The sequence below is a fragment of the Gossypium raimondii genome, chromosome 3, assembly GCF_025698545.1.
Source record: "Gossypium raimondii isolate GPD5lz chromosome 3, ASM2569854v1, whole genome shotgun sequence".
Lineage (NCBI taxonomy): Eukaryota > Viridiplantae > Streptophyta > Magnoliopsida > Malvales > Malvaceae > Gossypium > Gossypium raimondii.
In genome coordinates this window covers 46,468,007-46,535,677 of record NC_068567.1, presented here as the reverse complement: position 1 = coordinate 46,535,677, position 67,671 = coordinate 46,468,007, and the positions used below count along the sequence as shown (strand labels likewise).

General features: G+C 31.4%; 1 protein-coding gene and 1 long non-coding RNA gene across 2 annotated transcripts; one reads left to right on the top strand and one right to left on the bottom strand.

Annotated features, from left to right (window-relative positions):
- The first annotated feature begins 9,647 nt into the window (after window positions 1-9,647).
- LOC128039818 (uncharacterized) lies at window positions 9,648-15,119 on the top strand. Its single transcript, XR_008194504.1, has 5 exons — window positions 9,648-9,807; window positions 10,423-10,480; window positions 13,859-13,926; window positions 14,034-14,077; window positions 14,913-15,119. It is a non-coding gene; the product is annotated as an uncharacterized LOC128039818 (long non-coding RNA).
- A 43,453-nt stretch (window positions 15,120-58,572) lies between these two features.
- LOC105794458 (uncharacterized) lies at window positions 58,573-60,006 on the bottom strand. Its single transcript, XM_012623641.2, has 3 exons — window positions 59,919-60,006; window positions 59,151-59,803; window positions 58,573-59,066 (listed from the first exon to the last, which is right to left on the bottom strand). Exons 2-3 carry the CDS (start codon window positions 59,769-59,771, stop codon window positions 58,845-58,847), a joined length of 843 nt encoding a protein of 280 aa, XP_012479095.1. The 5' UTR covers window positions 59,772-59,803; window positions 59,919-60,006; the 3' UTR covers window positions 58,573-58,844.
- Window positions 60,007-67,671: the final 7,665 nt, after the last annotated feature.

Sequence of the window (67,671 nt, the reverse complement as noted above, 5' to 3'; positions counted from 1 at the left end):
AAATATTGTTTCCATTTATTTATATTGAAAATAGATTCACTTAGGATTCTAAAATATAAACTTTATCCCATAATTATTTTTGTAAAATTTTGACAATTTTCCAAATTGAGCAGAGGATTAGAACTCATTCTAAATCTATCTAACTAAACTTAAAATATCTCAAAATATATAACTCTTTTTCGTGCTCTATTTCTTTTATGTGAAAATAGACTCATTAAGCTTCAATTGAATATATTATTTAGCCTCTAATTCAATTTCCACCATTTTTGGTGATTTTTTAAAGTCACACAATTGTTTCTGTCTAAATTGTTTTGTTGCTAAATGTACTCTTTCATAATTTCACTTTTTTACTTTCAATCACAATTCAATTCAATTCAATTCAAAATTTACTTTTCCATATCTAAGTAGATATTTAATTCAATTCCACACCTATATTCATTATTCAATTACACTTAGTCAATTTCTCGATGAACACTTCGGAATAATAACAGATACTCGGTGGATTCAGCACATAGCAACCACCTTATTAATCAATGATGTCCGGTGGAATCAGCACATAGCAGCCACCTTACTAATCAATGATGTTCGATTCACATAGTAGCCTACACATACTAATACACATGTGATCATTAACATCCGATACACATAGTAGCCTGCACATAGTACTACACATGCGACCTATCATTTCGGTACACATAGTAGCCTTCACATAGTACTACACATGTGACCATCACTTTCACTTTTACATAGTGTCCTACACACAGTCCGTGCCACACATGTGATCATTTATGTCACTTCATTCGTATCCCTTTTTATTCCAAAGGTTCATTCGGGAATTTTTCACTTTTTCTCACTTTTCTTTTTATCGATCAATTTCAATTTCTCGTCTTTCTTGATTTATAACAATACATTTCACTTATATAACATTCACACTATTTATTCCAGTCCAAAAATCATACTTTGGAAAAATTATGTTTTTGCCCCTAAAGTTTCACAAAATTACGATTTTGCCCCTAGGCTCGTAAAATATTTTTTATTCAATTTCCTTACATTTTGGGCCTAGCTGAACCATTTTCATAACTATAGCAGTTCACAATACTCACTTATTCACACACTTGTGACATATTTTATAACTTTTACAAATTAATCCTTTTAGACATTTTCATCAAAAATCACTTAGTAGAAGACGTTCATCACACCCTAAACATTCATATTCTTCCATAAAACATCAAAATACATGCATATCATTCATGGGTAAATTTTTAAACACAAACCCTTCTTCAAAATAATGGTAGAAATAGCTAGATCTTGTTACGAGGATTTCAAAAACGTAAAAATCATTAAAAACGGGGCTAAAACGGACTTACAATCGAGATTGGAAGCTTGAAAACCCTAACCATGGCTTCTCCCTTGCTAAATTTGGCCTTATGGAGAAGATGGACAAAAATTGGCTTTTAATTTTGTTTTTAATTCATTTTAATAACTAAATGACCAAAATACCCTTAATGAAAAACTTTGGAAACATGCCTAACCATGCCCATTTTTGTCCACCAAATCAACCAATGGTATAATTACCATATAAAGACCTCCAATTTAAAATTTCATAACAATTGGACACCTCTAACATATAGAACTCAACTTTTAAACTTTTTACAATTTAGTCCTTTTGACCAAATTGAGTGCCCAAACGTCAAAATTTTCGAACGAAATTTTCACGAAATCATTTTGTGAAATCGTAGACCACAAAAATATAATGAAAATAAATTTTTTCGTCGAATTTGTGGTCCCAAAACCACTATTCTGACTAGCCCCAAATTCGGGCTATTACAATTGGGATCCCGAAACCACAGTTTTCGACACCACTAGAAAACGAGTTGTTAAAATTTATCCATTATAAATCATTTCCTGGTCTTAAAGTTTTCGGTTGCCAAAAATATTTGGTTTACATTCGAGGTATTCTTGAGTCGTCGGTAATGCAATATTCCTCCGAGCCTCACACATTTAATATATCATGCCGAGATGAGATCATTGCCTCCGAAGTCTATCTTAGGGAAGTCGGTTATGGGGTGATTTTGCTTTATGGTCAAGGATGGAAGTCGACGTAGACGTCTCAATCGACGGTCGTTATATGGTAACAGAATGAGGTATAACGGGGGAGCCAATTGAGGGTCGTTACGCGGCCACAGGCTTAATCTTTTTGAATACTTGAAAATGATGCCCTATAAATAACATACAGAAGTTTGATGGCATACTCATGCGGAAAAACTCTGAGGCTTCCAACTATAATTGGTGTAATTTTTTTCTCCATTTCTAGGTAACCGATGATAGAAAAAATGGTTTTGAAAAACGCAGCGGAAAAAAAATTTAGGGAAAAACTAAAGTTTTAAAAAAATTTCAAAAATAAGATCTTGATTGTGATATTTAAAGTAATAAACACTTAATCAAAATTGTACCTTTTCGATTCGTCAAGGATGAGTACTTCGATCGAGTAGTCTTTTCCGCTATCCTCAAGCTCACGTCTACCGAGTGTGAAATTGTTTCGAATCAGAAAATTTTTCACAAAAATTACCAATGGGATAATTTCACAATTTCTTTAAATTTTTGGGTCAAGTTGTAAATTAGAAAAATATCTCTAATTTTTTTTTGAAATAATATTTTCAAAGAATTTTCTCTCTACAACTTTCTTTTGAATTCAAGTGTGTGTTATAATGACCCAATACTCTCTTTATATAGGGAGAGTTTAGAGAGTTCAACTATGATTAAACTTAATCACTTTAATATTAAATCTTATTAAAATAATAGAATGTTTATTTACAAGATAAACATTAAATTAAATTTAATATTAAGATAATCACTTTAATATTAAATTAATAAAATACTATTAAGATAAGTATTAAATTAAATTTAATATTAAACTATTAAAATAATATTATTTTTGAAATAGTTAATCTGAAACCAAATTCTCTAATAGAGTCCCAATAGGAGTGTAACTCTTCCATTGCTCAACCATCGAAGAGCAACTGCCACCGGCCACCAGGACGTTGTCGTCGCAACCGCTGGCATCACCGTTTCAGGTGATACATGTATGACACCCTTACGGCACCCGAGTCGGTTCGACTACTGGCAGTTTGGTCTGGGTCAGTGACCAATTTTTTGGTCTTGGTTTCGATTTTTGGGCTCCTAGACCCAATTTACAATCTCAGGTCCAGTTTTCAAGTTCAGTTACCCATTGGGCCAATTGTTTGACTTGAAGATTAATTTCCAAAAGTATCATACTAATTTTAATTAATTTGATTAATTTAATTTTACTTGATCAAAATTAAAATTTCCAAAAATCACTTAGATTTTTAAAATTAATTTTTCAAGAAAATTATTTAATCAAATTCTCTAGTTGAAAAATTATCATGACCACCTAATTTAATTCCACATCAAATAAATCGACTCAATTAAATTATTTCCACACTCGTAGAATTTTCTTCTGATTCCAATACAGTCCAATCGAGTTTTTGTTGAACTAGCAGAGGGACCAATTAGACATATACAATTAGGCTCTAGTAATTGCAATTATGTCTAGAAGCATTGTTCCGATAATTCACAATTACTTAATCATGGAGTCAGTCCACAATAAGTACCATGATTGAAAACTCGTTATTGTATATTCTTTACGAAAGTAACTCATCCAACTGCTTTGTCCAATAACCTCGTCATGTGTGTGTTACCCTCATATGATATCTTTGATTCCTTTGAGTTAAATCCGTTCACTCAATACAATCTTATTTTATCTCATTGTCACCATTGTGTCTTCTTAATGATTAATATGATCACTGTCAACAAATGACTATGATAAATTGTTCGTTCGAGAACAAACAACTCGTGGCCATGTTCTATATTTATCAATCCACACAATGCCAATGAGAGGATATCATTAACTCTTTAATTGAGTTATGAATTTCACTATTGCTAGTAAAGTCATGCCATACATAAGTTATATACCCAACATACCGGCTATGGGCTCAATCATCTTTAGAGTATAAACCTCCACTTATATCAAATCATATGAATTGCATTCACACGGTCAGTGACTAACTCAGGATTTAGGTAAATCACACCATGAATGTCACAAATGAATTAGTTCATAAACGGATTCAGAATTAATTCATCTTGGGTCCAGTCCAATGTATCATTCTACTAATGAATACATCTATGTTTATACCCGTGGAGTCAACTGCTCCGATAGCCAAGACTAGTCATCTCTCTAATTGAAATTGTAGACGACATAATAATCCTTCTCAGTATTTGAATCAAATGCTCACTTCGATTCTTTTACTGGATTACAGACTTATTTAGATTATTTACTAAAGTTAGTTGTCTTTCTCGTAATGTAAACATTCTTACAATGTCACTTATCTTCATTTTGAACTTAGACAATCAATAAGCTAATATTTGTTTGTCACAATTTCGCTATGCATGTAAAATATAAAATATAAAAGAAAGAAATACAAAAGACATAATAGTGAAATGTGAAATTAACTTTATTTATTTATTCATCGTTCAAATAAATAGAAAACAGTTACATGTTTACTACAATATTGACATATTTCCCAACAACCGATACCTTTAACCTTCATTTTTATTCGAAGGCTAGCACCATCATAGACATAAGAGGACTCTTAGGGCGGGGAGCGGTTGTTGTGGTGTAGTAAAAGTGAGGCTCTTTTTGGGGCAACGACGGTTGTCGTTATTACACAACCCATTAATAACTACAACTGTTGTCGCGCCGGCTCGAGTTTGACCTCTACTATACCGAAACATCCACTCTCCACCTGAGAGCCCTCTTGTGTCCACCTCGGTGTCAACCTTCGGATAAGAATGAAAGGTTAAAGATACCAACTGCTTGGAAATAGAGAAAAAAATTACGTTGATTACACTAGAAGTTCCTAGAGTTTTTTTGTATGATTATGGCATCAATCTTATGTATGATATATATAGGGCATTGTTTATGAGTATGCAAAAAGCTTGAACTCTTGACTGCGTAACGACCGTCACCTAATCCCCCGGTTATACTCGAACCCGTGATTGCATCACGGCCACTGACTGGGATCTCCACCTAGACTTTGACCCCTGATCATATCAAGCATTATTACCCCGAAATCGGATTTCCCCACGATGGGTTTCTAAGGTGAGGATCCTATCCCGCCATGACATATGAAATGTATGTGTGTTGAGGCGTGTTATCACATCCCCGGCCCCTCAAAACTACTTAAGAATTTCTGTTATTTTAGTCAGAAACCCTGAACACTTTCAAAATACCCTAAACCATAAAAAGCCCTAACCCTAGAGAGAGAAAAGGAAAGCGCACCCAGCTGGACATGCTTTCACTTTCTCTCCTAAAAACGACCTATTTCCCCAATTAAATTTAAAATCGGCCTAAAGGCCTAATTAAAATTTTTTTTGGCCTATTCGCCTTATTTAGCCATTAAAATTTACTCTAGAAATTTTGAAATCCTCCAATATATTTACTCAAACACGTAAATTCATATTTTAGAATTTTGAAAATGTTGATACAAATTAAATCCCTCTTACAAATTTCTCACCCGAACACACCCTAAATTATTTTCTTACAACCAAATAATTTTAAAAAAAAACCCAAATAAATCAATATATCATTTTATGTTTTAAAACATGTTTAAATAAAAAATATGGTGTCCTCTTTTTTTTTGTTTTAAAACATGTTTTATTTGGGAAATTATTTAAAAAGTATAATGAAATATTAAAAAATAAATATTTAAAAAAGGACACATGTCAATTTTTTAAAATTTCTTGTGGAATAAAAAAATACACTGCTAGTGTGCCAAATACTCACCTTTTTTTTTTTTTTGGATCTTAGTTACATTCAATAAGGTAGTATTGGAAAGCCACCTAGTAATTGGATTTAAATGTATTGCTTGTAATTACACAAGGATGACATGTTTGGGTAACCATTGTAATTGGTGGGTCTCATTGAATTGGGTGTAATTGGAGCACCCATATTACACTTTCCAATTCTTAGGGAGAAGTTGAGAATTGGACACTCAAATCCAATTTTAAAAAAATTATTATATTATGAATACTAAAAAATCATATTATAAAATTAATTTGTGTATTTTATAAATTTATAACAAAAAATTATAAGAGAGTGTAATTACCACCATAATAATTACACTTTCATTCAATTATTGTACTTTCCAAACAGATTCTAAATCATTTGTTCTATAATGAGCTTAAGGTATGTTTAAAATGTATTGATTATTTTTATTGGTTTAAGGGTCAAAAAGTCAAAAGAGCCCAATTGAGCACTTGGTAACCCAAATAGAATAGTTAGTTCATTCATTAATAAAATTATTAGTTGACCGATTTGACTGTTAATATTGTTGATATAATTGATTAAAGCCAATAAAACTGTCATGTCACATAAGCGAAAAAATAAACAAAAAAATTAAGATAAATAATTAAAATGTGCATACACAATAAATTAGACAATCATTTGGAAATATATTAAAATCTGAGGTAAATATAATTTTAAAATGTACTGATTATTTTTATTAGAATTTTGTTGTCTAAATTCTTTTGAATGAGTGCAAAATTAAAAATAAAAAATAATAAAAGAAATTCTAAAGCATATATAAAAACATCAAATATGTAAAAACTCAAAAAAATTATTAGAACTATATTAAGGAAAAAAAATAGTAAAATATAATAAATAAATACTCTTGCAGCATTGTTAATGGCGCCTGCAATTCTGGGCTTCGTCCCAGAAATGCTTTCAAAGAAGAAAAAGCAGGTATTGAAGAAACTTCCATGTTTGAAATGTGGGTTTCTTAGGAAAGTTGAGGAGCAGCTTGATGTTGCAGCGATGGGAACTTATGTCTGGAATCGAGATTCCGATACACTAAGTCAGCTGGTTTCTAGGTTAAATGATGAAGTTGAACACAAGAAGGAAACGATAGGAATTTGTTTGGAGAGGCAGAGGGAAGATCATAGATTTTGTCTGTAAATTGTGAAGGAGGTGAAGAAGAGCAATGGTGGATTCTAGAAACAGGTGCAGGAGCTTGACATGTTTATTTGTGTCTTGTAACAATCAATCGAGCAAAGGCATTAGTAATCAAGGAAATGATTGCATCTTTTACGCAAGGTTTCATTATTGTCAAGACCAAACATCCCTGGCTAAATTGCATTTTTTTTTAATTTGGTTAAATAGGTTTTTTTTTTTAAGATTTAGGAAAATAAGTCGATTTTGAAGAGAGAGTGTGAAAGTGCATCCAGTTGGACAAACTTTTCTAATAATTATACAGAAAGTGCACTTACCTGGAAGCGTTTTCTAAAAATTTCAAATAAAACACGTACAACTGGACTCGCTTTCCCTGACATGTCAGCAAAAACTCTTCCAGCTAAAAGTGTTTTCCTGTCAACTGTTTCATATCTTAAAAAAAAAAAAAGCCTATTTGACAAATTTGCATTCACTAATTAATAATTAAATTTAAGTTAGAAACTATTATAAAAAAGTTACAAACTATATATAAAATTTTATTTTCACACAATCTACTATTATAATATTTATGTATTAAAAATAATTTCAAAATATTGCTACTTAAATCCAGTCTAATATCACTTATCATGTTTTTAAAAATAAATTTATATATTATTATACTTTAATCGCATAACCATAATATTAATGAAACATTACAAACTTTATTATTTAAAAAATGTAATTTATTTAATACATACAATACATTACATGAAGAAAAAACCTAATTTAATATATTTTAACAATTTACATTGACTAATTAATAATTCAAAAGCAGTTAGAAACTATATATAAAATTGGGTAACTTATACCATTAATCACTAAATTATAGGTAAGTCTTGAAATTGTTTTTCTTGGTCACCTGACTATTAAGTAGCACTATTTTAGTTGGTATAATAACAATTTTAGTACTCAACTTTTATAATTTCATCAATTTGATCCTCGCTTATATATAAAATGAAAAAAATGAAATTCTTTTACAAAATTCTAAAAATTAAAATAAAAATAAAAGTAGATAAAGTGAGAGAAAATAAGGAAAATTGTTTTAAACCCTCTAAAATTTCTCTTTGTATTATTTGTATAAAATATCCAATGCCCATTCTTTAAAAGAATATAGAAGAAAATAAAAACATTAAGCAAAATTATTGGTTATTTGTTTTTTACCTCTTCTATTTCTTGACTTACCTTTTTTGTTATAAGAAAAGAAAAAAATCAGAATATAACTTGTTTTTTACAATTTGGGTTTTGAGAAATAATTTAAATAAATTTATTTGAATTGAGTTTGAAAAAGAAAATTTTGTGGTCTATTTTGTATATTTTAGGTAAAAAAAATGACATCAGAGTCAATTTCACAAGCCTCTATAATATCAATTTGGGATGTTCTTCAGGCGAATGAAACTTGATGTTAGCTCAATTGATCACCGGAAATAGCCAAAATGGGAGAAGAGGTGAATTGGCATTTTTAAATTTTGGAAGCAAAGAGTAAAAATAGAGACTATGAACACGACGATATATAGTGGTTTAGCCCCAATTGCCTACTCCACTACCTTAACTTTCCATAACTAAGGATTTTCCTAAATTCACTAATTTGACAACCTTTAAGGATAAGGTTTAACCCAACAATTCCCTTAAGATTTCTACACAAATCTTAAGATTGCAACTCGCTTAAGGTTTCTACCCAAACCTTAAGAATCAACCTTCTCAAAGAGAATAACAAATAAGCAAACAAAGAAATAATCGTTACAAGATTAGGATGTTTCCAATTAAGCACAAATACAAGAAAAACACTTGAGCTAGTAGAAAATACAATGAATGCTCACAAGTGTTTATAAGAAGAAGATAAAGAATTGAAGCACAAAGTGATTGGTAATAGATTTTTTATGTATCTTGAATCACTTGATCTATTGTAATCTCACTTATTGTGGTAGAGCCTTTAGAAGCTAGTATTTATACCCTCTAATTGATTTCCAACCGTTGTGGTTGTTGAGGAATTTAATAGAGTCGTTGGGGATGAAAATACCAGATCATTAAATTCACCTGCAACAAAAGGCATTGATACTATTATCATTTAATGTTTGATTCAATGATCGTTAAATTTGGCTTACAACGATACCAAAGACATTTTATTGATACTTGGTAAAAGATATCGATACTTTTTATGATTGTTTGAAAAATCATCAAGTCAGAATGCAAAAACAATATCGATATCAAAGATGGAATCCATAAAAAATACAATAGGTATTGATACTTTTTGAAAAGTATTAATACTTTTTGCTTTTGTTCAATTTTTTGTTTAAAGTGAGTAAGCAAGTTTTGTATCGATCTTGAAAAACGTATTGATAAAAATTGTATGGGTATCAATACTTTATGAAAGGTATCGATATTTTTTTTAGGGAGCAATTTTTATCACATCCCGAAAATTGGGTTAGTGAAACCAATGGCATGTTTGGTTGGGTGTAATGGCATAGCCATTACAACCCAATTCTGTGGGCCCACTAGAAACCATAGTTTGGTTTAATGGAATGCCCATTATGGTCTTATTCCATTACAACCCAATTTTGTGTTTAAGCATAGAAAGAGGCATTCCTATTCCGTTTCTTTTTCACTAAATAACTATTGAATATAGGTCTCCTTTCCATTTTACCCTCCTATTTTCTCATGCTAGAAAAGTTCTCACTCAGCTCAATCTCAGTCCCGACCTCCCTTGCTTCCTTCGTCTTCGGCCAGCAGTAGTCCTCCCTTAGGTAAACCTTTCGATTTCCTTATTCCTTTCGATTTCCTCTCTGCCTCTTTTAGTAACCCTAACAAGACTGGTTCAAAGTCTTGAAATTGGAAATGGCAAATATGTGTTTTGCTAAAAGGGTTATCTCTATCTCCATCTGAATCTCTAATCTTCTAAAATTTTCCCCAGATTTGCAGTCGATTCATCTACTTATCTCTTCTCCCATTTTAATTTCTTTTTTTTTCTGATTTTTTTCGTGTCTATCTGTTTGTCTGTCCATTTCTTTCCTCTCTTTTTAATCCATGGAATTAAGTAACATCTAATCACAACTAGTTTGTTCTTCTTCTTTTCCCATATCTTATACTTCTAAACAAGGCTCATTTCCCTTGCATAATATGGCTAGCTTTCTTCGAAATATTTCATCTCTTAGACGTTCTCTCTTCGCTCCACAGGTTTTAAAAACCTTACCATTTTCTTTATTTTCTTCCATAACTTCATATCATTTGTTTCTCTCATGTTTAATTTGATTTTCTTGCACTATGTTCATTTTTTTATATAAAAAAAAGGTAGTTTAGTAATAGTAGAAATATATATATGAAACCGTGAATCAACTTTTTTCATTTTTTCCTTTTTGCAGGTTTGTGGGAGAGGGGTGTTAAGGTCATCTTTTCAGCTGTGTAACTTTTCTTCTAAAGGTAACCGAAATTCCATCAGAAAGCTTCAATTTGAATGTCGGTACTCAAATATTGTTATTTGGGTATCTAGTATTCTAATTCTATGTTTGGTTAAATCACGTTTTGGTTTTTGAGTAGTATTTTTTATTTAGGTAATCATCTGAATGTGATTGTAGAAGAGTGTTTTGTCATGGGATTTTATTAGATTAATAAATGTTTGAATTCTATAATGATATTTAATTGAAATAAGTTAGCTGTACTGTAAAGCGTAGTGCTTAAAGTAGTGTCATCTTTTATCTAACGATAAAAATCATAAATTCATGTCACATAAAAGATGGAGTTCTTTGGCTATTTTTCTTGAACTTGATTCATTTGAGTTAAAAAGTGAAATCTAATACTTTTTTTTTGAATAAATGAAATCTGTGTTCGGTTATTTCTTTGTTTGTGTCCTATTGAAGGTAGAAGGAAATCCAAGTCAGATTCAAGTGATTCGTGCGATGAGAATATGTAACACCCCTGACCCGTATCCGTCGCCGAAATAAAGTTTCGAAGAATTACTGAATAAACATAAACTAAATCATTCATTTCAAAACATTTCAATAATCATAACAAAATCCATCATTAAACATACATATCGTCCCTTATTCAAGCCTTCGAGGCCTTAGAATCACTTAAGAAACGATTTGGGGCTAAATCAGGAACATTTGAAAAATTGAGGAAAAAGATAGAAAAATTCAACTGTAGGGGTCACATGGCTGAGACACATGCCCATGTCTTAGGTCGTGTAACTCTCGAAATAGGGACACACGGTCGTGTCCCAACCCGTGTCTGCGCCTGTGTAACTTTTTGATTTGGGTTACACGACCAAGCCACACGCCCGTGTGCCCGGCCATGTGCTAGCTAAATTGCTGCCTAAGAAATCATCAGACGACACACGGCTGTGTCGCCTAGCGGTGTGTCTCACACGGCCAAGTCACACGCCCATGTGTCTAGCCATGTGGACCTACAATGTACCTTAAACAACAAGTTTACCATTTCCTACTTGCTTGGGCGTTAATCAACTCAAAAACCAATCAATTAACCTATCTGAAATACGATCAAACATACTCCAAACATGCCAAAACAATTATCTTAGGTTCCTAACCAATGTACCCTCATTGGTACCACATTTATATCATCAAAACCTATCAACAAGGCATCATTCAAATCAAAGATTAAAACATACCGAAATCACCCAATTTAGCCTAGTTTATAACTACCTAAAACATCAAGCTTAGGTTCACATACACCTAACAAGCATTTATTCAAAACAATATGCCAAATTATGGCTTCAAACACAAACATATAGTATATACTCAAACCAACATTAAACTTATAACTACATTTACAATCCATCCACAAAATAACTATCAACTATGACATTTTAGGTACATGCCATCACAAAAGGTAAACATCACCACATTTAAGGTCGAGATTGTTGTTGGATGCTGAGTCAGCGATCAAAAGAGAAGTACCTAGCCTGCACACGGGAAACAAAACTGTATGCTGAGTAAAACTCAGTGATATTTCTATAATCTGAACATTTAAAGACATAATAATACATGAATGCTCAAATTGAACTATTCAATCACACTATTAACTAAGCATACCATTACAAGATATCATCATTTCAATTTCATGCATATTAATACATCATTTCATGTTGTACTCAATTTTTCAAATGATTTCATACTTGATTTGACTTTAACAAATATCTTAATTCACATCACTTGCTATATAAATAGCTTTCCATATATCAATCAACATTGCATTTATACAATGGCACAACTCATTTCATATTCAATTCATGAGCACATAACTCATATATTTCATTTGTTCACAACAAATTTCATATTCCATTTTTCAATCCATTATCTAGTTTCCATTTCACATACCATGCCATTTCAATATCAAATATAAAACTTTATTATTTATTTACCCCTATTATCACGACTCGGACTCAGACAAATACACGGATCCAACCAACACACCAGTTTGGCACCTAGTGCCTCATCGGATAAATCTAAAGTAATAACTGCGCCCAGCACTATATAAATTGAAACTCAGTGTCTCATCGATTAAACCGAAGCAAATTGGCATCCAGTGCCTCATCAACTCGAAGTCGAAGAAATCCTTGAACTCTTCATATCCTATGGCATGCCATCTATATCCGACTCAGCTTGATACAGTTAATTGGATTTTATTTCACTTCTCAAATACAACCAATATCCAATTCTCATATTTGCACATTATCACATTTAAACATATATTCGTTTCAATTTCAATTACTCAATACATTCTTAACATATGCCAAATCAATCCAATTCAATCAACTATGAATTTAATTAAATTATAAAGCACATTAATTCTCACCTCCAATGCTTACCATATGCAATAATTCAAAATGCAATAATTTACAAGTTAGTTCGGATTATAGAAACACAAACCATGGATTCCGGGCTATTCGACGTCAATTTTATCATTCCCTTTTTTAGTTGAGGATTCCGGTACGACGTTAGCTACGAAATTAAAACAATTAAAATATATCAATACAACACAATTCAAATTCACATTGCATATTTCAATTTTTACTCAATGTTTGCTTAAATTCCAATTTAGTCCCTAAACTGGGACTAATTTTTATTCTTCATGTAACGCCCTGATTTATTTAATTTTGTTTCTGTGAATTTTGTCATAAATGTGTATCTAATTCAGTGGCTAAGTTCTGATTGTGTGTTTGAGGTATTGAGTTCAAGTCCCACTTTTGGAAATTTTGTTATTTTTTATCCCAGCCTATTCCTTGGCAGTTTGGCTTATATTCTATTTCTGGTCAAATCCTATCAGAATGAGCTTGCTGTTTCGAGTGGTAAGGTGTTAGCTTACTGAAGGTCTCGTGTTTGAATCCTTGTGTGAGCGTGGATGTTAATTTTATTTCGGTTGTCTGATAGAGTTTGGGTGGAGTTAAAATTCTGAGCTAGTTGGATGTTGATTGAGGTGTCAAATTTGGTGGGATTGTGTGGTTAGTGGGAGTGTTAGTAGGGGATTTAGTTTTTTTTTTTCAAATTTTAGTTAGTTAATTTTGTTTTCAAAACAAAAAAAAGAAGAAAATTCCTCTCTTGTTTTTCACGTAAGTTTTTTATTTCCTTCCCTTTTTCTACACAATCTTCTTTTTTTTCTCCATTCCTCTTCTCTTATGTTTCAAACTAAAAATCAAGGTTACTCTCTTTTGTCGTTTGACATAATATTTTGTGCAAATCCCTATTTCGTCCGTTTCGAAAAGTTTGAATAAGTATAGTTTTACGGTTTCTTTTAGTTGTTGTTAATGGGAATTCTCGTTAATTCTCGTCAATTCTTGTCTAGAGGAAAGTCAAGGTGCAATCGATGCTTCTCCAACGATTTGAGTGCGGGGTACTTTTGGCTCATTGTCGGTAAGTGGGCAAATACTTTGAATGTTGTTGTGAGGTTTCATTTTCGATAATTGGTGTTTGAGTTTTGTGAATGTTTACTGATATTGGGTGTTGGAATGTTGTTTTAGGTTCCGATTGTCTTGAGATTGTGTTCCCAGTAAAAACAAATCAGGTGTGTAACGAAAATGCGAGAAAATGATGTTCGGTGAAAGCCAAAAAAGTGGTCTGTTGACTCCACACGGGCGTGTGCTCGGCTGTGTGCGACACACAGCCGTGTGATGGGTGAGTGTGTGGTCATGTGGGTCACACGACCTAGGCCGATTTGAGCGTATGGGCCTTGGGCTAGGCCGTTTGGGCCATATGAGAAGGGCCAATTTGGGCATGTGGGCCGACACGAGCATGTGGTCACAAAATTCAGTATTTTTTTAGGGTCACACACATCATTCTAATCGACTGTGGGCCTTCCATAGGGTCGATAAGGGTAAAACAAACCGTAATGCATGAAATTTGTTATTCTGATAGATTGGTTTGAGTACTGTATAATACAATACGTGTGATTTGTTGTTCTGTATAAACATATGTAATATTTGTATTTGAGCATGCGGGACACTTTGAATTTGATATATCTGTTTATTTGTTATCTCTATCTGTGTATGGGGTGGGATTTGTTTATGTGGAGGAAGTATTCTGTGAGGCGACATTTCACCAATATACTGGTAGCATGGCTGCAATCTATTCTAATAAGTGTCGTATAGACACTATGTGGTGTGTAGGGATGGGTGGGTGTTTTATACCCCACATGGTGTTTTGGGATGGTCGGAGATGGTGTGTAGAGCATGGGGGTAGGACTTTACATATCTGCATGATTCTGTATAATCTGATTCTGTTAAAGCCTATGTCCGTATCTGTTCTGTTATGTGAGAAATCTGTATTTATATGCATGTATGTTTCCGTTGAGTTACACATTGAGTTTTGAAAACTTACATTCGTTTGTTTGACTTGTTCAGGTAATCCTTAGGCATAGGCGGGTTTGTGCGACGGAGGCTCAGTGGTGACCACTAGTATGGAAACTATTTTTAGCTAATAATCTAATTAATTTTTTTTCTAGATTTTTCTTTGAGAGCTTTGTAATTTGGGGACTCTCTGGACTGTTTTGTTTATAATTTTTGGATTTGGATGCATTTTTTATTTATATCCTGCCACGTTTTACAAAACCACGGTTTTACGCAAACAATGTTTTGAAAATACAAGCTTGATTTTCAAATATTATGACTTTCAAACTTCTGCTGCAAAATTACGTTTTACTTAAAAAGGCAAACAAATGACGGTGTTTTAGAAGAGTATAATAATGTGATTTTCTAAAACGTGGACTCTTTTTGGTAACAATTAACACGAATAAGATTGATTTCAAAACCCTTCTTCGTAACATTCTCGGGTTCGGCCATAACGTCTAAACCGGGTTTGGGATGTGACACTTCACATTTAATCCTATATTTTTATACTAATTTCACTTTAAGCTAAATTTAACTCCCTATTTTCAATTAAACCCTTAAATTTTGAATTTTTCACAATTTAGTCCCTATTACTCAAAATTTACAATTTGTTCTACAATTTAATCCTTTTCCATTTCTAACTTAAAAATCTATCAATTAAATCTCTAATACTAAAACTATTCAATAATAACAACATCTAAAATCTTAATCAATGTTAAAATTTCAACATGGGTCGGGTAACTCAAAACACCTAAATTCTAAAAATATAAAATTATAAGAAAATGGACTAAATTGACTAACCAATTTTGAACTTAAACCTTAACGTCCCTATATCTGTGGGTTAACCCTTCTTCTCTTCTTTCTCTTTTCTAACTTTTGTTTTGCTTGTATAGAAAATAAAGAATGAATAAATTTTGTTTTGTTTTAATACGTTAACTAATATATTTATTTATATATCACTTAAATAAATATATAATAATAAGTTAACATATATATAATGTAACTCATTAATGTCCTCCACTTACTAAAATTAAATGTATATTTTCTATTTTAATTCCTTTAATTAATTTTAATTTATAACTCAACTTTTACTCTATACGCAATTTAATCCTTATACTTTAATAACTCTTAATTCTACAAAATTCACTTAATCAAAATCTAATTAACTACACAACTAACTTCGTAAACATTTTTATTAAATATTTACGAGTCTAATTTTCGGGAACGGAGTCTCGGGAATGCACTTTCCAACACCCCTGACTATCGGGTCGTTACATAATATGTCCAAAAAATGATTAATTAGGCCATTTTTGTTGAATATAAATATTCGCCAAAAGAAGAGAAAGTGCATTAATGAAATTTAATTTAGTTTTTATGTACAAGAGTGCTAGTAATTTTTATGTACAAGAGTGACATACAATTACTTGGTACCTTGTTTGCTTTGCTTGATTTGCCTTGGGGGGGGTTAAAGAATTGGAATTAGTAGCCTTTGATTTGTTGGCCAACCATGAATTTGACACTACCTAACATGATATATGTATTTTTTACTTTTCTGATATACTTGTCATCATATTTAGAGTTTTGAGCATGAATGTAAGGTCATTTGTTTTACTTAGTTTGAGATTCCAGTGCCATATCTTATGCCATCTTCAAATGGGACCTTACATACTGCATATAATCTTTGAAGCTAAGCCAACTTTTCTGTATTCATTCTAATATATTTTCCAATTTTTTTTATATTCAAAACATCACTAATCTTTGTCCATTTTTTTTAAAACAGTTCCATTGAAAATTTGCAACTCTTTTTTCTTTTTAAGAATAATGATTATTATCCATTCTTCTTATAACTTTTCCTGGTGTTTATCCTTGCTGGCTTCTCTAGTTTAATACCCAGGTTTGAATTTAAACACCCCATCAATTTTTTCTAATTTTTTGTAATTTTTCTCGATTTAATTTAATTTTCTATTTTTTCTCGGATTAATAGAAGTATTGACTTTTAATTGGTTATATTATGGATTGATAGTATCAATACACTGTCGCAATTATGGATCGACTTCTAATTTTTTTATTTTTTTCTCGGTTTAATAGAAGTATTTTAATTGGTTATATTATGGACTGATAGTATTAATAAAATTTTAAAAAATTAATATATGTCTCTTATTTTCAATGTTTTCAATTTCTTGATACATTTTAAAGGAATATGTGTCACCTTTTAAACAGTGCTTGTTCAGTAAAATATTTCTCTTATACTATTATTTAATGAGCTGGGAAAGAATTTTCACTTATTTAAAAATATAAATAAATTATGTCGATGAATGCCTCTGAAACCTTCTATATAATAAAATATTAAAATTTACTTCATTTTCTATACGATGAAAAATATATCATTCATTCTCTTTTACAAAATTACCATAATTAAAATAAAAGTAAAATATAAATGTGGAGATTTAAATTTTGATTTGTCAAACATGACCTTCTAATATAATTATTCTAATCAATTATGCTAAATTTAAATAGCTAAATACGATGGCAAACCTTATTATTCGTTTTGGTATTTATATGTGATGTATAATATTAAATTTAGCTCTTAACTTTTATTAAAATTAATTCTTGTACATTAAAAAGTGAATAAAACAGTCTTTTTAATTTAAAATTGCCTTTATTAAATATTTGTTTTGGTGTTTATATGTGATGTATAATATTAAATTTAGCTCTTAATTTTTACACATTTATTCAATTTAACCTTTACGATCTTTTATTGGAAGCAAAGTAAATTTTGAAACCAATAAGTCTAAAAGGTCAAAAGATCTTATAACATATTAAAAAATCAATTAAACCCTTTTAAATTTAAAAAATCATAAAAATTATAAAAAAAAAGATTAAAAGTGGGTAAGATATTTTCGGTCTTTTGATTTCCCTTAAACACATTGTTGATTAAAGTAGTAGAGAATACATCTTTTTTTTTTAATTTGGAAATACAATAGTAACATATGTTATGTCTTAACTAAACCACAATTGAATGTGCATCCACATGGAAAGCTTATTACTTGTTTCCTACATCCAACTAGGATCCTGTTTTGAGATTAATTTATATTGTGATTTGAAGATATTTAACACTTTAATATCTTGCAGTAATGACTCGTTTGCCTTTAATAGTGCAAAGTGAGAGGCAAAAAAGAATTGGTCTTGTATTGAGAACATAGTTGCAAATGTGTACAATTGCGAGTTGGTTTACATTGGGTGTCGTCTATAGTCTACATACTTATAGACCAAGGATTAGATCATATATTTTAGATTTTTATGCACAACGAGATTATGTGAAAAGACTTGTACATGCTAGTGACAAAACCTGTATTGAACAAGCTAGGATGAATAGAGTTACTTTTTTTTTAACTATATGAGATGTTACAAAATTTAGGAGGATTGAAGTCATCAAGGAACATACTTGTTGATGAGCAAGTGGCAATGTTCTTACATATTATTGCTCATCATCTTAAAAATCGAGTTATCAAGCATCACTTTAATAGGTCCAGGGAAACCGTTAGCAAATCATTTCATAATATTTTAACTATTGTCATATGCTTACAAGATGTGTTATTTAAAAAGGTAGAGCCAATTACAACTAATTCTACAGACCCAAGGTGGAAATGGTTCAATGTATTGGAGTGAGTTCCATATATAGCTCGTACATAATTTAGTATTTAGATTTAAATATAGTATCCTAACCCGAGGTTTTGTACATGTGATTTAGAATTGCTTATGTGCTTTAGATGGAACCCACATCAAAATGGTTCCAATAGTTGATAAACCTAGATATCGAACGCAAAAAGGTGGCATAACAAAAAATATGTTAGGTGCTTGTACATTTGATATGCATTTTGTTTATGTTCTTCTTGGTTGGGAATGTTCTGTTGCTGATGGACGGGTTCTTCGAGATGCCATTAGTAGGAGACATGGACTAAAAGTTCCTCATGGTAAAGTGCAAAATTGGAGGAATTTGAGTTAATTTTTAAGATCATACTTTTTTGGGAAAATAACCATGATAAATAGTTTTCTTATAGGTTGTTATTATCTAGTTGATGCTAGATACACAAACTGTGAGGTATTTCTTGCGTCTTTTAGAGGAGAAAGATATCATTTGAATGAGTGGCATCAGGGTTACCAACCAAATACTCTAGAAGATTTTTTCAATATGAAATATGCTTTAGCGCATAATGTTATTGAAAGATAATTTCGGTTATTAAAACTTAGATGGGGAATTCTTAGGAGTCCATTATTCTATCCTGTGATGGTGCACAATAGAATCATTATTGCATGTTGTTTGCTCTATAATTTTATTCAAACCTATATGAGTCTTGATCCTATTGAAATGGAGTTAGGAAAAGGATTACCTAGTAATGTGATAGATGACGATGAACTGAATATCATAAATATTCATCCATCAAATGCATGGGCTACTTGGAGGATGGAACTAGCCAATCAAATGTTCGATGAATGTCAAACATTTAGAAATTAGTTAGGTTTAGGGTAAAATAGTAAACACTAATTTGTTTATGATATTCCATGTATTTAGCTTATAAAACTTTGGTGGTGTTTGATTTTTTTTTGTATTGTACTAGACTTGTTGAATTATAATTTATTTTCTTTTGATTCATCATGTGTTATAATTTTATAAAGTGTCGACCTTTTGATTCATAATATTGAACTTAATTTTAATTTGTGTTTTTTTCTTAAGATAGTTATGTCAGGTTTTTCACAATTAAGTGTTTCTTCCCAAAATTCTCGAGGAACCAAAAGGAAATGGGTTCTAGAAGAAGGTGCTGCGTTGGTTGCCTGTATGGTTGACTTGTACAATGTTGGAACCTTTAATGCAAATACGAGATTCAAAGTTGTTTATTTAAATGAGCTGGAAAAAATGTTAGAAAAAGTTTTACCCCATGCTATGTTAAAGGCTAAACCTAATCTTAAATCGAGGATTAGGACATTGAAAATGGATTAGGCAATCGTTTATGACATGCTTAGTGGAAAAATCAATAGCGACTTTGGTTGGGACGAGTATAGGCAACTTCTTATTGTTGAAGATGCTGTGTGGAACTCATATATAAATGTAAAAATTATTTCAAGTCTTTATTATCTTATTTTAACCAAACTTATATCTAATATGAATTCCTCGTTTTTTATAGAGTCATAAAGAAGCTGGTCAATTCAAACATCGTAGTTTCCCTTATTATGACCAACTTACTGCCATCTACGCAAAAGATCGAGCCACTGGAAAAGATACTTAAACAGCCGCTGATATTATTGAAGAAATAGATGTTGAGGATGTAGCTACTACAAATACTCATGAAGAAAGAAATAATTTCCATGGACGCGAAGCTGATGTTTCTTTGGATGACATGGATCTTTCAGCTACACATCTGCAACTACCTAGAAACCAAGGTGATTCCACATTTTCAAAGAAGGAAAAAAAGATTTCTAGTGCAAGTGATCATAATTCTTCTACTTCATTTACTGATGCTACCACTTTATTGGCAGAAAACATACGGACCGTTGGCCTTAAAATCAATAGGAGCATTGCCTCGGAAGTGCTAATTCAACAAAAGTCAGAAATGGTCATTCAAGAAAGTGATCTAAAATTATATCCAACCTTATGTGAAGTAGAAGCTTTAACTGAAGATGAGCACTATCGCGCGTTGAGCAAAATTCCAAACCATCTAACGTGAATGCTCATTTTCTTTAGTTTACCTTCTTTTGTGCGATTGGAATAGGTGAGAAGATTTCTTGCTGACCATTAAAAACCATGGTTGTGTTGGTGATGTTTTGGTAACCTTTTGTGTTTGTAATATTTGGATGGTATAATGACACAATAGAATGCCATTACAATGTTGTAACTTTTTGATGTTGTAAAATTTAACATATAGATTATGACATATAAGCTAATGAAATCATGTAACTTTTTGTTAATATATGAATATTATGTTTGGATGTGAAATATAATTCTCAAGCTATTTATTACTTCTAATATTTTGTTTTTATTTTAGAATAATTAAATTATTTATTTCATTAATGATATTTTAACACATTAAATACCTATTGCAATTTAAAAATAATAAAGTAGGTTATATATTATTTTTATAATATTATATATTATGATTTTTAATTCATATTATAATAATTATATTAAGAATGTTATTAAATTATATATTATTTTATTAAATTGTATTTAATAATAATTATGTTAAAATATGATTAAATTATTTATTATTTTATTAAAATATATTTAAAAATAATTTTATTAAAATTTAATAACAATAACAGTAATCATCTACCTAAAAAATTCTGTGAAAGGTACTTTGGTCATTTAATCTTTTTTCCTTATACTATTACAACATCTACTCCATTCAACCAAACACAAGAATGTTATTACAGCTCTATTCCTTTCCATTCAACTAAACAATTGAATTACTAATTACAACTCTATTCCATTACAACTCTATTCAATTACAGCTCTATTCCATTATAGTGAACCAAACGTACCCCAAGAGTGGTCATATTCAGTTTTTGAATTAAGGTTATAAGAATTTTGTTAAGTGAGTTAGTCTGGTTCATTGGATAGGTGTTGTGCTTATGTGTGTAAGGTTCTAGGTTTGAATCTTTTCCCCTAAATTTTTATTATTTTTGTCCTAACCCTATCTTTGAACGTCTAGCTTATATATTATTTTCACTCAATTGATGATAAAATAAGCTTGATGGTTTAGTGGTAAGGCTTTAGCTTACCTTTCGGTCCTGTGCTCAAGTCCTTGTGTATGCAAAGTGAAAATATTTTTGTTAATCTTTGTCTGTGTCGTTCAAGTGTTTGAAAGGGTGTAGGATTTGGACTCTGGAAGAAAATCTGATAATGGAGCAAATAGTGGGATGTGGGTAGGTTGGTTGAAATTTTGAATTAACCCAAATTATCTCTTAAATCTTCTCCCTACAACCATTTCTCTCTCCCACTCCCCTCAATCTTGCCGTCCCATTTTTCTCAAACTTTCCATTTACTTTTCGGGTTCCCCTATTTTTCTTCTACAAAATTTCTATTGTGTTGCTCATTCCTAGAATTCCATAGTTTATTGGTTATTGTTACTTTTCCTTTCCTCTTTGCTAATTATCATTATTTTTCTCATTTTACTGCTCCCTTCGTCTATCTTTTGACTTGGCATGTACCGCTGTTATTTTTGTTTTGGCCAGTTTTGATCATGAGTGGTAAGGATTTTGTTTTAAGTTTGGTATTTTTCTAAAGGGTTTTAATTTTTTGGAAGGGGAACTTGCTATATTATGTTTTAATTTTGGGTTATTTGAAAACGTAGTTTTAAGAGAAGTTTCAATTTGACTGATTCCGGTTCTATTTAGGTGGAAGTCTTGAGATGAATATTCCTCCGAGGAATTGATTATTGTTAGCTGCAGTTTATGCAAGGGTAAGTGTTTATCTGTCATTCTAGGGGTTGATTTTTTCGTAATTAAGTTTGATTGACTTTGATTGTGCCAAATTAGTGAATCAGGTTTGGTAAAATCATGCTAATTAATCTTTTCTTAATTGTTGTTTAGGAGCCTGTAAGTGTGTCGTATCGACGCGTATCAAAAACTGGTCAGGTGTGTAATGAAAAACCCGAAAAACAATGAACGACACAATGCCAAAAAACTCATTATCGACATCATATGGCCGTGTGACAAGCCTTGTGGTAGACCATGTGGGCCACACGAGCGTGTGGGCCCTTTTTTGGAAATTTCACGTAGGATCGTATTTATCTGTGATGTGTATTTAGCCACTCTATAGGGTCCATATTGTATAAATAGGACTTGAAAACATGATATCTGATAGTATGATACTGTAAGCAATGTGGAAAAAGTATGTGAAATATATACGCATGATCTCTATACTAATAATTCTGATGGCATGTTTCTGTTTTGCTATGTTTGTATATGAGCATACGATGTCTGATTATGTTAATTTGTATATCTCTGAATCTGCTATATGACCATGCATGTGACGTTACGGCGAAACTGATTTGCTTTTGTTGAATTTATGACACATCTGTTCTGCAAAGCATGGAATTCCATGCCTTCTAATTTCTATTATTGTACAACTACATGTCTTACATGCTTTTCATTTAGATTTTGTATTTGCATGTCATGTCACATTGCATGGGTTGAGATAATATGGTAAGGAGGAAGTTCTGGCAGTTTAATGATCTGCACTATCTGTTGATTTAACCATATTTTTGTTCTGGCGGCTTGACTGCGTTTATAGTGGCTCGACCACACATATTTGTTCTGGCAACTTGGCTGCAATATAGTGGCTTGACCACATATATCCGATTTGGCAATTCTAACTGCAACTCGGTGGCATTGTTCACAATTATCTGTTGATGTGTTTTTGGATGGAAGAGTTTTGGGAACTCTAATTTGGTGTGTAACGAAGATGGGTAGAAAGTTTTCTGAAAAATTTGCATTTCGTTTTCTGAAATATTGCATTCGCATAACCATGCATGCACAGTTTTGTCATTCGAGTTTGATGAATTCTCTGCAAAGTTTTGATATGTTATTATATTATTTGTGTTTCTGTTTGAGTTTAGTTATACACTGAGCTAACAAGATCACCCAATTTTTCTAACTTTTTAGGTAATCAACAAGTTTAGGACCGGATGGCGTGCAGGAGCTCAAATTTTTTTCCCAGTAATTTAAGTATGACGGTTCATGTTTTTAAATTGTTCTGAAGTTTTTGGGCTTTTTGGGTTATAATTTTGTTTCAGACTTTGTTTTTGGTTTTTGTTTTGCTTCGTCGGTTTTTAGTATTTTTAATGCAAAACTGCAAAATAATACTAATTAAAAAAATTGAAAATTCGGTTTTCAACTAAAACTCTGAAAGTTTTTCTGCTGTTAAACTAAGAAAATGATTAAGTGATTTTACTATAAAATAAGTGTTTTCGAGTATGAGTTTTACTAAAGAGGACACGAAAGGTTTAACTAAAAATTATTATTTTCTGACCATTCGTTTTCTGAATCTTCGTTTTCAAAATAAGATATATTACGGGAAGAAAGGGTTAAAGTTTTAAATTTATCAATGTCACCTTCACACTCGGGTCATAACTTCTAGGCTGGGTGTGGGGTGTTACAATTTTTCAATCGATTTAAAAATGTTTCAATTGAGTTAAAAATGTTTAAACTGTTTTTGAATTTTGTTCAAAATTTTTCTAAGTGTTCAAAACATTTTCTAAGATTTTTGGAAATCTTGAAATGATTTTTATGCTTTGAACTTTATAATTTCTTTGTTAAAAAAACAACTTTATTCAAAAACATTTTGTTTGTTATATTAAAACAATTTATCAAATAAAGTTGGTTTAACACTAATTTGGTTTCGAGAAGCACCTAGGAAGCATGTAATGATCTACCTTATTTTTAGTTTTGTTCTATTTTAATTTATTATTGGATTCTATTAAATGATAATTTTCTTTATTTCCCATACATATTAGTTCTTGAGAAAACATTTTTGAGATTTTATTTTCTAGAATTTTATATAGAATTTTCGCTTTTCAAATAAGATTTTTTATAAGTTTTTATAGAATTAGGGTCAAATTGACTGAAAATATAAAAGTAGAGGACTAAAATTGTTATTATACCAACTAAAAAGTGTCACTTAACAATTGGGTGACAAGAAAACAATTTTGAAAACTTTAGTGATCAAATTGTAACTTTTTAAGTTAAGTGACCAAAACGAGAACTTACCCATAGTTTAGTGACTAATAATATAGTTTACCCTATAAAATTTGAATTTCACACAATCTACTATTATAATATTTATATTTTAAAATAATTTCAAAATATTATTTATTTAAATATAGTCTAATATCATTTATCATGTTTAAAAATAAACTTATATATTATAAGTAATTATTTGATATACTATTGGTGGAGTTTTTAGACTCCACAAGTGGGTTTAGGTGTGACAAATATCACATTTATTTATATATTTATTTCATTATTATTTTCTACTACACCTAAAATATATTTGTCAAACCATTAACCCACTTGTAGAGTCTAAAAACTTAACTCTGATGTATCAAATAATTTTCCATATATTATTATGTTTGAATTTCATAACCATATTATTAATGAAACATTACAAAATTTATAAAACTTTTAAAAATAATTAAATTAAATTAAATTAATACATATAATCAACCCGTACATTACAGATAAAATACTAATTTAATATATTTTAACATAAGTCAATAATTAAGTTTTTTTCCTTAATCACTATGAAACCTAACCATTTTCTTCATTTGTTTTTATATTTATTTAAATAATTGTTTTTCCTCCTAAATTTTTTTAAGTAGTTTTATATCGATTCACTAATACGAAATTTTTATTAAATTAGTAACATGAGTAAACTTAACATTAACTCAATTAAGAAAATTAAAAATTTGATAATTTTTTTATAGTTAAAGGTGAGGATATGTTATACTTAAAATTGAACTCAAACTCTCATACCTCATAATATAATATAGACTAACAAAATATTAACTTGATTGAGTTTTAATTCAGCTCATACTATTATTGATAGAATCAAATTTAAATGTGTTTTAAGTGTATATATATATATTTTTCAGTTTATAGGTTTGGAAATCATGAAAAGCGGTAGGAAGTAACCATTTTCAATTCTTGATTGAAATAATTTTACAGAAAATTTACAATTTTTAATTTAATTAAACTAATTTCTTCAACTTCATATGAAAACATTTTCTTGTAAATCAAAATAATAATTCTTTCATACCTTTAATATTTTTATTTTTACTTTTTTAACCAAAAATCCAATGTCAACCTTTCTAATTATAAATAAGGTAAGGGCCAAACAACCGACCAAAAAGCACCAAGCGGTGCAAAATGAGAACAATGAAATTAGCGGCTCAAACTTGTTTGTCTCTTCCTATCTTCTTTTTTACGGGTGATGTCTCTTCCTATTTTCTTAATTGGAATAATGAGGCTATTTTTCTTAATCAAAATGATACCAAATTTTATTTTTTAAAATCGTGTTAAATTATATTTTTATCTTTTTTGCCATCCATTCTCGTTTCACTTAGATAATGTTAATCGCGTAATATTAAATAATGTTAAATTATTAAAAATACATCAAATATTTCTAAATTCTAAATTCATCTCAAAATTTTAAAACATTATAATTGAATCTTCAAAATATTAGTATCATATTAATTAGATCCTTTCATAAACCTAATCGTTATTTTGAATGTTAAATGTCGGTTAGTATATTGACATAAAATACAAATTTAAAACACGTGAATCAAAATTTAAAATGCGTACATTTACAACATGGGCAACTTGGATCAATCATAGCTCTTATAAATTTTAAAGACACTATGTTTTTAAACATATCAAATTCAAGTTGTCCATATGGCGAATACATGTTAACAATTTAATCTACACATTTTGAATGTATCTCATGTCATTCTTGAATTGGCATTTAAAAGTTAGATTAACAACTAAACTAATGCTACATGTCATATTTAAAATAGCATTTAAATGCCAAATTAATGATTGAACGGATAAAATGACTAATTGATACAATAGTGATACTTTTAAGATTAGATTAAAATATTTTGAAAAAAAATTGTCATTAATAGGAACCATGAACAATAAAAGTACAAATACATGGTACATATTACAAACAATACATAAGACACTACCAATTGATGTACAAATGCCTTGTAGAATAATCTCAAAAGAGGAGAAAGAAAGACAAATTAACAATTGCTACAACATTGGAAGGATTTAGAAACAAATCAGAGATGCATCACCTTGATCAAACCGTTGAAAATTGCATCCTAGCCTCATCGTCATCAGACCAACCTGAGAAGAAGACCAGCCAACCAAGAAACCATTGTAAAAAGCTCCAAGAGACCCACCACATCAGTGATGCATGAAATGCCAAGTTTTCGATGCCTTATCATATTGGAGTCCAATTTTACAAACACTATCACAGTGCTTTTATCATGATAAAAGTCCTCCGTGAATAGTTCCGAATTGATTTTGTGGCACCCTTACCCTGGAAAATCTCGTATATAAGCCAGAACACGACTAGAAACTAAAACTAAAACCATCATTGCTTTCAAAGAAAACAAAGTAAACAAAAATCAAAATAGTGTGGGCTAAAACAAGAACCACCACAACTTTCATAAAGGATAGAGTAGTCTGAAACTAGAAATAAAAGAAAAATCAAAGAATATTTTTAAAGAAGTTGCGACCAACATCTAGGTCATTGCCACTTCCAGCAAAGTTAGGCATCATACTAACCATTCAAAATATGACTAATTGAATTAATTTTTGTCCCAAGATTAAATCAAGTAGTCGTCCTCAGTTGATAGGCAAGTTGATTTGCCACAAGCTAAACTCCAAACGCAATGTTATTATGAAAAAGTTATTTTTTTTATAAATCTAGACTCCATTTAATCATTCAAATTGATTTTCAGCTTTAATGATGCTTATGATGGACAATTAATATTAGTTAGAAATTAAACTTGCCCAAATAATTTCTTTTGAGATTTTTCTGTAAACCCTTAATTTTTTGTTTAATGAATTTTTTCCTATTTTGTAATGCATTGTTCATTTGTACAAATCTAAGCCGCCAATTTATTTTCATTCACAAGTCCTGCAAATGATTTTCTTTGTTGGAGGATTATTTTTTAATAGTTTATCTAACACACTCTCTCTATATTTTATTTTTCAAAACACTTTCACTTAAAAAGTTAAATTGAACTTCTTAATATTGGTTGTCTACAACCTACTTGACTTCTTAATAAAGGATGTGACTATTGTTGATTGTTGGTATTAATCTACACGAGCTTTGAACTTTCCTTAATGAGATACTATTGGGTCGAACTTGCATATTAGGCAATTTGAGGACCACTCTTATTTTTAGCCATCACATTTTGGCAATTAATAGAATACAGATAAGATAGCTTGGTAGTGGCAATTACGACCTTTACATACAAAATCAACAACATAATGATTTAGAAAAATTGTGGACTTTATCATTAATCGAAAGGTTAATAGTCGTCTTTGGAGAACCGAATCTTATCTGGTTCCACCTGAAGTTTAAATTTAATTTAATCAATATTCAATTTGATAAGAGCATACAAATATAATACTTATTATTATGCTACCTTATCAAAGTCAATATCAACACAAAAACATCCACTCTCGCCTAACTTATCACCTGATTTATTGTACTCCGAATCACTAATTTCAACACTAGTTGATGAGTTGCTCGCATTAGTACTAGATATATGGCAAGTACAAAAATTGTGTCACACCATTCCACTTCTTGAACATGTGTAGTTTCTTTTCTTTCGCTTATCCCGCTTTGCTAGAATCTAGTTAAACCTCTTACAAGGGTCTTCAACACTTGTAGCTACATTCAACCCTTTGGTCTGTGGTTTTCCTAATTCATGAAAAGTTGTAGCCAACTCAGCCAGAACCTTTCCTACTCGATGAAAATATTCTTTGCTTTTGAAAATAGGATATGAAACACGATTAAAAAGAGAAAATAATTATGCATGCCTCAGTTTCTCCATCGCATCATTTTCAATAACATAATCAAGGCTTAGCAAAGTTACATCTCTTGCATTTTTGGTCCAACGACTCATTATGCATGAATGCAATATAGACTTCAAATGCTCCAATAACATAACAAATATTACATGCCTAAAAGAGAAGCCTTCGGTTTCAAACATTTGACATGAACACTTCATGTTGCCATGAATTGAATTGTAACACAATGTTGTCTCCTTCTTAGGCCATAAATAATGTATAAGACTATAAACTCTCTTATGATCATCCATCTACACAACACTTCCTTTTTAGATGATCATATATTGTCTCTTAAGCTCTTTTCTAAATCAGTCGAATGATTTTTGGGTATCAACATGTTTCTTAATTGGCTAAATGAAGGTAGTTAGTACAGACTCACTTGCCTGGTATCAACATCAACTTCAAATTTTGATCCAAGAATGCTTATAACGGCATTTTCAATCAAATACAAAAGTTGAAGCAAAGAACCACTACTCCTAATATTTCTTCAAGTATGAGTTGCATCCTTCACATCTAGATGTCAGTTTCATACGTGCAAATAATGTTTTACTCTTGTTCTCCCATTCTCGGGAAAATTCTTTTTTTGACCACCATGAATGCATGTATGTCTTAAATGCACATAAATTTTCAACTTTGTGGAAATGTGACACATCATTCTTTTGTATGTGTCACACACAAATTCTATGGTTCACTTCTGGTAAAACAATTTTCAATTCGGAATGCACTGCCCTATCTTCGTCCGTAACCACCTATATAAGCTTCTTATGCAAATAAGGAACTCATTCAACACCCAAGCAAAACTGTTATGTTTCTCTTTTAATGTTATTGTAAATCCAAATGTAATGTTTTGGTGATGACTGTTTACTCTTACGAATAGCAACAACAATAGATCATAGTTATTATTCTTGCATGTCATATTGAATGCAAAGACATATCCAAAGTATGCATAATCTATTATGTTGCATGAGTTTACTTAAAAAACATTTTCAAGGTGGGTCTTTTTTTCAGTTGTATACTCCATATACAAACTAGGATAAGTTGTTCTCTTCACCTCAAAATATTCTATAACAGCATTTACATCGTCAAATTCAATTGGTTTCATTACCTCTTCTTGTAACATGTTCACCAATTTTTTCTGTTGAAGCTCAATTTATTGAAGCCCTCTAATTGGTTACTAAACCACGACATCATTTGAAAAGGTTAGGTTCCTACTCATCTCATTGCCAATGCTCAGCCTTTGCAGTAGCTAAAACTTCACAATTTGATCTTATTAGATTCCTCCATTCAAGGTCAAACACCAATTCATGATTGCGTTCTTTAACAAAATTGGTAACTACCCACCCCTGTTCACCCTTTTTCATATCCACTCTTATCCTTACCTTACATCTAGTTCTAGTCATAACTCTAAGATTTCAAAACCTTTTGTTATTTTTCATCCATGTATTCGTATGTTTCCTTCTTTATTCTAGAAGTAATTCTTACCAACAACATTCCCAGATGCATTTAGCTTGGTACCTCTTAGGCTAGCACTGAAACCCACTATATGAGCATAACTAAAATAAATTTCTTTAACATCAACGAAGCAACTGAATTTCATTCCTTCTGTTTGCTCTACTGTTAGTTTTGCTATGTCATTTTCAAAAAAATATCCTTTAAAATGAGTACTCGAATAATTTCCCATTCATTGTTCTACTTTCACACCTTGTTCTAATTCTTAACTAGAATATGGTTAATCATTTAAATCGAAGTTTAATTTTTAACGACTTTTTCTAGTTCCTTCTACCATTTATATATGCAACTATAGAATGTAACTACGGATCACAAAATATCATTCAAAAATATTTTGCCTAATAAATAATACTACAATCATTCTCTAAAATCAACTTCACAACTTTAAAACCCTTAAATCATAAATACTATTAACAAAGAAAAAGTTGAAATGGTGGCAAACCTCTATTATTAATGAAGGTGAATTTTGTTGGAAACTAAAATAATACCTAATAGACGACAAGAAATTCAAAAAAATCCTTATTCTCTTTCTTCATGTTTGAATTTTTAAAAAAATTAAGGTTAAGTATTCATGTGCTTCCTTTAAATTTTTTCCATTTCTCGTTTACTCTAATTCAATTCATGCTTTTTTTTTTCTATCTCCAACATTTGCATGGAAATGGAAATGCTTCCTCTACAATTGATGCTTTGGGTTTCTCTACCTTCTTTTCTAGTTTTGAAACTGATTAAATTGGTGAAACAGTACACTCACATTTCCCAAGCGCTTCCAACTTGGCTTCATCTAACAACTACAACAACCTCATTTCCTCTTTTCTATTTCTATCCGTAGATTGCAATGGACCCCACTGTAGTCATCACCCTTTTTAAATGCTTAAATCAATAGGCTTTTTTTTTCTTTAGTCACATTTTATCATCCTCTCCAAAACATCAAAACTTTCTTGTTAACGTAATTATTTTGATTCTTTTCTTATTGTTCCTTGGAACCAAGTCTTTGCTACCTTTTGATCCTTTATAGATTATATGTCATTTTTATTCACCTCGTACTTTCCTCTTCCATTTTGTTTTATAACTTTACTCTTATAACACCCTATACTTGACTCGACCGTCAAGTCTGAGCTACAATGTGCCACATTCATTGTTGAAGCAACTATGATCAAATTATATTCAATTAATACCAATTAAAATGTAAATACAATTAATATTAGTATATAATATGACGTACAATCATTTTTGGGTCTTATATGAGCTTACGAAAGCTCTCAAGCTAACCCGAGAACGAAGTAGTACTAAATTCTAATGTTGGCAAAACTTCCAGTTAACGTCGTGATACAACATATTGTTTGGTGTTGTCTCAAATATCCATGCACGACGTCGCACCGTGGCTTGGAGTCATGATCTCGTCGAGACATCACATGTTTCTACAATTTCTAGAGAACCATGACTTACAATTTTTCCAATCAACAATTATATACATTCACATCTATGAAATTCTCAAACAATGATCATAAATGCTTATTTATCAATATACTAAAGTCTTAACACCTACAAGTTGCTTATCAATTAATCTTCACATATGTTTTATATAAAAATACCAAATTCACCAAAACTATTTACATTGCAGCATTTAACACATTTCAAACCATTTGATTTATTTATGTACATATAGCAATTCAAATACTCAATTCTGCATATATCAATTTCTACTCAAAAGTTTACATAGACATAATGATATACCAAAAATAGAAACAACTAGGTACATGCCACACCTTATCAAAACAGTAATATACGAACTTTGCTGAGTCAGGGGATTGATTGTTGGATGTTGAGATAACCATTCGAACTATCAAAAATCTGTTATACCTACGCACGGAGAAAACAAACCGTACGCTGAGCAAATATGCTCAATGGTATTTCCATAATTCAAGGTAAAATTACCAAATTAAACATATGCATACATTTATATCCAATTCAATACAAATTCGAGTCTCATGCCATACCACTTTCATTTCCAAATCACTATAAATATGTATATATAACCAAACTTATAACCAATTCATTTGAGCATATATAGAAAAGCTTAGCAACCACCTACCATTTTCAAATACCATTTGGTTTTTTTCCACTTTGTAACACCCTCACTTGACCCATTCGCCGAATCCGGGAGTGGGGTGCCACAAATGCGCTGATTTAGATCCAACCCCCGAGATAGACTTTATTAAATAATAACTATAACTTACAACAAAAATCTTAAAATTTAAAACAAAAGTTTACTATTTCAAAATTTCCAAACTCTACAAAAGTTATTTGGTTGCAATATATCCAACCCCCGAGGTGGTACATTTAAGTTAACCCTTTCCTAAGTGCATGACACCTTCTTGACGATGATCTGGATCTAACACGATCATTTCTCGAGTTCCTTAATCCCGCACTTAGACATGTAAACATGAACTGAAATCCTGTAAGTTCAAAGAACTTAGCGAGTTTCTTTATATATATAACATAACTAAACCTCATATTGCCGATGTTTTAACTGGAAGGGGGCAAATACACTACACCTTGTTAGGCTTAGATGCTTATGCTTCATCCAGAGTGGTGGACTCCAAGACAATTTTCTATTTTTCCTTCTTGTTGGATCGATCGCTTAATGACCATTACTCGGTTAAGTTTATGACTAGCCATCACACTATGGTGATTCATAGACCTTCCGTCATGCTTGCGGATTCTCACTATTTGTTACATACTTTCTATCCAGATTATCCTTTAGTTTTACTCTGGTTTGTAAGCACCATAACTCTAATGAATACTCTAATTTTCCACTCATAAGGCCTACTAAAAAAGTGTCACACCATATTGGTTGTATTAACCTTGCTTCATCCTTTTTTACTTCTACCTTGCACTCGAGTTGCAATGTTGTTTGGATCACTCCCTTGTAACCCTCTTTAATCGTGATACATGTCTTTTAAGGTGAAACGTATCCGTCCATAAAAGACCATTAATGGAATGTTTTTTGAACATAATTTGTGTCTCATTTATGAGGTTTACCCTACGGATCTAACTCTATGAGGTTATACTAGAAATATCATTTCCCTCAAGAGAAATAGTCTTGACAGACACATCTATCACTGGAGTACTCTCTTTGGGTATCTATTTCTTTTTCACATCCAAGTTTCATTTTACGCCCTTTGGCGGTCCCTTAATGGCAGATCCTTAAGTGTGATCCTTGGATACGTCTTCTCTCATTTGTCTTTATTGTAGGCATTACTTGTAAGAGCCTATTTTCAGTTGTGTCAAAAATAGTGGTTTCTAGACCATAATTTTGACAAGTAAATTATTATTTTAATATTTATTTAATGTTTATCGGATTATCTTAAGGCCGTGTTAAAATTTGTTTAAGAAATTTTGATATTTAAACAGTTAATTAGGTAAAAAGGACTAAATCGTAAAAATTGTAAAAGTTGAGTTTATTTTAGTTTAGTCTAGCTAGTCTAGGGGTTAATTTACAAAACTATTAAAGGTGGAGGGACTTGCTACGGATGCTTTTGAATGTGTTTTTGTGTTAGTTGATAGATTATTAATCTTTGTTGCAAAATAAACATGTTCTGTTAAGTGATTTTTGTTGAATTTTAGAAACAGGGATTAAATTGTTAAACGTATAAATTCATGGGTTTTGTTGCAAAATTTTGGTAATAATGGGTTGTTTCAAGGTCCTTGTAACATAGGTTAAGTTAGATTTAGGTTAAAATGAGTTATATTCAAATTATAAGCTTAAGGACTAAATTGTGAAAGTTAAAATGTTAGGTAAATTCATAATTTTGCATAAATATGAGTTATGGATTAAATTGAATTATAAAAGTTCTTAATTGAATGAAATTATTTATTTAGATCAAGATAAACCACAATAAGACTTGAATAGAAGAAAAGCTAGAGCTTCAGATTAGTTCGAATTCTACTTCTACGACTTTATTATCGAGTTAAGTTCGTATGAACTGTGATCATTTTAATGTTAGCTAAATTTGAATATATGATATGTTGTTTTAATAATAATTAATCTACATATATAAATGTATTCATGTTATGATGAATTGACGGATGACGAGTCCCGGTTGAACCTTAAGAATTCTTAGGATACAAATGACATGTCATTAGGGATTTCATGTTTCGTGTGCTAGTTTTAAATTTCTTACCGATGGCTGAGGTCCTGCATTTGTTGCGTATTCTCCACAGCTCATGTGAGTAGCATCGTGTAGCTTACATTCTGACCCACAGCTCATGTAAGTGGGCCCATTTCACAACTCGTGTGAGCATTGATGTAAAGAAAGGTTATGACTATATGGAAAGGCACACTATGTGTGAGCATTCCCGAGTATCCGATGTAATTCTAGATGGTTCAATGTGTAAGAAAAGGAAATGAAATGATAAGTATGCAAATTGAATGAATCATGGTCTTATAGAAAGATTTATGAGCTAAATGATGTATTTATATATGAAATTTTACTTATGTTTTGGTTGAATTCTTTTGCATCATGAACAAGTGTACTAACTTGTGAGTTGATGATGTTGTATAGGCTTATAATAAGCTTATGGCATAGGTAATGACTTATGCTTAATTTATGATTTGTACTAATGAAATGGTAAGTTATGTTTAAATTTATACGAGCCTACTAAAAACTCGTTGCTTATGTAGTTACTTTCCTTTATTTTATATATAATCAGAAGCTCGATCGGTTGGAAACTCATCGAAGACCTATCACACTATCCAGCAACTATTTCGGTAGATTTTGAGTATTTTGTTCCAGGTTAATAATGACATGTATAAGTCTTTTGTATTGGTAATTCATGGATGTGTGATGAATGTGTTTGTATGTTTAAGCTTTTGGAAGTTATGTTTGGTTTGGTGAACCTTAACACCTCACCAAGATATGTCATTTTGGTCACTTTTAATGTGCTCGTATATAAGGTCTTTTTGTATGTTTGTGATGGATTGAAAATGGTCATTGTGATGTGTTTTGGTAAGTGTTCGAACTAGGTTAGTTGCTTGTGATATGATCAAGTTGTTTTGGTTTAATCCATAATGTTTTGATACAATTGTGGTGCCTTTAAATGACATATTGTTTAGATGAATTAGGGTGTTTGAAAATGGCATGTTTATGTGCATTTGAATGATGTTTAAACCCTTGAATGTGTAATGACCTGATAGTCAGGGGTGTCAGAAAATGCATTCCCGGGACTCTATTCCATTAAATTGGACTCATAAATATTTATTTAAAATATTTACGAAGTTAGTTGTGTAGTTAATTAGATTTCAGTTAAGTGAAATTACATGAATTAAGAATTATTATAGTATAAGGACTAAATCGCGTATAGAGTAAAAGTTGAATTATATATTAAAAATAAATTAAAGGGACCAAAGAAATAATTATGCCTTTGTTCCATTAAGTGGACGGCATTAATGATGAGTAAATATTTTTATATATATGTAAACTTATTATATATATTATAATAGTTAATAAATTAAAAGTTAAAAATATGTATATATGTACTATATAATATTAAAGTATAATAAATGAAGAGAAAGTGAAATTGGATGGTAAAAAGCATGCAATTCGAATAGAAAATAAAATAAAGAAGAGAAGAGTGGGACGGCAACCTAAGGGTTTTAAACTTTTCAACTTCAATTGGTTAGTCAATTTAGTCCATTTCTTGTAATTTTTATATTTTTGGAATCCCGGTGTTAAGTACTACCCGACTCATGTTGAAATTTTAGCATTGATTAAGATTTTAAATGTTGTTAGTGTTGAATAGCTTTAGTATTAGGGATTAAATTGATAGATTTTAAGCTAGAAACATAAAAGGATTTAATTGTAGAACAAATTGTAAATTTTAAGTAATAGGGACTAAATTAAGAAAAAATCAAAATTTAGGGGTTTAATTGAAAATATAAAGCTAAATTTAGCTTAAAGTGAAATTAGTATAAAAATATAGGATTAAATGAGAAGAATAAAAATTAGTCTCGGTTTAAGGACTAAATTGGAATTTAAGCAAACATTGAGTAAAAATTAAAATATTCAATGTGAAATTGAATTGTGTTGTATTGATGTATTTTAATTGTTTTAATTCCGTAGCTAACGTCGTACCTGAATCCTCGACTAAAAAGGGAAAGATAAAATCGACGTTGAATAGCTCGAAATCCACAGTTTGTATTTCTATAATCCGAACCTAGTTGTTAATTGTTGTATTTTAATTTAATGCATATGGTAAGTGGTTGAGGTGAGTGTTTTTGGCACTTCGATAGTGAATTGAAATTATAGTTGACTGTGGATTGAATTGGTATATACATTATGAATGTATTGATTATTTGAATTGAAATGAGTATGTATTTAAATGTGATAAGGTGCATATGTGAGATTTGGAAATTGGATGTATTTGTAATTGAATTGAAATCCTATTAACTGTTTTGGGCTAAGTCAAATATAGATTGCATGCCATAGGATAGGAAGAGTTCAGGGATTTCTTCGACTTCGAGTCGATGAGGAACTGGGTGCAAATTTGCTTTAGTTTAACCAATGAGACACTGGGTGTCAATTTATATAGCATTGGGCGCAGTTATTACTTCAGATTTATCGGATGAGGCATTGGGTGCCAAACTGGTGTGTTGGTTGGATCCGTGTATCCATCCGAGTCTGATTCGTATTAATAGGGGTAATTAAATATTAAAGCTTTGTAATTAAATGGAAAAGTGGATTGATATATGAAAGGTGAAAATGTTGTGATCATAAATGAGATAAATGAGTAATGTACTCATGGATTGAATATAGTTGGTTTATGCCATTATGAAAATGAATTGTTGAATGATCTATGAAAATCTATTTTTATAGCAAGTGATATTAATTGAGTTATATGTTAAACCAACTAATGGAATAATACTGGTGAAGTTGAGCAAATCATGAAATAATGAGGTATTATGCATGAAATTGAGATGGTGATAAATTACAATTGCTTGTTTAGATAGTAATGTGATTATACAATTCAAATTGAGTATTCATGTATCTTATGTATTTAAATGTTCAGATTATAGAAACATCATTGAGTTTTACTCAATGTACAGTTTTGTTTTCCGTGCGCAGGTTAGGTACTTCTCTTTTGATCGCCGACTCAGCATCCAACAACGATCCCGATCTCAAATGTAGTGAAGTTTATCTTTGTGATGGCATAAACCTAGGATGTGTTTGGTTTTTAATTAATTTGGTATATGTGATGTAATTAAGTTTAAGTATAATTTTGGTTTGCTATATATAAACATATGTTTGTGTTTGAAGCCATAATTTGGCATGTTGTTTTGAAGCAAGGCTTGTTAGGTGTATGTGAATTTAATATTGATACTTAGATGGTTATAAACTAGACTAAATTGAGTGATTTTGGTATGTTTTAAACTTTGATTTGAATGATGCATAGTTGATAGGTTTTGATGATATAAATGTGGTACCAATGAGGGTACATTGGTTAGGCACCTAAAATGATTGTTTTGGCATGTTTGGAGTATGTTTGATCGTACTTCGGATAGGTTAAATGATAGGATTTTGAGTTGCTTAATGTCCAAGCAAGTAGGAAATGGTAAACATGTTGTTTAAGGTGCATTTTAGGTCCACAAGAGCGTGTGACTTGGCCGTGTAAGACACACAGCTGGGCGACACAGCCATGTGTCGGCTTTTACTTGCTGACAGACTAAGCATTTCGAAACAAAGTTAGAAATGTCTCGCTTCCTACTAGGCCACCAATAAAGTTGCTTCAGATCATTTTACATTTTTGTACTACCCGGATGAATAGATAACCGACTGCTATGAGCTTCATTAAAAATCATTTGAATCAACTCTGAATTTCTCGGGACACATATTCGATCTTTCAACCTCAAACAACCTTCAGAATCAACTCAAAACTCTGAATCGGTATTCGCATCACATTGAGCCCGTTTTGCTATCAATTCGTTATCAACATTTTGAGCCTCACAAATCTGTTGCGGAAATATTGGTTTAGCTTTTAATTCAGCTACAATGGATCCATCATCACATAACATCATCTGAGTGTTCATTGCCCACAAAGCAAATAGGGACTTCCGGCTCAAAGTGTCAGCTACAACATTAGCTTTTCCCGGATGATAACCAATTACAAACTCGTAATCTTTCAGTAACTCAAGCCATCTCCGTTGTCGCAAATTCAAATCTCTTTGTGACATCAAATAATTCAGGCTCTTATGATCTATAAATATTCGGCATTTCTCACCGTACAAATAGTAGCGCCATATCTTCAATGCAAACACAATAGCTGCCAATTCCAGATCGTTTGTCGGATAGTTCTTTTCATGCGGCTTCAACTATCGGGAAGCATAAGCTATAACTTTTCCGTCTTGCATCAATACACAACCCAGTCCGTTTAACGATGCATCGCTGAAAATCACGAACTCTTTACCCGTTTCAAGTTGAACTAACACCGGTGCCTCTGTTAACAGTGCTTTCAACTGTTCGAAACTTTGCTGACACTTATCAGTCCATTCGAAGTTCACATTCTTTTGAAGTAATTGAGTTAATGGTACTGCCATCATCGAGAATCCTTTTACAAATCTTCGGTAGTATCCCGCTAATCCTAGAAAACTTCTGATCTCAGATACATTTTCCGGTGGTTTCCAATCCATAATTGCCGATATCTTGCTTGGATCAACCCTGATGCCTTCCGCTGAGACAATATGACCCAGAAATCTGACTTCCCGAAGCCAGAATTCACATTTGCTGAATTTAGCATATAACTGTTTATCTCTCAAAGTCTGCAACATGATTCTCAAATGTTCAATATGCTCCGTCTCATCACGAGAATAGATCAGAATGTCATCAATGAATACAACAACGAATCTGTCTAAATACGATCTAAAAACACGGTTCATTAAATCCATAAATACCGCAGGAGCATTAGTCAAACCAAAAGGCATAACTAAAAATTCATAGTGACCGTACTAGGTTCTGAAAGCAGTCTTTGGTATATCAGAATCTTTAACTCGCATCTAATAGTAGCCGGATCTCAAATCTATCTTCGAGAATACTGAAGCCCCTTTCAACTTATCAAACAGGTCGTCAATCTGTGGCAGCGGATATTTGTTCTTTATATTCACTTTGTTCAACTGACGATAATAAATACACATTCTTATCATGCCATCTTTCTTTTTCACAAATAAAACCGGAGCACCCCAAGGCGAGAAACTTGGTCATGCGAAAGCCCTATCGGTCAGCTCTTGCAACTGATCTTTTAATTCTTTTAATTTGGTCGGTAACATTTTGTACAGAGCTATTAAAATCGGAGTCGTCCCCAGCACTAACTCATCCCAAACTCTACCTCTCGTATCGGTGGCAAACCCGACAATTCTTCAGGAAATACATCCGGATACTTGCACACAATAGGTACTGATTCAATCTTTCTTTCAATTACTTTAGAGTCAAGCACATAAGCAAGGTAAGCTTCACAACCCTTTCTCACACATTTATGAGCTAACATCGAGGATATTACTGCTGGTAACCCATTCAGATCATTAGATTCAATCCGAATAATCTCATCATTCTGACTCCACAAATCAATAGTCTTTCGTTTACAGTTTACAACAGTATCATGCACGATTAACCAGTCCATACCCAAAATTATATCAAACTCGTCGAATGGCAACAACATCAAATCAGCTGAAAAACACGAATCTCGAATCAATAACAGACAATTCTTACACACTTTGTCAACCAAAACACATCGGCCCAAGGGGTTTGATACTCTAATCACAAACTCAGTAAACTCAATAGGCAAAGTCTTATTGGATACTAATGTCTCACACACTTATGAATGAGTCAAACCAGGATCAATCAATGCAATAACATTAGTATCATAAAGAGTGAAAGTACCACTAATGACATCTGGGGAAGAAGCCTCCTCGCGAACGCGTATAGCATATGTTCTGGCAGGTGCACGAGCTTCAGATTGAACTGTCGTATCTTTCGACCCTCTCTGACTACCACTTACATTACCCGAATGCCTAGGTTGTCTACTTCGCACTGACATATTACTCGGTCTGGCACTATGAATAGTATTTTGCTCGGCTAACATCGAGCACTCTCGGATAAAATGATCCTTCGATCCACACTTAAAACAAGACTGATCATGTAATCTGCAATCTCCAGGATGCCATTTACCACAATGCTTGCACTCGGATCTATTCTGTCGCACGTTGCCAACACTAGCAATTAAAGTGGCTCGTGAACTCACAAGAGGTCAATCTCGATCTTTGAGGTCGACTGAAATGATTTACTGAATGTTCTTTTTCAGGAATCTCTAGCTTCAAAGTCAGGTTTTCTCTTCTCTTTCCCAAGCTCTTCAGCTTTGCAAGCTGGTTTAACAAGTATCACAAACTCTTTTATCTCAAGTATGTCAACTAACAGTTTAATGTCTTTATTCAACCCATCTTCAAATCTCTTACACATAATAGCTTCGGTCGACACACACTCTCGGGCATATCTGCTAAGTCGTACAAATTCTCGCTCATATTCAGTGACAGTCATACGACCCTGTTTAAGTTCAAGAAATTCTTTACGTTTCTGATCAATGAATCTCTGTCTAATATATTTCTTGCGGAACTCCATCTGAAAGAATTCTCAGGTGACACGCTCTTTTGGTACAACCGACACTAAAGTATTCCACCAATAATAGGTAGAGTCACGTAACAAAGATATGGCACATTTCAAACATTCATCGGATGTACATGACAGTTCTTCAAATACACGGATAGTGTTATCAAGCCAAAATTTAGCCCGCTCAGCATCATCATTAACTGTGGCCCTAAACTCTTCAGCCTCGTATTTTCTAATTTTATCAACAGGGGGCTTACTTAACCTCATTGGATCAATCATCGGAGGTATATCAGGTATCGGAGACGGATTATTCTGAGGTGGGGGTTGTTGCACAGTTGAATTAGTTTGAATATACTAAGTAAACGAATCGTTCATCATTTGATAGAAGGCTTATTTAGCCTCCCCCTCATGGTTACTTGAGGTAGGCCGAGAATCAACTAGCGCTGTCCCATGCACGGGAGCAGGCGCTACACTTTCAACATCATCTGCTACAGGTCTATCGGGATCCATTTACAATACGAAAACATATTTTAAATTGTCAGAAGTCATCACACTATCATAGTATAATTTAAGGCATGTATGGCTAGACTCTCATGCGCTATGTTAGTCCTAAAACTGACTTAACCGTAGCTCTGATACCAATTAAAATGTAACACCCCTAACCCGTATCCATCACTGAATTAAGGTTACGAGGTATTACTGAACAAAACACAACTCAGAACAGACGTTCATTTGAATTCAAGAATTTTAACCATTTACATGCAATTTGTTTAACTCAAAATATACCTGAACTTAACTATTCATTCATATTCATATTCATATATTCACATATTAAAATTCGAAACACTATAATATAGTACCAACTAATACAAATGAATATATATATTTTAGCTATTTAAAAAGAACATAAGTCGAATGTGCAATTTACAAGTCAAATATCTCAATACACATAATTGGTTTAATTTCAAATTATACATGATTTATAATCTCATATAATCAAATATATACATAAGCAAATTACTAATTTATTTCATAACATTTTATTAACATAGACACCTTTTCATGAACTTAATTTAACAATCACTTCATCCAAAACATACTTATCTTTTGATCGATATGCCAAAACCGAATTCATGCAAAATAAATCCAAATCCTATTTCAAGTATATGATTTTTTTCTAACACTAACTCATTATTTATAACCTATTAACGTTCAATCTAAATGTCATTCTACCTTATGTATGTTCGCCAATTGACTAAATCCAAAACTAAATCAACTATTTTAAATCAAGACATGTGCATCAAATATATTTACATATAAAAGCTTAAACTATAATCAAATATGCATAATTATAAGTCCTACTTTTGACCATTTAAAACAAAACATAAACACTGCAAACAAACTAAACCATAAGGAATTAAGCCATTTTCGCATGGCTATTATTTACATATACAGCATATCAAAATATGACATTCAAAACATTATCCAGACTATACATGACATAAGTTGAGTTTAAACATTTAAATACCGAAACAGAAGATAGAGTGATGAACTTTGCTGACAATCCCCGAGCTTGAAGCTTGATTTTTAAGTCTATAAAATAGAGAGACGTAAACAAAAAAAGTAAGCTTATATAGCTTAGTAAGTCTTTAGCATAACTAAAATATATACGAGTCATATAATTTCCTAAGTACATTTATTGAAATCGAAAATACCACATATGATTACTATTTAAACATTTGCTATCCTTCGATCATTTTATTGATAACCAAATATTTGTACTCATCGAATGTATATAACCAAATGTATGTATATATTCATCAAATACTTATAACCGAATGCATATATACTTATCAACTACTTATAACCGAATGCATATACACATGAAATGTATACAACCGAATGCATATATACCTATCAAATACTTATAATCGAATGCATATACACATCAAATGTGTACAACCGAATGCATATATACCTATCAAATACTTATAATCGAATGCATATACACATCAAAGGTATAAAACCGAATGCATATATATACTTATCAAATAAGATATAAATAGCACATACTTAATTATTATAATTTTATAATTCATTTGTTTTTATTTTGACAAAGAACTAACTAAACACATATTTTAAATGATTTACCAGCATATAGCCTGCTAGGCTTGAAACTTGACTCAGAACACCTGCATTAAGCCTGCTAGACATTAAGTCTAAAAAATTTCACCAGCATTAAGCCTGCTAGGCACAAAACCTGAATATCACAGATACAAAAATGATTCCTCATATAATTCTTAATAGCAAACACATGTTCGAAACATTTATGTATAATTCACACATTAACTTCACCTCAAGAAGTTTGTAATCCATGTTCAAATCTTATAAGTATTTACAATTCATACTTTTAATTCAACTCAAGTACCTGTATATGAATATACATCTATTCGAATCACACACATACATATGTAAGATTCATACCTTTAATACAATTCAAAAAATTATACATGTATATACATATATATTCGAACCTCACTTATACATATATACAATTCATACCTTTAATTCAATTCAAAAACTTATACATGTATATACATATATATTCGAACGTCACATATACATATATAAAATTCATACCTTGAATTCAATTTATATATTTTTAATTACAGCTCATCAAAAATACAATAGATATACATGTATATATGTTGATTTAATAACTTTAAATTGCTAATAGACTTACCTCGGACAGTGAAGATTGAAACCGGGCGATTAGTCGACGACTTTAGTTTTTCCCCGATCTAACTCCGATTTCTTTGGTTCTTGATCTAAATATATTCCAAATGAAATAGTTTAAATATTATTTCATTCAATTTAGTCCAAAAACACATAAATGGGCAAATTCCCATTTTTTCCCTGACATTTACAGTTTTTGCAATTTAGTACGTATTGCATAAAACACAAAATACACAAAATTTGCCCACACTATGCTAGGGCCAAATATTCATAGGCTTCATACAAGTCCACATGTTTCATTTATTTCACATTTTAGTCCTTCAAAAATTTATTTTCACAATTTATCCCTAATTACTCAATTTCACCAAAAATTTAAAGACAAAACATGTTAATCTTTTACATGTCTTTCATATTTCATCATCAAATATCACAAAGCTCAAGCATTAATCAATGTCATATCTCAAAATCACCATCAAATTCTAAAATTAAATCATGGGTTTGATAGAACACGAAGCAACGATCACAAAAACGTAAAAATCATCAAAAACCGAAACCAAAACATACTTTAATCTAGCTATGGAAATGTCAAAACTTTAAAAATCCATGGATGAGTTCTTCATGTTCAACATTTGGCTAAAAAAGATGAAGATATTCATCTTTCCATTACTTATTTTAATTATATATTATAATTTACCAAATGACTAAATTAACCTTATTATAATAAATATATATAACATATATATTAAGGTCAATTTTGTCATATGCCGCCCACTATCTATTTCATGGTCTAACTGCTTCGTAACTCCTCCCATTTTAAAAGACAACAACAATTAGGTGCTTTTAGATTTAACCCCTAAATTTCCATTTTACGCAATTAAGTCATTTTATCAAATTGAGCACTCAAATGATAAAATTTTCACACATATTAATTCACATACTTTAAATATTAAAAATAATATTAAAATATTTTTTGACTCCGATTTGTGGTCCCAAAATCACTTTTTCCGATTAGGGTCAAAATCGGGCTGTTACATCGGGTGTGACACACTTACCATCTCTAGTTCGATTCATACTTATCCATTTTATCACTTTTAGAATATATACAATATGTTACAATTAATACCAAATTTCAATAATTCCCAAGCCTTTTGGCTCATTATTACTAGATAGGCCTTTAAGGCTCGTTTTTTCCCATTTCAAATATTGTCACATATTAACTACATTTTCATTTACTCATTTACATATCATTTATCGATTCTTATGTTTATAACCCTATTAACCATACACAGAATTGGAATGGATACGCAGATCAATCATCCTAGGTTTGTAACACCTCTTACTTGGTCTGATCATCAGGCCTTGCTATAGGTTGCTACAACAATTAATGGAGAAAATCGCATACATTTATAACTTTAAAAATTAAATTAAACAATATAAAAATTCATAATCCATGCATAACATGGTTTACAAACAAATCAGAGTCTCAATCGAGCTTGCGAAAGCTCTTAAGCCAACCCGGGAACAAATAAGGACTTAATTGAAAACTTAACAAAAGTATAGAAATTTATAAAAATAGGGGTCACACGGCCTTATACCTAGGCCATGTAATAAGCTGTGACCATGTGGAAGGGAGTCGCATGGCCATGTATCCAGGCCATGTAACTCACTGAAGTCGTGTGGACCTAAATGTAAAAATTCATTAAAAATCACACGGCCGTGTGGTTGGGCTGTGTAACAAACTGAAATCGTGTGAAAAATAGATGACCAATACAACAATGATTACACGGGCGTGTGGCCAGGCCCTGTGACAATCGGGAACCATGTGGTATGTATCCATCCTAATTTCTTAATAGCACATGGCCATGTCACTAGCCCGTGTGTCGAACCGTGTGGTGCAAAAATTGTGCCTTTTGGTGTAAGCTACAAAAATCAATACCTTAATTGGATTATGCATGCACTTCTATCAACTTTGAAGCCTATTTAAAATGTAAAATACCTTAGCAATACATACCACAAATCAACATCCCTAACATCTAAGCAATATGCCTCAATGGCACTATCACATAACATGAATCAATTCAAATAACTAATCCCATTTCATACCAATTGAGACTATAACCAAATAGTTTCACTATAAAAAATCAGAACACTAAGTTATAGCCATCTATAAGTGGCCATATTATCAAAACCAACCATAGATAAGTTTAGCACCAAATTCACACCCAAGACTTATACCAATTCCACATTTATATCACTTCAAACATGCACCTAGGAACCTTATACAATTCACATACAAAAATTCCATTCAATTCAACCATTAGCGTATACCAAACAACCATTTATACTATATAGTAATTACAACCATTGTAGTATTAGATGACATATAGAGACCAAAGTGACAAGTCTTTACTCGATAATGCTCACACGAGCTATGGAGAATTCGCAACATATAAAATTACAAGAAATAGATTAAAAACAACTTACCAATTGAAGAAAAGCTTGGTCGAAAGCTTTGGCTTTCTCTTCAATGGAGAAACGGTGGTGATGGGTTGAAAATGATGAATGAAAGTGGCCATTAACCTTATTTTTATGTTTTAATAAATTTTAAATTAATTTTAATATTAAAATAACATATAATTTATTAATAATTCATTAATAAATCGTCCACTATACTTAAATAGTGATTAATTTTCACTTAAACCCTTGTACTTTCACATTTTAAGTCTTTTAACTAATAAAAATCTATAGCAATTAAGTTTTACAATTTTTATGATTTCGTCCCTCTACCTTAATTAACTATTCAATCAACCAAATTATTGGACCAAAATTTAATATAACTATAATAGACTCAAAAATATTAATACTTAATATTTTACTGACTCGATCATCAAAAAATGAGGTTTCAAAAACGGGCTGTTACAGGGTTGCTTAGCAACGATGACGCTATCCATATACATAAAATACCACCTCGGATTGCCTAGCAACAATGGCTTTCTCAATCGGATTAATCTATCACCCCGAGTTACCCGACAATGATGACTCACTAAGTATAATCTACCATCCAAGGCTTTCTGAAGGCGATGATTTTCAATCAATAATATAAACCAATGACATGCCAACTATATCCGACACGGTCCGAATAACTAATAAGGTAACCACACTCTTTATTCATGATAAACATCATTCAAACCATATTTAATCATGTCCAAATAATCCATCAATCCACCAATTCATCATATATACAACATATACCAACTCAATTCCAAACCAATTATCACATATCAATCAATTCATATAACTTTCTACTATATTCAATTTAGTCCCTATGTTGATATTCAATCTAAACTATATCGATTCAATTCAATAATCCAATAATGAATCACCTTGATAATATATAATGTAAAATAACATAAATATGCAGTACTTAAATGGGTCCCAAATCATATAAATACAAGCCGAAATTATGAGCTATTCGTCATCGACTTTCGATTTGTATTTCCTTCTCAACGGTTCTGTGTCAACATTAGCTAAATAAAATCATAAAACATATGATATTATCAAATTCCATTCAAATCAAGACCAATCACAAAATCAAGCATATTTTACAATTTATTCAATTTAATCCCTAAACCTAGGACAAACATAACTTTAAATTTAAAGCTTCAATTAAAATCTTATTTCACAATTACTAATTAGGGACCTCCTATTTCTTATTCCTACTTTAAATTTTACATTTTATTCAATTTGATCCCTAATGTACAAAACTAACAACTAAACTTTACAATTTAGTCTTTCTTCTTAAACTAAGCTTAATTTCTATCAATTTAACACCTAAAACTTTCAATTATCAACAATGACATCTCATCAGAACTTCACTAATTTATCAAATTGATCCTTGGATTAGCTTAATCAAGCTTTCAAGATAAAAAAAATCTATAAAAATTAAATAAAAATGGCTAGGGACTTACTTGAATTAAGGACCAAAAGTTTCCAAAACTTAACAATGACGTCAACCCTTCTTCTTTTCATTTAATTTGGTTGGGGAAGGTGAGTTTTATCTCTCATCCCATTGAAATTTCACTTATATAGTGAAATTAATTTCTTAATTAAGTTAATTAACCTTAATTTAGTTAAATAAATCTTTAATTAATTACGTTAATAGCCTTATGATTATACCGTCCACTAATACTTACTTTGGAATGGTCTACTTGTTGTTTTGTACCATTGGTTAATTGCAATTTAGACCATTGGTTAATTTCAATTTTAGTCTCAAAGCCATTTTCTAATTAAAAATCTATGGAGATTGGACTTTACAAATTAGTCCCTGAGCCTTAATTAATCACAATTTTGGTTAAATTAACTATTAGAATTTCAATTCACATATATAATAACTCTGTAAATATCTTTATTTAATATTTACGGGCTCGATTTACGAAAACGGGGTCCTAAAACCATAATTTCTAGCACCACCAGAAATCGAGTCGTTATAACTATTCATTACTTTTACTGTTTTCAAGAATAAAACTCATAGTTTTCTTTCATTTATTAGGTGAAAATAATAATAAAAACTTGATAATTGGAAAACCCTTTGGGGATTTTCATCTTGTAATTTGAACTTATATTAATTTTATAAAAAAACTCATTTATTTTCTTGTAAGTAGTTGTAATTTTCTATTTGATTGGTTATAGAAAGTGGAGAGTGAAGGAAAATATAAAATTTTGGATTGCATAAGATAATTGAAAACAATAATATCATTTTATCATATAATAGGATGGATAATTTAGAGTTAAAGCCTTAATGGTGATTTTTTTTCCAGTTTTATAAACTAAAAAAATGAAGGAATGACGCCAATGTTCTATACAATGTGGTGGGGTGAGGAAGCTAGAATTCTATGAAACAGAAATTGTGGAATCAATTGTAAGAGTAATAAGAGCGACATACCAATTTCAAAGAGAATGATCATGTTGATACAGTGGTACAACAAAGAGGAGAGTTTAGTGGTTACAACGGAGGCTGGTTCACACATTCGAGGTAGAGAGTCGTGTTGGAAAAAATCCGATTCAAAAATAATTTTCTTGCACAACGGAAACTAAAAAATTTGAAAACTGACACGGTTTGTGATATTTATAGCAATAAACCCTAGATCGAATTCGCACCTATGTTTTCAGATATACGGGTCCTTATCGTTCCCGACTTTCAACCAAACGATCTTCTTCGATATTCTCGTACCACAAACTACTTCAAGTGTGGGCTCAAACAAATCGAATCAAACATAGAATCAGAAATTGTTTTCTTTTCTTAAATGTGAAAACAAAAATATATTCTCAAATAGAAACTGACAAAATCATTATTCTGAAAAATATATTTAATTCCTAGAGAATAAAAATCTTTATATTTTTAGCAAATTAGTGATATTTTAATTTTGTGTCTATAGTCCTACCAACTCTTGTTGAATTGTAGAAGTTTATTTCAACTAGAAAAACAAACTCCTAGTCTAACTATAAGTATAGGTAGCGGCAACCCTAGTTAATATTAGTAGGGTTTGCCATCCACCCCTTTAACATGAAGGGCTTTGGGCCTCTTCCATATCGAGTCCAGTTATAAGTACTTCCCAGGATTTTAACCCAATACATTATAATTTGATCCAAATGATTTATTTCAGTTTTCGAACTTCATTTAATTCAAAAAACATAAATTCATTTTTCAGGTCATTTTCATTTTTCATTTTCATTTTGGAGAAAACCATAATCATTTCCATATGATTCACTTTCTCCATTTTCATTTTCATTTTAGAGAAAACCATAATCATTTCCAAATGATTTCCCATTTCTATTCATTTATGTTCGTTTGATTCAACATGCAATTCATTTCTAGTTTCAACGAGCTAGCGGAGCGACCGGTTGAACATATGCGATTGAGGCTCAAATGATTTATAATTAAGTTCTAGCTTTTCACCTATTAATTATAAATTCATTTAGTCATGAAGTTATTCAACTATAGTATCGTGACTAAGCTCTCCCCAATGACATACCATTACTAAAACAACTCGATCATTACTCGTCCAATGACTTTGTCATAAGAGTGTTACCCTCATAGGATAACCTTAATCTCTTTGGAATAATATCTGTTCTCCCGATATGATCCTATTCTATCTCATGGTAACCATCACATCTTTCTTCATGAAAATTCAATTACTATCAAATAGTAATCAAGTCATTTACAAAGAGGATATCATTTACCCATGTTGATGCTACATGCTGCAGAAGTCGTATACCCAATACACCAGCTTTCAGTTCCTTATCAATTTGAATTCAGGATTTTACTTACATCAAAGTATACGAGTCACGCATACATAGTCTGTCATCCACTCAGGATTTAGGTATGCCACACTATGAATGACACAAGTGAATAAATTCATAAACAGATTTAGAATCTATTCCCCTTGGGTCCAGTTCGATGTACTGTCGGTTCAGTCCGATGTACTATCAGTCTAGTCAGTCACATCCATGTCTCTATCTTCTGGGAGTCATCCATTCTGATGCCCAAGATAAAACATCTCCCCAATTAGGCGTCATAGATGATATATTAGTCTTTCAATCAGTTTGCTCATTTCCAATTACACAAAAGATATATTTAGGTTTATCTACTAATATAAGTTGTCTTTCTGTATTATGATCCTGTTGGAAAAATGGGTATAGAAAATGCAGTGAAAAATAAATTTAAGGAAAAACCAAAATTTTAAAAAATTTTCAAAATAAGATCTTGATTGTGATATCTAAAGTAATAAACATTTAATCAAAATTGTACATTTTTTTCGTCTAGGATGAGCGCTTCGACCGAGCAGTCTTCTCCACTATCCTCAAGCTCACATCTGCCCAGTGTGGACTCGCTCCGAATTAGAAAATTTTTCACAAAAATTACTAGTGGGGTAATTTTGCAATTTTTTTAAACTTTTGGTCAAGTTGTAAATCAAAAAAAATATCTCTAGAAATTTTCTAGAATAATCTCTTTAGAGAATTTTCTCTCTACAACTTTCTCTTAAATTCAAGTGTGAAAATAATGACTTAAGACTCTCTTTATATAAGGAAAGCTTAGAGAATTCAACTATGATTAAACTTAATCACTTTAATATTAAATTAATATAATATTTATATTGATAAATATAAATATTAGATTAAATTAATATCAAATCTTATTAAAATAATAAAATATTTATCTACAAGATAAACATTAAATTAAATTTCATATTAAGATAATCACTTTAATATTAAATTAATAAAATACTATTAAGATAAGTATTAAATTTAATTTAATATTAAACTATTAAAATAATATTATTTTTGGAATAATTAATCTGAAATCAAATTCTCTAGTAGAGTCCCAATAGGAGTGTAACTTTTCCACTTCTCAACCACTGATGATCAATCGCCGTCGACCACCGGGACGCCGTCGTTGTAGCCACCGACACTGCCATGTTCGGTGATGCAGGTGCGATACCCTTACGGCCTCCTGAGCCAGTTCGACTATTGTCGGTTCGATCCAGGCCAGTAATGACCCGACCAGTCCGGTCTAGCCATCGGTTGGACCGTCAGCTCGATTTCACATATCCGGTCTGGTTCGATCAGTTTTTGGGTATTGGTCTTGATTTTGGGCTCCCAGACCCAATTAAGGATCTCAGGTCCAATTTTCAAGTTCAATTACCCATTGAACCAATTGTCTGACTCGAAAATTAACTTTCAAAAATATCATATTAATTTTAATTGATTTGATTAATTTAATTTTACTTTATCAAAATTAATTTTTTTTTCAAAAATCACTTAAATTTTCCAAATTAATTTTTCAAGGAAATTTTTAATCAAATTCTCTAGTTGAACAATTCTCACGACTACCTAATTTAATTCCACATCGACTAAATCAACTCAATTAAATTATTCCCAATGTCGTAGAATTTTTTTCTGATTCAAATGCAGTCCGATAAAGCTTTTGTTGTGCTGGCGGAGGGACCAATCAGACATATATATTTAGGCTCTAGTGATTGCAACTATGTCCAGAAGTTTCGTTCCGATAATTCGCAATTACTTAATCATGGAGTTAGTCCACAAGAAGTACCATAATTGAAAACTCCTTATTATATACTCTTTACGAAAGCAATTCATCCCACTACTTTATCCAATAACCTCGTCATATATGTGTTACCTTCATATGATATCCATTAATTCCTTTGAGTTAAATCTATTCACTAAATACAATCCTATTTTATCTCATTGTCACCATTGTGTCTTCTTAATGATTAATATGATCACTGTCAACAAATGACTATGATAAATTGCTCATTCGAGAATAAGCAACTCGTGGCCACTTTCCATATTTACCAATCCATACAATGGCAACGAGATGATATCATTAACTCTTTAATTAAGCTATGAATTCCACTGTTACTAGTAAAGTCATGCCTACACAAGTCACGTACCCAACATACCGGCTATGGGCTCGATCATCTTTAGAGCATAAGCCTCCACTTATATCAAAGCACATGAGTTGCATACACATGGCCAGTGATTAACTCAGCATTTAGGTAAATCACACCATGAACTTCATAAGTGAATTAATTTACAAACGGGCTTAGAATTAATTCATCTTGGGTCTAGTCCAATGCATCATTCTACCAATGAATATTGTAACACCCCTAACCCCTCTTCGTCAACAGATTAGGGTCACGAACATTACTGATAAATCAATCATAATTAAAATTCAAGCCATTTCATTCAAATCATAGTAAAAATTATCCATACAGTCCTAAATACGAGTTTACAGGTCCCTAAAAATGATTTATGAACTAACAGAGGCTAATTTGAAACAATTCTAGAAGTTTAGGGTGAAATCTCAACATGCCTAAAAATAGGGGACATACAGCCATGTGGCCAAGCTGTGTGACTTTCGAAGTTGGGACACACGGCCGTGCCCTTGCCCGTGTAACTCACTGACTTGAGACACACAGTCGTGTCCCAACTCGTGTCTCTGCTCGTGTAACTCTCTAACTTGGGTCACACAGCCATGCCGCAGGTCGTGTATCAGCTCGTGTGAAAACTATACTTATGCAATTATTCTACACGTTCAGGGCACACGCCCGTGTGTGTTACCCGTGTGTGACAAACAGCCGTGTGACAGACCGTGTCTCAGGCTGTGTACACCTAAATGTACCTTAAAACTCAAGTTTACCAAATTGTGATTGCTTGGGCATTAAGCAACCATTTCACTAGCCATTTAACCTATCCAAAACACAATTAAACATATTAAGTGCCTAACCAATGTACCCTTATTGGTACCACATTTTATAACTTCAAAACACATCAACAAGGCATCATTCATTCAAGACTTTCATCCATATCAAATTTACCAATATAGAACTAACCTTTAGTTATTTAAGCTATCAAGCTTTGAACCAAAGGCATACCATCACATTAAACTATGCAACATACCAAAACACAACTTCAATCACCACCATATATACAAATTACTATCATTTCACTTAAAACCAAAATATTATCAAATATCAACAACATCAAACCAAGAACTTCCTAGGTACATGCCATTACAATTTATAACATCACCACACTTGAGCCCGAGATTCATTGTTGGATGCTGAGTTGACGATCAAAGATAAGTACCTAACCTGCGCACGAAAAACAAAACCGCACGCTGAGTAAAACTTAGTGGTATTCCTACAATCCAAACATTTTAACTTAGTACAAGTAATTGAAATGTAAAAATGCAATAAGCAATGTTATGAACATAAGTTTTATATCAATAATGTACATTTGCTCATTCTCTAGTGTCATCCACGAGATTTCACATGTTCAAACACATATCAATGTTATTCAACTCATGCAATGGCATGATTCACCTTTATGATCAATACTTAATTTCATTTCAAAATGCACATTTCAATTCATAATCCATTGACATTTCAATATCAAGCACATTAATTTTTATCGTTTAACTTCCCTATTAACACGACTTGGACTTGGACGGATACACGGATCCAACCAACACACCAGTTTGGCACCCAGTGCCTCATTAGATAAATCCGAAGTAATAATTGCACCCAGCACTATATAAGTTGACATCCAATGTCTCATCGGTTAAACCGAAGTAAGTTGGCACCTAGTGCCTCATCAACTCGAGGTCGAAGAAATCCATAAACTCTTCCTATCCTATGGCATGCCATCTATATCTGATTTAACCCGAAACAATTAATAGGGTTTCATTTCTCTTTTCAATACATAAATGTCCCAATCTCATATATATACATTATCACATATATTCAATTCAATATTCATATAATCAACATATTTCATACTATACAAAATCAATCCATTTCAAATCAACTATGAATCTAATTCAATCCCAAAGTACCAAAGTACTCACCTCAAATGCTTACAATATGTAAACAATTAAATATGCAATAATCTACTATTTAATTTAGATTATAGAAACACAAACCATGAATTCTGAGCTATTCGACGTCGATTTTATCCTTCCCTTTTTTGGTCAAGGATTCCGGTACGATGTTAGCTACGGAATAAAATAATTAAAATACATTATTATTACACAATTTAATTTTCACATTAAATTTTCAATTTTGACACTATATTTGCTTAAACTTCAATTTAGTCCCTAAACCGAGACAAATTTTAACCTCCACAGTTAACCTCAAATTTTTATACTAATTTCACTCTAAGCTAAATTTAGCTCCCTATTTTTCAATTTGATCCCTTAATTTCAAATTTTTCTAAATTTAGTCCGTATTGCTCAAAATCAACAATTAATTCCACAATTTAGTCCTTTTCCACTTCTAACTTAAAAATCTATCTATTTAATCCCTAATACTAAAACTATTCAACAATAGTAACATCTAAAATCTTAAAAAATACTAAAAATTACAACATAGGTTGGTTAGCTCTAAGTACTGGGATTCCACAAATATGAAAATTACAAGCAAAAGACCAAATTACACTAACCAATTTGAATTTGAACCCTAAAGTTTGTCTTAAGCTTCTTCTCCTTTTCTTTCTTTCTTTTCTTTCTTTAATTTGCATGAAATGTTTCATCTCTATCCACTTTCATTTTATTTCACTCATTTTACTTTAATTTTATTCATTAATAATATATATTAAAGTTAACCTAATGTATAATATATCATATATATAATATACATAACATTAATGACTTTCCCTACAACTAAAATGAAGGTATAATTTCTACTTTAACCCCTTTAATTTATTTTAAATCTATAATTCAACTTTTAGCCTTTACGTGATTTAGTTCATATACCATAATAAATCCTAATTTCATGTAAATTACTTATCCAAAATTTAGTTTACTACTAAACTAACCTCGTATATATTTAATAAAAATATCTACGAGTTCATTTTACAGAAATAGAGTCTCAAACCTCACTTTCCGACACCCTAACTATCGGGTCATTACAAATACATCTATGTCTCTACTCGTGGAGTCAACTACTTCGATATTCAAGACTAGTCATCTCCCCAATTGGAATTGTAAACAACATAATAATCCTTCTCAGTATTTGAATCAAATGCTCACTTTTATTCTGTTACAGGATTACGGGCTCATTTAGATTATCTACTGAAGTAAGTTATTTTTCTCACAATGTAAACGTTCTTTACAATGCCACTTATCTTCAGTTTAAACTTTAGACAACCAATAAGCTAATATTTGCTTGTCATAATTTCGTTATGCATGCAAAATATAAAAAACAAAAAATACAAAAGACATAATAGTGAAATGTGAAATTAATTTTATTTATTTATTCATCGTTCAAATAAATAAATAAATAAGTTACATGTTTACTACAATATGGGAACATTTCCCAAAGATCCAACCACGTAATACCGCTTAGTATTAGTTAAACACTAGACAACCCAGTGAGCAACATTTGCTTCAATTTTACTTTGCGTGCAAAAACTATATGAGGGAAATTATACAAATTATATTAATGTAATCAATGAATTTATTTTATTAATCAATCTGTTCAAAAAATTATAAGGTTACATTGACAAAAAATACTTCACTTAGGGCACCAGATCTAACAAGCCAAAGGTAGAAAGGGTTGGTGGTGAAGAGAATACCAAGGTTGAGAGTTGAAGATAAGTTGACAAAATATCGAGTTAGTATCCCATTGTAGATTGATGTCATGCATCGCATAAACGTGGGCAGAGCATTGTATAAGCTGAACGACATTCATTAGAAAATGTAGGTCTCGAAGGGGAAAGTGAATGTTGCCTTTCCTGATCATCGAGATGAATCGGGATTTGATGATAGCCAGAATAACAATCAATGAAGCAATAATATTCTCTCCCCACTAGTCTATCTAACATGATCGATGGAAGGTAGCGAAAAGTGGTCTTCTAGTGTTGCATTATTGAGTTTTCTATAGTCGATGCATATACGCCATCCAGGTTGGGATAAGTTCATTTTTCTCATTAGCTACCACAATTAAACTACCCTTTTTGGGAACGCACTATGTTGAACTAACCCATTCACTGCCAGAAATTGCATGCACTATGCCGACATCCAACCATTTCGTCAATTCCTTCTTCACAACTTCTTTTATGGTCGAGCTCAACCGCCCCTGGGCATCCACAACAAGTTTTTTACTCTCCTCTAACCTAATTTTGCGTTGACAAAGAGTGAGGCTAATTCCCTTGAAATTGACAATTATTAGCTTATACAAAAGAGTTATTACCCTATACAAAAGAGTGAACATTAATAATGGAAGAGAAATATTAAAAAGTATTAAAATATTTATTGAATTTAAAATTTTAACAAGAAATTTAATTAACTTTTTCTTAAAACATAAAAATTTCCTATCAACAATTTTAAACATCTAAATTGGCCTACTAATTTGAGTGGCTTCAAAAGTAGCAAAATTGATACACATATAGATAGATATAATATTATATATATCAAATTGAATCTATCTATTTTACTTTTTCAACTTAATTTGATGTATTTTTACCCTAAACTATTTTTTAATTCATAATAGTTATATTTAACCTAAAAAAATGGGTAAACACTAATAATGGGTGGAGAATATTAGGAAAAATATTAAAAAGTATTTATAAAATTGAAAGATTTAATAGAAATTTATTCAAATTCTAAAGAAAAGAGAAATTTAATTCAGAACACTTATATTGCCCTATTAACATTTTAAAACGCTTAAATTACCGTATTAATTTCAATGGCTCCAAAAGAGTTGGCTTTATTATATACAATATATAGATATATAAACATATCTATAAAGACGTATAAATTAAATAAAATAAATATAAAAGAGTGCAAGGTTTTGAATAGGAAAAGAAAAGCAAAATATTGGGAGAAAATTGAAGTAAATGAAAAGAAGAAAGTGGTGGGAAAAAACTTTATTAGACTTAATTAATACCTTAAAGTAAATATTCAAAATTAGTTAAGAAAACATATATTTCATCCTTATTTAACTAAAATATTAAATTAACCTTATATAATTAATCAAAAGACTAAAATAATCCTATACAAAAAAATCTAAAATAACGATTTTAACTTTATTTATTCTAATGGCTAGCCTGTGTTATACTGTATATAAATTTACCCAAAAATAGAGACTTAAAAACAGCATGCTGCATTAAAATTGGAAGATGATAGGCATAATTAAGAGTGTAATTGTTCATAGCTCTGGTCGAGTCTGTTCGAAAAATGAAAAGATTTGGATAAAAATATAAATTGATAAAAAAAATAAACCCGTTTAAAAATCGAGTCATGCCTCAAGTAATAACTTTTTTACTTGAATTTATCAAAATTAAAAATTTTGATAAGATAAGGACATACCCAAACTTAACAAATGAATCTACGAAAACTTCTAATCAAGAGGCATGACTCATTTCCTATGTTGAGCTTTTTATAGGTTGAAATCTTTATACTCATTAATCGTAATGCTTAATTAATAATTAAAAACATCATCAATCATTCACTTCATCTACTTGCTTTAAAGGGGGAGAGCCATAGCATTTTGTAGCAAAAGCAGAGATGCTACAAACCTTGGACCCTTCTTAGCCCATGCAACTGCTTTTCATGAGACCATGATCCTCATTACATCTAGAGATGTTATTATTACACCTACTCAATTTACATATCACATCATATAAACAAAAAAAAACAAAAAAACAAAAAACAAAATGTACACATACATGCAAAATGGTGTGTTTGTTTCATTTAAAAAACACATTTTTTAATAACTTAGCCTTCTATTGTTATTCTTTTTTGAAAAACTTCATATAAACATTAATTTGAATCAAAACAAATAAATTTTTAATTTTAATTTTAAAATTATATGAAATATACACATTTATATTCAATTATATACTAAATTATTAATGTAATTATCACAATTTTAATTTTAAATAATAGTAGTAACATTTCAACCTGTCCAATAATAAATATATATTATAATTTATAAATATTTTATAATATAAACACAAGACTCTTCCAACTCTAATATCTCACTATCCACTCATTCTAATTCCAAATTAAATTTTAATTAAAATTTTATTTAAATCTAATATAAAATAAAGTTCTTTATTTTATTTTGAACACTAAAAATAAAGAATTTGCATTTTATGCAATGAATTCTTTTGGTAATCTCAAATATTATAATTTTAATGTTATTAGATACATATATAATTAAAATAATATATTTATTATATTAATAAAAGTATTTAATATGACAATTTTATTTTAGTAATAAAATTTAACATTAATAATAATAAATAATTTATAAATATTTAATAATAAATGTTGAGATTATTTAGCTTCATTATAAAACGTACTAAACAAGAAAAGAGAGAAAACTAGATGGGTTTGGATTTCTGCAAGCAAAACTCTGATAGTCTCATCTAATCTTTTATTTTACTATTTGATCACTTTAAAATTCCAAACATGAAGAACTCAAAAGTAATCCTTACATGAAGCCTCCAAAAAAAATTTAAGCCCAAATAACCTTACCCTAAACCCAATATATTTTGATATGTTCGGTGAGCAGTAAACTGAAATTTTCAAGAGCCAACAAAAATAATAAAAATCAAAGGATGGGAAATCAATTCCTATACATTTCCCCCCATTTTTTGCTCTGTTTTGAAGGTAACTTGGACATAAAAGACTGAAAAGCTATAACAAATTTCTAAGCTCAACAGGTAAGTTCCATATTCATTGTCAAAAGGCTAAAAAAAGAGAACAGACTAGTGTTGCAGGAATGGAAGTATTATTTGTTTTCATTACCAACTGTACTGTACTGTTTAATGATACATAGGAACCACTCAACACAGGAGAGGGTGAAGAGAGTTCAATTCAATCCATTTTCCTATCTGTGGGTCGAGACTTATTTGGTGGTGTATTAGATTTACCACGCTTATCCTCCGACATCTTTTGATGAAACTCCTCAGTTTCCCTAAAATACCTCTCAAATGCTCGAGGGAGGAACCGTGGGATCAAAAAGCATAACAGGTTGATTGCGAAATACATTAGATTTGCAGCTGACAGCCCCTTCCCGAACCAATCCCATGCTATGTCCTACACACGTACAACTCACATCTGCATCAACATTGCTGTTAAAAGGCATCGAAACCATAAATATTCCGTTCAAACAGTAGTTACCTTCGATGGTGCATTATAAGGCAGAGTTTTGTTCACCCAAGTATCATGCACCCAATCAAGTATAACGAACACCCTCCTAACTGTATATAGCAATGGCACCAATGCTCTCACCGGCGGCGAAAACAACGACAACCCACTTATTACATTCTCCGTTAGTATCTGAAACGAAAGCAAGAACAAGTGAGGTGTTGCTGACCGAACGGCCTGGTCGTCCGCCCTTGCAAATCCACCCAACACATACGCTAGTGGCAAGAGAAGACCTATTGTGGTTCCCAGAATCACATACAGATTAAACAGTCTGCTGCCTCGGAAAATCTCTTCCGAGCCACTGGAGGATACTCGGCTGCCGCGGGACGGGAAGGCGAAGCGTGAAAGGGCGATGAGGTAAGCGGAGGTGAAAGCCGGGAAGACTAAATCCAGAAGTGGCACTAGACCACTGATAGAGAAAACCATAATGAAAGCTACTAGTTGGAGTTCGATGAGACGCAATGATCCCATTACACCGCCCACCACTGGTTGTTGCTCCTGGTAACGAATATGTTGGTGTTCAGGTTTTCCGCCGGGTGCTACGGTGTGGTCTGGCTCACTTCTAGGAGCCACTGCAAGTGATACACCAGACATCCTCGTGCTTTTTGTTGCTCTATGGAAACTACCTGATAAAGATGGTAACATACATTATTATGAATTTTTTTTTATCATAAAACATAGTGATAAAATGAAAGTTCAAACGGAAAAAAAGGAAATGTAACTAAAGAGCAGAGGTCTTACTAAGTAGAACGATTGAATCAAAACCCAGAAAGAAAGATGAGGGAATGAATGTTGAGAAAGAGGGAAGATTTTGGCATTACAAATACAGAGAGAGGACGGATTACTATGAAATTGTTTAAGAACGGTGCATATGTTTGAGGCACTACACGTGGTCACATGGATGTGCAATTTTCTTACACGTATCCAGTTTTTGCTTACGTGTCGCTTCCCCTGATAAAATAAAACTGCCTTCACTATTTCTCAATTGTCTATGCCTCTAGGCTCTATGGTACTTCATGAATTTAGATAATTCTATGGTTTTGACATTCGTTTATTATAATTTAAATTTCTTTTAGGATTGATATTGAATTGAATTATTGGTGGAGTGATCAGTTTAATATGGTTTAATTTTTTTTTAAAAATTAATAATAAATTGAATTATAGGCGGAGTGATAAATATTTTATTGATATTAATTTTGTGTATGGTTATTTAAAATGGATCGAATTAGTCAATCGGATTATTAGATTGGAAATCGATTATGGTATCAATTTCGGAGAAAGATTTTAGATAGGTTGAGCCTTGAATTAGTACGAGTTGATTGAATCGGGCTAAAAAATCAATTGAACTTGCAATTGAACCATTTGTTTATATTTTATTTTTATAATTTTTTAATGATTTATTTAACTGAACCATCCAACTTAATTGGGCCAGTGAACAAGTAACATGATCAATTTAACCACTAATCTAATTCTAGAAACACGAATTTTGAGTTTGATCTATAACAAAATCTTTACTTGTTAAAAAAAATCATTACTCTTTAACCCTTATAAAAATAAAATTTAATATTCATATTTTTTTATATTCTCTCTCAAAAAAGACTAATATTTTTTTAATATAATGTTGACTGAGTATTAATTTAGTTGAAATCATTACTTTTGCACCAATAAAGAGGTTGTAGGTTTGAATGCACGGGATTAAGTGTATTTTTTTCGATTTGAAGGTTGGAGGTTATGTAACACCCTAAACTCAATCCGATAAACCGAATTCGAATGTCAACTATAACCACTCTAATACAAATGTAGGCTCAATCTACTTGTACAAATTTCAATGAATACAACTTACTTACATACCGCCTAAGCTGAAATACAGGTGATTATACATCTTATAATAATTGTAGTACTAAGTAAATTAATTACAAGGAAATTCTAACTAATCTCATAGCTTATTTACAACATTCCAATATATAGACTTTTGTGCAAAACTATTGATTGCATTTATACTACCAACTTGTTTTGTATGTATAATAGCTTAATACGCCACTCCATTGGCGTAGCCCTGGCATCGCCCCTCTTGGCATTGATCCATCTCAGCTTACCTGTAACAATATACACCGAGGTTAGTTCATAAGAACTTAGTGAGACAAACACCAATTACCTGGTTCATGTTTTCACATTGCATCTCGAATTTCAAATAGCCATTTTTTATGCTTATCTTTCAACTTGTCTCTTGGAAAATACTTTTCTAGAGTTTCATTCCCCATATCATAGTCGTCGTATCCTATTCTGAGATCATGTCTTACCCTTCTCGTCTTCAATACATCATTCACGTTCCTTGTTATGAACTTTCACGATTTCTTGCCCATTTCCTTTCCAGATGTCCATGCAAACAACCATTGTTATTCTTGCATACATATCTAAGTCATTGTTCCTTCGATAATTCATGATTGATCATATATCAGATGGTAGATACCTCTTTCAATTATTCAATTTGAACCCTCATCAAAAGTCCCTTTTTTTCCTCTATATATCCAATTGCACTTGTGAACCGTGTTGGTCGTGCCAAAACCATTTGATACAGAGTCCACCACTGAAAGTCTCATCCTTGCACGCCAAGTGTTTTCTTTCCAATTTTATTATTAGTACTATTACTTCAGAGTGCATCACGAAGGTGGTTCATTTAGATTATTGCCACAAGGGCTTTCATTTCGTAATATTCCATGCAGGCTTCCATTTCATAGATTACCACAAAGACCTCTCTTTTCATAGATCGGGACAAAGGCCTCCATTTTCATTGATCGCCATAAAGGCTTTCCTTTTTATAGATCGCCACAAAGGCTTCCCTTTTTATAGATCGCCACAAAGGCTTCTCTTTTCATAAATCACCACAAAGGCTTCCTTTTTATGACATGTTTACGATAAGGATTCGCCTAGACTCACATTTCGTGAGGTTTGCCCCTCATCGTCCTGAGATACGCAGAGAACCCCATTGGATAATAACCTTCCTTTAATTCTTTCCACATGATGCTATAGTCCAGCTATGGTCTTACACAATATGGTGTTATGGCCATGGACTTTTCCTTTAAGATATCATGTTTAAAGTCCCAATGGACCCCTTTTAGACTCTACCATGGTGAACATACATAGACTCACTTGACATACTCTTCATACATTGGCATCATTCATTATTCAACACTCGATTCATACAAACACCCAAACTATTCACATCATCATCACATTTTCCAGACATACCCATACAACCATACTTTAACTTCAGGATTCAAACCACTTACTTAACTCCTCAGATTTCCTACATACTACACGTGTAAAATCCATCAAACACACATGCAATAGCATCATCAACATGCCATACTTTTCCAGTTCGATTACATAGTTCAATCATCATTCAGAGAAGAATTCACATGAACAACACACAAGCAATAGTCGGTTTAGGGACTTACCTGATACTCACAAACAGCAACTTGATTTCTAGATCTCAACATTCATCCAAAAACCTTAGCAATCCACTGTTTGCAAGGCATAAGAATACCATTAAAACTCATTCATATTATCTTTATCATAATCTCATACCTAGAAAATCCTCATACAAAGCTTTACTTTACCATTTTCCTATTCACCCTCTTAACAACTTATCATTACAGAAGTTAACATGCAAAAACCATAAACTTACCCAAGATGTGAAATAACTTTCTTTTAGAACTCTGATCCTTAGTTTCAGCTCAACAAGGAAGATCTATCCTTAACTCTAAGGCAAATCAATCCTAGTAATCTAGAATGGAAGGAAGAAGATAACTTCTCATTTTCCTTTTCAAGCGTTCTCATAGGAGGATCACACACGTGTCACAATCCCTTTTAATATGCCCAATAAATGGTTTACAGTTGTAGAGAAGCGTATGCATGAATCCATCTTTTAATATATATTTAGTCAATCTCTTTATTCGCTCCTGACCATGTTGTTAGAACTTAACCAACATAGTAACTAAGCAAACTTGACGTATTGTTCCTTTGGTGATACCTATTTCTAAAAACCCTCGATACTCTTACCAAAATTCTTCTTCTTCGCATCTACTACACACCTTCAGATAACAATTCTTACCTACCACTCCAACCTAGTTATTCACCCAATGTATATGTCAAGAGCATCAATTGGGCGAATAGGTCTATGCCACTCAAATTTCTTTCCATTTACACACCAAATTCAAGACCCGCCAAAGCTAGGTGTTACAGGTTATGAGTAGAAATAACTATTGTATCAAAAAATTATTTTAGGGTGATCTATAATTTTTTTATATATTCTTCTATATTTATAGTATACATAAAAACACAAGTTTAGAGAAAATTTTGAATTGACAATAATAGTTTTTTGTTCATTATATTACTAAATTAACATTAAAAATATTTTTTTTGATTCAATGATACAACAATAAGGGATATGAATGAGAGAGTGGTGGATGATTTAAAGGTCAGTTCACCTAGTTGGGGCAAAAAGCTAGAGGTTATAAAGAGTGAAGATAAAGAGAGTATGAAGGCTAAAGGCTAAAGGTGAGTTAGTAGAGTATAAGTTAGGTACCTTAGAAAGTCGATCCCTTCTTCCTTGTTCCTAGAGGCATTTATAGGCAAGAATTTTGTGTAAGTTCACATTAATGTAACATCTTTAACTCGTCTCCATCGTCAGATTGGGGTCACGGAGTATTACGATAACATTTCAAACATTTAACGCTACTTAAAAACAAATATTCAATATAATTACAATTAATCAAATCACAAACCATTCATAATAAACATACACTTACAGGCCTTAAACTGAGTTTACAGGGCCCTAAAAATAGACTGAAAACATTCTGGGGTAAATTCAAAATAAAACAGAAAAGTTAGGAAAAAGTTAAAAATTTTGAAAACAAGGGATACACGGCCGTGTGTCATAGCCGAGACCGTGTGGACATTCGAAGTCCAGACACACGACCGTGTCCCAGCTCGTGTGTCCACCTATATGGATATTCGATGTTGAGTCACACGGCCGTGTCGCTAGCTGTGTCTCAAACTGTGTAACAAATTGTTTTAAAACACACAGCCATGTTGCAGGCCATGTGAAATCTATACCTAAAGACAATAAGACACACGTTTGTATGGATAGACTGTACTGGTCACACGGTCGTGTGGCAACTCATGTCCTAGGCTATGTGTACCCCAAATTGCTTAAAAAAAAGGTAAACTTTATACCTAACTTGGCTACTAACCATGCCTAAAACCACCCTTTAAACATCATCAATTACATCTCAAAACAAGTCAAAACATGTCAATTACATACAACCTAAGTGCCTAACCAATGTTCCCTCATTGACACCACATTTCTATCATCACATACAAGGCATTCAACCTTAATCAAATCATACATTCATTTTTCTCCACAATTAAGAATCATAAATTTTAGATACCATATCCTACCATATTTCAACTCAAACAAAATGACCTAAATCATTTACTTCCAAAAGAGCCAATTCCATTGAACATAAAACATCAACCCTATACAATATTTTCCACACAAAAACATATATACATACACCTAACATCAATAACCATCAATCCAATTTATCTCAATCCAAAATCACTTGACATATAACATATACTTTCAAAGAGTAAATTTTATAGAACATACTTATATTTACCCACATCTATATACAAGTATTAGCATTAAGACAAAATATAAATCAAAAGTTCACATGACAACATCCAACACAAGTAACTTTCACTAAGTTCAACTATAAACCAAAAGACCATTACTCAAAACATTATCATCCTAGGTACATATCAAAGCATCAAAAATAAATACATCACGGACGTTGAGTTCGGGATTGTCATTGGATGCTAAGTCGTTGAACGAAAGTAAGTACCTAATTTGCATATAAAGAAAGGTTAAAACATTAAGCAAACTCTTTCATTCAAGGAATCACATTTACACCTAATGACCTAAATTTTACATTCCATAACATATAAGTTTATCTCTATGGAATTTACCATATTACTCAATAATTCACTTAATAATTCATATTGTACATCTTTCATGAAATCTTTCTCATGTTAATTTTCTCCAATAGATTTATTATTCCTTGTCAATACGAGTCATCCAATAAATGGCAGTCAGTGCCTAACGATTAAACCGTAAATAAGTTTTGCACCCAATGCTAGTCGCCCAGTGCTAGTCGGGTAAACCGACAGATATAATAAGTGTGCCAATATTAGTCAGATAAACTGACGAAGATTTGTGCCTAACGCTAGTCAGATAAACTGGCAAATATAATGATGTGCCTAGCACTAGTCAGATAAGCTGACGAAAGTTGCGCCCAGAGCTGGTCGGATAAACCAACAAATATAAAGGATGTGCCCAACACTGGTTGGTTATACCAATATGACATACATAATTGCATAATTCCACATTTCAACAATTCATAATCAAATCTTTTGCATCAATCAACTATGCTTTATTCCATGATCAACTTCATAACATTTTCAATATAATTCTATAATATTTCATTCAAGCAATTAATGGTTAGAACACATATAATTAGATATTCAAGTGATACTAATTTAAATAAATTAAATATTTTAAATTCGTTTTAAGAACTACGAACTTACAAATTACGATAGCTACTAAGATCGAAGATGATTACTCGACAACCTTTTCCTTTCCACGGTTATTAACTAATCCTCTTGCTTCTCGATCTAAAATCAATAGCTTAATTAATTTACTTAATTCAACTATCCAAAATATTTATATTCAAGCCATTAAACTTTTAGTTACATTTTCTTTATTTGCTCTCAACATAAACTTTTAATGCAAATTAATCCTCAATTTAAAATTCATAAAATTCAACAATTAAATTCATTTATTCCCATTTAAATATTTTAACTTCTAGAATCATATAATCATCTCTTTAATAATACTTACATAAATTCTCCAAACTTTCATCTTAGGTACAATTTAATCCTCACTATCAAAAGCATTAAATTAAACACAATAAAAATTTAATTCAAACAATTGAATATTTCATGACATAACTTCATATAGTTCCACAACAACTAAAATTTACAATTCAACTCTTATATTTTCCACTTATGACATTTGAATCCTAAAATTTAGAACTAGCAAGAATTCCCATACAAAGTAACTAATTTAAACCATAAAATTTGATAACTTATCCCCCTCCACCATAAAGGCCATTTGTAATCAACCAAAACTGTCCCTAAACTTCTATAACTTAACAAATAAGTGTCTAGATTAACTTGGTTAAGCTACAATTATCGGTTGTTTTACCCAAATAACCCCAAAAAATATTATATTTACAAAAATAACCCAGGTTTAAAAACAATCACCAAAATAACCTAAAATGAACAGTACCCACTCTTTTTTTGCACCAATGATTGGCTAATCATTGTGTCAGACTTAAAAAAATTATTTTTTTGGGTTCTGGCCTGTCAATGGCCGGAACCCATGTATTTTTTTTTTAAAAATTGTGTAATACTGAAATACGGATATACGAAAAAGAAAAAAAAAACAAAAAAAAAATTTTTGGTGTTTGGCTCATCAATGGCGGCACCAAGATACAAGACACGAAAAAAAATTTTATTTTTTCGTGTCGAATCGAATAAAAATACAAAAAAATTTTGGGTCTTTGGCACATCAATGGCGGCACCCAATACTAATACATGAAAAAAATTATTTTTTTGTGTCGAATCGATAAAAATACGAAAAAATAAAAAAAATTTTGGGTCTTTGGCACATCAATGGCGGGCACCGATTACCTAATAATACGAAAAAAATTTATTTTCTTTCGTGTCATAATCGATAAAAATACGAAAAAAAAAAAAAAAATTTTGGGTCTTGCTTCATCAATGGCGGCACCCAAGACTGATAGAAAGAAAAAAATTTAAATTTTTTAGTGTCGAATCGATAAAAAATATGAAAAAATTAAAAAAAAATTTTTTGGGTCTTTGGCACATCAATGGCGGCACCCAAGATACAATACAAAGAAAAATTTTTTTTTTTTTCATATTTTTATCGATCTACACAAAAAAAAAAAAAAAAATTTTGTATCGTGTATCGGTGCCGCCATTGATGCCAAGACCCAAAATTTTTTTTATTTTTCAGATTTTTATCTAATTGATAACGAAAAAAAAAAAAATTAGATGTCTTGTGTCTCTGGTGCTAAACCATTGCCAAAGCCAAGACCTAAAAATTTTATTTTTTCGTATTTTTATCCGATTCTGACACAAAAAAAAAAAAAATTTCGTGTCTTGTATCGGTGCCTACCATTGACAAAGCCAATGACTAAAAAAAAAATTTTTTTGTTTTTTTCTTTTTCATATATCCGTATTTCAGTATTACACAGTTTTTAAAGAAAAAATACATGGGTTCCGGCCATTGACAGGCCATAACCCAAAAAAATAATTTTTTTAAGTCTGACACAATGATTAGCCA

Coding starts and splice junctions, on each gene's coding strand:
- LOC105794458 (XM_012623641.2), bottom strand. CDS start 59,771: ATGTCTGGTGTATCACTTGCAGTGGCTCCTAGAAGTGAGCCAGACCAC. Junction 59,067..59,150: donor CTTATAATGCACCATCGAAG/GTAACTACTGTT, acceptor GTACGTGTGTAG/GACATAGCATGGGATTGGTT.